This window comes from Vicia villosa, unplaced genomic scaffold, assembly GCF_029867415.1.
Source record: "Vicia villosa cultivar HV-30 ecotype Madison, WI unplaced genomic scaffold, Vvil1.0 ctg.000318F_1_1_1, whole genome shotgun sequence".
Taxonomy (NCBI): domain Eukaryota; kingdom Viridiplantae; phylum Streptophyta; class Magnoliopsida; order Fabales; family Fabaceae; genus Vicia; species Vicia villosa.
In genome coordinates, this window is record NW_026705139.1 from 544,879 (window position 1) to 611,366 (window position 66,488).

Here is a 66,488-nt window from a genome sequence, read left to right on the forward strand (position 1 = left end):
TGGTATTGCAAGGCATAGAACTACTGCAGGTACTCCATAGCAAAATGGTTTGGCTGAAAGGTTTAATCGAACTATTTTGGAGAGAGTCAGATGCATGTTGACTAGTGCGGGGTTAACGAAGGTGTTCTGGGCTGAGGCTGTTTCGACAGCAACATATCTGATAAACAGATGTCCTTCGACAGTGTTAGATATGAAGACACCTGAAGAAGTTTGGTCGAGACATCCACCAGATCTCGACAAACTGAGAGTATTTGGCTGCGTAGCCTATGCTCACATTAGGCAAGACAAGGTCGAACCTAGAGCTCTGAAATGCATGTTCATGGGATACCCAGAAGGAGTCAAAGCTTATAGGCTATGGTGCCTAGAGCCAGGTCACAGGAGGTGTATCACCAGTCGAGATGTAGTTTTCAATGATGCTGAAATGGCTTTTAAGAAAATTGATGATGTTGGTCGAAGTACAGAAACATCTGACGAAGAGCTGGAACAGGTAGAGATTCCTGTTGAGGTGGAGCATGTTGATGCTGAATTGCATATCCCTGATGAAGTCGAAGAAGAAGCAGAAGATGCTGAGAAAGTTGAGGAAACTGACGATGACTACCTATTGTCGAGAGATAGGTCGAGAAGAGTCATAAAGGCACCTCAGAGGCTTGGGTATGCAGATCTTATAGCTTATGCCTTAATCTCTGCAAGTGAGGTTCTAGAGGAAGAACCTAGAGACTACAAGGAAGTTATGAGGAGTCGAAATAAGACTGAATGGCTGAAAGCCATGGATGATGAGATGAAATCTCTTCATGATAATCATACTTGGGAACTGATCAAGAAACCTGTTGGGGCAAGGTTAGTCAGCTGTAAATGGATTTTCAAAGTTAAGGAAGGAATTGAAGGAGTGACGTCGAAAAGATACAAGGCAAGGTTAGTTGCAAGGGGTTTCACTCAGAAAGAAGGTGTCGACTTCAATGATGTGTTTTCTCCTGTTGTGAAGCATAGGTCCATTCGAATGTTACTTGCCATGGTAGCACAGTTCGATCTTGAACTGGAACAGATGGATGTGAAGACTGCGCTCTTGTATGGTGATCTAGATGAAACGATCCTGATGAGGCAACCTGAAGGGTATGTCGAAAAGGGGAAGGAAGATTATGTGTGCAAGTTAAAGAGATCTTTGTATGGGCTGAAACAATCTCCTCGACAGTGGAATAGGAGATCCGACAAGTTCATGGCACGCATAAGTTTCATTAGAAGTCATCCACATAAGCAACAAAATAACAAATGAATTACCAGGTCAAAATCTGAAGTAAACGCAGTGGTCGAACTGACTTCTAATGAAACTTATGCGTGCCATGAACTTGTCGAATCTCCTATTCCACTGTCGAGAAGATTGTTTCAGCCCATACAAAGATCTCTTTAACTTGCACACATAATCTTCCTTCCCCTTTTCGACATACCCTTCAGGTTGCCTCATCAGGATCGTTTCATCTAGATCACCATACAAGAACGCAGTCTTCACATCCATCTGTTCCAGTTCAAGATCGTACTGTGCCACCATGGCAAGCAACATTCGAATGGAAATATGCTTCACAACAGGAGAAAACACATCATTGAAGTCGACACCTTCTTTCTGAGTGAAACCCCTTGCAACTAACCTTGCCTTGTATCTTTTCGACGTCACTCCTTCAATTCCTTCCTTAACTTTGAAAATCCATTTACAGCTGACTAACCTTGCCCCATCAGGCTTCTTGATCAGTTCCCCAGTATCATTATCATGAAGAGATTTCATCTCATCATCCATGGCCTTCAGCCATTCAGTCTTATTTCGACTCCTCATAACTTCCTTGTAGTCTCTAGGTTCTTCGTCTAGAACCTCACTTGCAGAGATTAAGGCATAAGCTATAAGATCTGCATACCCAAGCCTCTGAGGTGCCTTTATGACTCTTCTCGACCTATCTCTCGACAATAGGTAGTCATCGTCAGTTTCCTCAACTTTCTCAGCATCTTCTGCTTCTTCTTCGACTTCATCAGGGATATACAATTCAGCATCAACATGCTCCACCTCAACAGGAATCTCTACCTGTTCCAGCTCTTCGTCAGATGTTTCTGTACTTCGACCAACATCATCAATTTTCTTAAAAGCCATTTCAGCTTCATTGAAAACTACATCTCAACTGGTGATACACCTCCTGTGACCTAGCTCTAGGCACCATAGCCTATAAGCTTTGACTCCTTCTGAGTATCCCATGAACATGCATTTCAGAGCTCTAGGTTCGACCTTGTCTTGCCTAATGTGAGCATAGGCTACGCAGCCAAATACTCTCAGTTTGTCGAGATCTGGTGGATGTCCCGACCAAACTTCTTCAGGTGTCTTCATATCTAACGCTGTCGAAGGACATCTGTTTATCAGATATGTTGCTGTCGAAACAGCCTCAGCCCAGAACACCTTCGTTAACCCCGCACTAGTCAACATGCATCTGACTCTCTCCAAAATAGTTTGATTAAACCTTTCAGCCAAACCATTTTGCTGTGGAGTACCTGCAGTAGTTCTAGTCCTTGCAATACCGGAGGCAGCACAAAAACTGTCGAATGCCTCATTGCAAAATTCAAGGTCATTGTCGGTTCTCAACCTCTTGACCTTTCTGCCAGTCTGATTTTCAACCAGAGTCTTCCAACTTTTGAAATTCTCAAAAGTTTCATCCTTAGTCTTCTGGATGAATACCCATAATTTTCTGGAATAATCATCTACTATGGATAGAAAATACCTTGCTCCTGAATGTGATGGACACCTTGCAGGCCCCCAAAGATCAGCATGGATGTAATCAAGGGATCCATGTGTTCTTTGTTTGCCTTTGTTGAACTTCACTCTGCAAGATTTTCCAAGTACACAGGGTTCACAAAACTTCAGCTTTTCGACTTTGTCTCCACCAAGCAGATTTTGTTTCCCTAATTCGACCAGACCCCTTTCACTGACATGGCCCAATCTCTTGTGCCAGATTTCTGTTTTCGACAAAGGTTTCGTGGATGCAACATTTGTCGAACCACTTACAACTTCAGCCTCAAGGGTATACAAGCCTTGTTTCTTTACGCCTCTCAAGACTTCCTTCGAACCCTTCATGACTCTTAGGATACTTTTCTCTCCTTGGAAAACATATCCTTTCTTGTCGAATTCACCAAGAGAAAGCAGATTTCTCTTCAAATCAGGAACATACCTGACTTCAGTCAATAACCTTATTGACTCATCATGGAGCTTGAATCTCACAGATCCAACACCTGCAATCTTGCAAGCCTTGTTGTTTCCCAGCAATACTGATCCACCATCTTGATCACATAATTCCTTGAACAAGTCTTTGTTTGGAGTCATGTGCCAAGTGCAACCTGAATCCATAATCCACTCCTTCTTAGAGTCACTGCTTGAAACCACAAGAACATCAGATGATTCGAAATCATCTTGAACAATGGCAGCGTTGCCATTATCCTTACCTCCATGATATTTCAGGCGTTCAGGGCACACCTTTCTTGTGTGACCCTCCTTCTTACAATGGTAGCATCGAATGCCAGATGCTTCGCCACTGTAAGACTTCGATTGGCTTTTGCCTTTCTTCTTGTTGAACTTACCATCCTTTCGTAAGAGTTTTCCTTTAACGTCCAAACCTTCGCCAACAGTCGAAGGTTTATGCTCTTTTCGTTCATTCAAGTCCTTAGAGTACAAGGCTGGTTGAACTTCTTCAAACGTCAGGGACTCCCTTCCATACAAGAGAGTTTCTTTGAAGTGAGCATGTGATCAAGGCAAAGAACACAATAGTAACAGCGCTTGATCTTCATCATCGATCTTCACATCAATATTTTCAAGATCAAGAATCAGCTTGTTGAACATATCCAACTGCTCAGCCAATACTTTGTCTTCAATCATCCTGAATGAATACAAAGCTTGCTTCAGATAGAGTCGATTTACCAGAGATTTGGTCATATACAAACTTTCAAGTTTCACCCATAACCCTGATGCCGTCGTCTCCTTTGATACCTGCTGGAGAACCTTATCACCAAGGCCCAACAAAATTGCGTTGTGTGCTTTCTCGATCATATTCGTCTTCTCCGCTGCCGTCAATTCTGCATTCATGGCTGCCTCTCCCTTCAACGCTTCCAAACAACCCTGCTGAACCAGTAGGGCTTTCATCTTCAAGCGCCACAGACCAAAATCATTCACTCCGATGAACTTTTCAATCTCATACTTTGTTGAAGGCATCTTCTCCACGCTCACCGCACCAATTTGTTGTGAATTCAATGCCACGAACAAAGTATAAAATAAGGGATGAATAAAGGACAAGGAAGAAGGGGAGAACACAAATATTGGTTATAACTGCTATTCTTTTACTTTCTCTTAAAACAAGATTACAAGTTTACAAGAATAACAAATAACCTCTCTCACCCTAAATTAGGAGTTGCAGCTTAGCAATGATGAGAGACTAGTATGCTATTTATAATAAAACCTAATATACTAACTAATGGGCTTTTTCCACAAGGCCCACTACACAAGCCAACTTAATAAACAAGCTAACTTAACAAATTAGGGTTTAAACACTAAACCTAATTTAACATGCTAACAACCCTTGCATCTTCGACACAAGCATGTGAACAACCTTCGACTTCATGCTTAATCCTGTCGAACCAAGAAGCTACCCTTCGGCCATACTAGAGTTCGATCCAATATCTCACAGGGTTAATAGTAGTTTACCCCCTGTAATATGAGCGTGTTTTGGTTTACCCCCCACCGTTGCCAAAGGCAGGTTTTAGCAACGTTTTTTTGAAAAAACGTTGCCAAAAGGTAGGGAGGGGGGAAAAGTAAAATTCGCTAACATTACAGGGGGATGAATTACTATTAACCCTTTTTTATATATTATATACAATGTAAATTTGTTGCCTTTAAATTTTTGTCCGGACTTTATAATTTGTCTGGCTCCGCCACTGGGGCAGAGTACATCAAAAACAATTTTTTTTAATATTTCATATGTCTAATCTTAACAGGGTTCCAAACCAGGCCTGTGAAATCCAAATATTTTATGAAGATGAACATAAATAAATAATAATGGAAACCAAAGAAATTCACAAAATCACCGTTTCTACGTACTTCAATGGAAATCCCACATATCCTACCTAAATTTGAGTTTTCCCTTCGCACACTCGCTAAGCTCTAAAGAATCACATCATAACACGATCCTACGAGTAGGATCACAATTTTGACTATCATTGTGCTAGGATCTTGTATTCAACCTCAATGTTTAATTATGCTACGACATGTTGTTTTCTAGACCACCATGACACTAATTTAGGGCCCAAATAAATTACTTTTTCTTCTGATGTGCTTCTTTTGTCATTAGGACCAACTGCCCGATCAATATCACAAAAAGCCTTTAGTAGGATTTGACATGAATTGGAACACCTTGTTTACAACATAAGAGATCTCTAGTCATGTTAGTGTGGCATATCGCAAGGTTCCAACTACTAACTTGTACCTAAAATGATCGAGTAACGAGTTGTATGTCTCCTATAATTTTAAATGTATATTTTATATTTTTCTTATATATTTAATAAGTTGTTTACAATTTATTTGAATTTATAGATCAACATAAACACACTTGTTAAAGTATTTATGGGATTGACAGCAAATATCTGTTTCATATACATCAAACAAATGTTTCAGTGGGAAACACAAATATATCTTTGTGGATTAACAAACTGATTCTTAGAAGCAGCCAATTCAATTCTCTCCCATCTCTTTTTCCTCTTCATATCTTCTTGATGTGCCACTGATTCTTTAACCTTCATGTCCATTTGAGCCTTTGCATACAAATCAGGATCAATATCTTCCACAACCACCTTCACACTTTCTGTTAACTGCCTAACACTCTTGCTCCAATGCAACTTCAGATTCTTTTCCACACCTTCTACTATCACTGGAAGTACTTCAACTGTTCCTGTCGTTGCCATCTTGTAGAACTGCTCATTGTTCCATACATACAATGCCCTCTCAGCTACCTGAAATCACATTAGTATGCATCATAAATTATTAAGAGTGTCTACACGTCCGTGTCTGGTGTTTGTGTCTATGTCTGGTGTCTCACGTCTGTGTCTGATGTCTAGTGTCTCACGTCCGTGTCTGATGTTTGTGTCTGTGTCTGGTGTCTCACGTCTGTGTCTGGTGTCTGTATTAATACTTTACGAACTAGTAAAAGATTTTACCTGAGAATTCCAACTGTTGATGCATTTAGTAATCTGAGTACATATCGGCAAGGCGAGCTTACGATACTGATCAGGATCCAAATTCTCAACCAAATCTTCCAACTCTCCAATCAACAGAATTTCCTTTTGACAATTTGTAACAGGCCAATACCTCAAAATCCCTCTAACAACAACACCTCCAAGCATAGGTTCCTTCTGCACAAACTGTGATATACAATAAGCAAGTTGTCTATGATACACTTGCATCCCTTTGGTCTTATGCAAAGGAATCAACACTCTCATAAGAAACAGCTTGTGCTCTTCCTTGAGCGGCACGGTAAAGCCGTTAACTATAGTTCCCCATATCTCAAGCAAATCAGCAATACCAGAATGTTTTTCTGTCTCAAAAACATAGTTCAACAAAACATCCGTCATCGATTTCCTCATCGCGGAACGGTCGCAAACCAGCTTAGAATATATCTTATGGTACACATTCTTCAAACTCTCGCGTTCCCTCGGATCTTCGGACTGGAAAAGCGATAGAAGATTAAGGAGAAAGGAATGATCGATATAGTTTTTTAGTATTTTGGCGTCAGTGCTGTTAACTAGCCTCAGAAGAATTTCGTAAACTATTTGTAGATGTGACCATAAAGGCGAAAGGATCGAAACAGGATCTTCTTCGTCGAGATATTCGGATATAGCGGAAGGATTTGTAGGAGGAGGGAGTGGCCTAAAAAGATTGGCTTTGATCATTAGTACTAAAGGTCCAACAACTTTCTCATGAACCGGTTTTTTCGAGGTTTTCAACATAGCTATGAGTCTTGAAAGTTGAAGTCTTTTAGAGTCTCTTTGTGCAGGAGACTCTGAAGGGTCAGTGAAAGTGAAAACAAAAGTGCAATATGAAACAGTAGAGAGAATTTCTTCATTTCCTGAAGTAGGTGAAGATGGTATTGAAAAAAGTGGCTTTTCTTGCACAAAAAAGTCTTGAAGTGTTTTTTGGTTACTCATTGTTCTTCTGTGATCTGTGCTTGAATGGTTGAAGATCAGGGAAGAACTTGTGTGTTATGAGATTGAATTTAAAAGCTTACAAGACGGAGATTCCTTTGCAACAAGAAGCTTTGGAATGTACAAACTGTGTGTTTTGTGAGATTATAACAAGACATGGAACATGGTATCTTGATTTTATTGTTCCTTATCATTGGTTTTGGATTTTGCCACGTGGGATTTTCGACATATTCTATGATCTATTCTAATCATTATCAACTGCTGGTTGTTGAATTTTTCATCAATGATGTACAAGTTGGTTATTAATATGTTGGCAACTTGGTTTTGTTCATGTGTCATCACTACACTACGCCGTACAAGGGCTTTCACAGCGCTTTTTTTGGCCTTTAACAGCGCTTTAAAGCGCTGCCAAAGCCAGCGCTGGCGTAGGCTACGAAAGCGCTTTTAAAAGCGCTCTGGTAGACACCCCCTTTAAGAGCGCTTTCCTGGAAAAAGCGCTCTGGTAGGACCCCCTATAAGAGCGCTTTCCTGGAAAAAGCGCTCTGGTAGACCCCCCTTTAAGAGCGCTTCTTAGTAAAAGCGCTGGCAAAGACCAGTAAAAAAGCAAAAAAAATTAAAAAATTACGCAGCATACAAAAGCGCTTTTGGAAAAGCGCTCTGGTAGGCCCCCCTATGAGAGCGCTTTTTCTGGAAAAAGCGCTCTCATAGGGGGGCCTACCAGAGCGCTTTTCCAAAAGCGCTTTTGTATGCTGCGTAATTTTTTAATTTTTTTTGCTTTTTTACTGGTCTTTGCCAGCGCTTTTACTAAGAAGCGCTCTAGTATGTGGACCTTTAAGAGCGCTTTTTAGAAGCGCTGTAGTTGCTAAATGAGGTATTTTTATGTGCAGCCTATAATTTAATCCTCCCAGTCGACCTGTAATGTTTTCGACCTGTAATATTTTCGACCTGTAATATATTTTCGACCTGTAATATATTTTCGACTATATTATTTCAGCCATCAGTAAGACAATATATATACTAATATATACCATTATAATATCCAAAATTATATATATACATCATTACAAAATTATATATATACATCATTACAAAATCAACAATATTATAGTTCAAATCTGCATGAAAAATAGCTTAATATAAAATTGACACAATTCCTCTTTGATTTCTTCTAACTTTAGCTTCGAGTACCCAGCAACACGGAATTCGTCAAGGTACTATAAAACAAAAACATAATATGAATAATATATTTAGGTAAATGTAATAAATTATATGAAATTATCTTAAGTTATAACTTTATACCGTGGGAGGAATCTCTAATTGATTCGCCTGAATGATTTCTTTCATAAACCTCAATACAAAGTATCCGCAGTCTGAACTGTTACGCTGTAGCGGACACTACATAGAAAAACAAATAAGATTCTATATAAGTTGTCTTGTTTTACCAAGTAGCATAAATATTATAAGCAAATTTGTGAAAAGTAATGTACCTGCACTTCGATCCAGGTGATGTTGTTTGATTTAGTCCGGGATACCTGTGCGTCCCGTTGACTACGGAATACTTGTATTGATCTAATTAACAAATATATAAAAGCATATGTTTAGATCAATCCCACAAATAAGTAAATATATAAATATACACGAATATATATTTAGAACGATCCCACTTACAAATCAACGATTTCCTTCATGGCCGGATAATTGGTCCATTCACCCTTTACCGAATTCAGATAATACACGACTTCCCTTATCGGGTTGATAGCAAGCAGCAACCAGTGTGCTCTATAAATTAAAACAATAGGTTATATGAAAATATTGCTATACACTAAAGAAACAGAGATTAGATGAATAAAGAATGAGAAACTAACCCTACTGGTCGGGTATTATACGCCCAAAGATGCAGACATTCTGTATTGCCGGTGGACATGAATCTATCGACTAAGCGCTGTCTAACAGATTCCGGATCCGAAACAATTTCCATTCCGCTGCAATGGGCGGAAGACACGAACCGGAATCTGTTAGACAATGCAGTCCCGCGCAACACTCTGTCATACAACAACCTTAAATAAAAACATAATAAACATTAGATTCTTTTCATTGAAAAGTGTAAATAAATTATATTGTGGGACTAATTAAATAATATATCGGATGAGTGAATATTACCGGATGTATGATTGCATATTACTGACGCCTAGTTGATCATGGTTAAAAATCTCTTGCAAGTCTTCAATTGTAATATGTGACTTGAACTCAATACCGAAGACACTTTCATCCATATCGATTTCCCGTAAAGCACCATCCTTCATATCGGACATATCAACCATTGTTGCGAGTGTCGCCCGGTATCGAGGCACAAAAGCACCGCCTTTTCTTGCCGCTTGCTTCGGAGGACCACTGGGTGGTACGCTACGAACCTGCTGCGTCACTTGTTGTGACTCCCAAGCGGATGCCTAAAAATCATATAAGTTAGGTAAAATATAAAATCATGCATATTTTGATTCAGATTATATATTAACACTTTAAATGTACCTCTTTTAGCGATGCAACAGACTCCTCCTCCTGTAAAATCCCTTTACCCTTAATTGCGGGTTTTATAGGAGCAGTCTAAAAATAAAATGTAAAACATAATTAATAAACGGTTTAGAATTGACATTCGAAAACTAAATGATTCATAATCGTTTTCAATTTACCTCATCACTAATGGTAATGAGCTCCGAGGGCCATGCAACAAACGATCCTATTGCATCTCGCAGCAATGTCGTCTCTGAGACCATGTCAGGTACCGGTAGAATCGCATCACGATCTAATACAACATCCACCGATACTTTCAGGTGTCCATCCGGGAGCGGTCTGTGGTGAAGTAAATCTCCCGAAGTGTTGTGCACTTTTCCCTTGCCAACTAGTCGATAATTCGGTTCCGATAAGTATAGTTGGCAAGATGAAATGCCCTAAACCAAAAGTAAATATAAAGTCATTATCATTAATAAAATAGAACAATTTAAAAGGAAAAAAAATTATAATTACCTCGGGAAATTTCCTTTGATAGTTGATACTAGCCTTATCACTAGTTTCTTTCACCGATGAAGTGTTGCACTTTTCTCTCATATACACTTCTTTATCTCTTTGCAATTCAGAGACTTGTGCTTGCAATTCCGCCAACTTTTGCAACACTTCTTCATTTGAAGGATTTCTTCTCCTAGGACTCTTGTAAAAAGAGGTTGGAGTCACACCATGACCCTTACCCCTCACCCGACCGGGATACTCGGGAGCATCTAGTACTCTACTAAGTACGCTCTCCTCACCGGTGGATGCCGATTGCGACAAGGTCTCCTGTAATTCATTTACATTTAAATAATTATTAGTGGAGATAAAAAGTCATTTATATATTAAAAAACATTTGATTTAATTAAAGACACAGTATTATACTTACACATTCAGTATAAACTCTCTGAACATCGGGATCGACAGCGTGATTCTTGCCCACACGAGCTTCCTTCCACAACACATGTACAGGAAGTGAAGCTTCCTCACTTTTAGTCTCCTCCAACTATGCATTGACACAAACGATAAAATCGTCAATTAAAACATGCACATGTAGACAATTAATTAAATCGAATTTCTATTTACTTACAATTTTATCCTCTAAGCGTGCATATCCCAAACGCCCTTTTTTGTATGGATACGCGGGTTTGGATGCTCTCTCCCTATTCGTGGCACTCTTTTTCTGAAAAGCTTCATCTCTTTGCTTTACAAACTCAGCCCAATCTGCTTCATCAATGAAGGTCGCATACTTTGTTGGCCGTCCCGGTGCATCTTCAAGAAATTTTCCATCTTTATCCTTAAGATAGGTGTTTGTCAAAAAACTTTTCCACCCTCTATATCTCTTGCCGGCCAAACTAAGTATGTAGCTTTTACGTTCATCTGGTATCTCAAAAGTCCTCTGCAAAAAAACGTACGCATAGTGTGTTAGTATAAATAATTTAAACAATTTATCGTCAAGATAATAACAACAATTAACCATATATGATATATACCTGAAGCTCTTCCCAAATCGCTTGTTTTTTCTCCTCCAATTCTAAATTTTTCGTTTTCGATTTCCAGGTAGCTATGGAGACCGGAATATGCATACGGACAAGTGTACCAATATAACTTGTCAACTTTGGAGAATTAGGACCAATTGGTTGTTTATCAGAATTCCATTCCAATCGGTATACTAATCCTTGGTCTCTATGTCGTATGATTCCCCTCATAATAGTGATGCCTCGTGCAACCTCTTTTGCTTCAGTATCAGGTGGAGCATTTGTATCCGAAGCAACTCTTTCTTGTGAGTTTTCTTGTAAGTTTTCAGGTGGGTTTTCAGGTGGAGCATCTCTATCTGAAGCCATTGAACCTGTATCAAACAAACTAAAGCACATTAGTACACTATTAATAAGCTAACAATCTATACAAGTCAAATGAAAGTCAAACCATGCATGTACAAGTAAATCGGAAACGAAATCGGTACAAATCAAAATAAGCGTAAAAAAAGAAAGTTATCGGAATTGAACGAAATTTACATGGCTATGGTAAAACGTCGCCACGGACTCAAAAACAAAGTCGGTTTTCCGAAATTCAGACCCTAAGCCCGACTTTTGATTACGGGCAGAAGCAAAACCGATAAAAAAAATAGTCCCGAAATGTAAAGATAAGTGCATGAGCAGCTCCGGAATCGTCAAAATAGTATAGTTACATGTAAAGAAGTCAACAAGCGGATACATGGTTCAAAAGTTATGTACAAAACGAGAATATGCACCAAATTGAATAAAACAAATTAGTCGGACTATGTATACTATTACCTTTATCACTAACGTCTCTTTCTTTTCTTGGTAGGTTTGTGTACTACGCGTCTCTTAACAATGCGTACGGTTGGATTGATCCAAATACCCTCATTATGATCATTTCTAATACAAGATTCATTCTCATTTTGATCGTTTCTTGTACAAGATTCAATGCCAACACCAATATCACCTTGATCTTCAATTTTTTCATCAACTATTTTGTTAGATAAAAGCACTATAGACCATTTCGTACTTGTCGGATCATTGACATAGAACACTTGTTTAGCTTGAGAGGCTAGAATGAAAGGCTCATCTTTGTACCCTACCCTATTGAGATCCACTTGCAAAAATCCTGACTTATCCATTCGTACGCCACTATTATTTTCAACCCACTTGCAACCAAATACAGGAATCTGAAACTTCGCGTAATCAAACACCAAAATGCGCTCGATAACCCCAAAATATGACAAATTTGCAAATTTCGGATTTAAGTCATTCGCACTTGATATGTGCATAGCTTCAGCTACCAAGGTAACACCACTATTTTGCATAGTACTTTTATCATCCTGTTCTTTGGTATAAAATGTGTATCCATTAATTGCGTATGCGCTATAAGAAAGTACAATTACAGATGGACCATAGGCTAAACATCTCAACCTTTCTGTTACTGAAGCAGGATCTGAACGATACTTTGAATAAATATGATCTCTAAACCACGGTATGAAACTTCGATTGTGCTCTCGTACTATCCAGTTCTCATTTCTATTTGGATTTAAATCTCGGAGAACAACTTTGTGCATTTCAACAAACGGCTCAACCTCAATCTCATTGTGCAGAACATACAAGTGCACTTGATCCCGTTCGACCATTGATACTGTCACAACTTTATTTCCAATTAGCCTTTTTCCTTCTTTTTTTTCGACAATATGAGATTTGGGGAGTCCAATTGATTGAACATTTGACAGATATTCAGTACAAAACTCAACCGCTTCTTCAGCAACGTATCGCTCGGCAATACAACCCTCCGGTCGACTTCTGTTTTTCACGTACCCTTTTAATATTTTCATATAACGTTCAGCAGGGTACATCCATCTCATATAAGCTGGTCCGCACAGTTGTGTCTCTTTCACAAGATGAACGACTAGATGAACCATTATGTCAAAAAACGAGGGAGGAAAATACATTTCAAGATCACATAAAGTAACAACTATCTCATTTTGCAATGTTGGTAAGATCGCGGGATCGACCACCTTACTGCAAATAGACCTGAAGAAGAAACACAGCTTAGTTATTGCGCTTCTTACTTTTTCTGGCAGAATAGAACGTATACCTATTGGTAAAAAATGTTCCATTATAACATGGCAATCATGCGTCTTCAAACTCTTTAACTTGAGGTCTTTCATGGACACAAGTCTTCTAATATCTGAAGAGTAGCCTTCTGGAACTTTTACTTCACTGAGGAACTTACACAATGTTTTCTTCTCCTTTCTAGATAGAGTGTAAACAGCAGGTGGCAGATATGTTCGTCTTCCTTTCGTCACGGGCCCCAATTCAGTTCTCATCCCCATGTTTACCATGTCATTCCTTATGTTAACGCCATCCTTAGACTTTCCTTGTATATTGAGTAGCGTACCTATAACGCTGTCAAATACATTTTTTTCAATATGCATAACATCCAGGAAATGTCTTACGTACAACGACTTCCAATATGGAAGTTCAAAGAAAATTGACTTCTTCTTCCACCCACCCTTGACAATTGAATGTGCAAAAGGCTTGCCAAACTGAGTGCTCACATCTTTCACCTTTTCAAAAATTTGATCACCTGACAAAAAAGGCGGGGCTGTACGATGTTCGGCCTCTCCATTGAATGCTTTTCTCCACCCACGGTAGTGATGATTAGAATTTAAGAATCTACGATGGCCGAGAAAGACATTCTTCTGACAAAGCGCCAATCGTGTCGTATCGGTTTCATCTTCACAAACAGGACACGCCTTTTGACCCTTGTTGCTGTACCCGGATAGATTTCCGTATGCTGGAAAATCATTAATTGTTCCAAACAACATCGCCCTCAAGTTGAAACTTTCTTTCCTATACCCATCGTAAACCTCCACACCTCTCTCCCACAAAAACTTTAAATCTTCGATTAAGGGTGCCAAGTATACGTCTATGTCATTCCCTGGTTGTTTAGGCCCAGAAATTAGCATAGATAACATCATGTACTTACGCTTCATACATAGCCACGGAGGTAAGTTATAAATCATAAGAATCACAGGCCATGTGCTATGCGAGATACTTTGAATACCATGCGGGTTCATTCCATCAGTAGACAATGACAACCGAAGGTTTCTTGCTTCTTTTCCAAATTCAGGATATTCAGTATCAACTTTACTCCATTGTGGTGAGTCTGCCGGATGTCGCAACTTTCCATCAATAATTCTTTCATCTGCATGCCAAGTCAAGTGTCTTGAATCGGTCTCACTACGATACATGCGTCTAAATCTCGGAATTATAGGAAAATACCATAAGACTTTAGCAGGAGACAACTTTTTCTTATATCGAGGGGCACCACATTTAGGACACTCATTCAACGCTGCATACTCGTTTCGAAACAAAACGCAATCGTTTGGACATGCGTGTATCTTATCATAGCTCATTCCAATAGAAGACAACATCTTTTTGGCTTCATACGTTCGATTGGGAAGAACATTATCCTCTGGTAGCATATCTTTCATAAGGGCTAATAACTCTGTGAAACTTTTATCCGACCATCCATTGTCCGCCTTTAAGTTGTACAACTTTAACACCGCAGACAATCTTGTGAATTTTGAACAACCATCATACAACGGTTTCTCTGCATCGCTTACCAACCTCTCAAACATTTTGGGACAATCCGCTAGATCTTCTTCCAGCGCTTCTGCAATCTCTTCGACTCGATCATAATCGTATGTGTCTGTGCAATCGTCGTTTGAAGCATACTTCCTATTACACCTCGACCCAGCATTCCCGGTACTTTTCTCACCATGCATTGTCCAACATGTATAACTTCTATCAATTCCAAACCGTAGTAAATGAGATCCCAACTGATTCCCGTCAACCTTACCCCCGGCATAACAGCAACCCAAGCAAGGACACGGCATTCGAAGCGGGTCTTTGGAGTTCGCAACCGCAAACTCAACAAATTCCCATACCCCTTTCTCGTACTCTTTCGACAATCGGTTTGAATTCATCCATGTCTTATCCATGTCTTAATTAAGCTAAACAACAACGGTCAAACTTCCACTCTTCACAAGTAACCCCTATGGCGAATTCAATTCACAAAGTTAGTAAGTACCTCCTATATTAACTCTCTAAACACATAAAACTAATGTGTTTCTGTCAAAACGCAAAGTATAAACGGAATGAATCCGAAGCAATAAAACGTAACATATATAATCACACAATTTCAGACAAATTCATCATAATACCAGTAATTTGAGAAAGAAATTTACCTCGGATGTTACCGAACTCAAGAAAACGCCAAACGTCGAACTAGGCTGGGAAACGATCAAACTTTCACTATACACAAGTTACCCCTATAGCAAATTCACAAAGTTAGTAACCACCAAGACAAAATCGATTGAACAAAGGAAATCAACAATAGTTTGATGTGTGTACATACTCCTAAATATGTAGTACCAGAGTCAATGATACGAGCTCCAAAGAGATCCAAAGTTATCAATCCAGTCAGACCTATACAAGAAATTCAATTCAATGTATGATTATAATAAGAATGGGTGAATAGCTCATGATGCAGTTAATTAAATACACCACTACTAACACTACTAACACAAGACACACGATGCAGTTAATTAAATACACCACTACTTGAGATGTTTCATTTTTAATTATGTTCATACTGATACTATTATATATTCATTTTTATATCATTTAATTTATATTCAGTTTTATGCCCAAATATATGATGGGCATCGGTTATGCCACTAGCTAGTTATATACCTTTACACGTATGTATATACCGACATGCCTCAAAATCCACTACATATATCATCATTGGTAGAGAAATATTGCACCTCCTCCACTATCTTATACAACAGTCAAGAAACTTTACTCACAATTTCAATTCTACTAAGATAACAAGAGACTCACAATTTCAATTGTACTAAGATAAGAAGAGGCTAAGGACATAAATGGAGACCACAAATTAAGAATAAGAGCCTCTCTATGGAACAGAACTCAAAAGATAAGAAGAGGTTAAATTTATATTTTGTGAAAACCATACAAGCAGACCCCAAACAATCCAACAGCCACCATTTCACAGTTCAACAGAACTCAAAACCCTATCACTTAGAAGTTTCTGGAACAAACCCTATCACCTAAAATCACACGTTTTTGGAACTAGGCAATTGCTAACAGAAATATTATGTATATATATATATATCAAAGGCCTTAAGAAAAGAGCATTCCATCAAATTCAGAATCACAAGGATACATTGATACATCTAGGGTTTTGTTAAAAGCTATGAGAAGTGTGATACCTGGGTGGCGCAAAGCAAGTTGCTACCAGAGGAGAAGAGACGGAGACGAAACGATGGTGGTGGACGGAGGAGAAGAAGTTCGCGCGATGGTGGTGGACGGAGGACCGATAAGGTTGACGGAGGACCGATAAGGTTGACGGAGGACCGACGACGGTGAGGGGTGGGGTTTCTGGTTCGCGTGCAGAGAGAAAAAGAAAGAGAGAAAGTGAGAAAGTGAGAAACAGTAGAAGCGTGTTTTTGGTTTTAATTTTAGTAATAAGGCTACTAAAGCGCTTCTGGAAAGCGCTCTCATAGCCTGGGCTATACCAGCGCTTTTGACAAAAAGCGCTCTCATTAAACACCCCTACCAGAGCGCTTTTGAAAAGCGCTTTCGTTCCCCCCACGTTCCCCCCACCTACCAGAGCGCTTTTGTAAAGCGCTTTCGTACCCCCCCCTACCAGAGCGCTTTTGAAAAGCGCTCTCATAACCCCCCCCTACCAGAGCGCTTCTTAAAAGCGCTTTCATACCCCCCCACTATTAGAGCGCTTTTTTAGCGTGTTTTTTAATTTTGTCTTTAGCGAAGCCTATGCCAGCGCTTTTCCTAAAAGCGCTTTCGTAGGGGTGCTGCTAAAAGCCAAATTTGGCGTAGTGCTAGTTAGTATCTATAAAATAGAGATTTGAATAATTTTCTTTTTCATGAGATTGTGACAATTATTAGTTAGAAAAGAAAAAGACAACAAGAAATGTATTATGTATAAACCATGAAATCCAAGTTGTTTATTTGTTTTTTTGATAAATTAGAGAAAATGTATATATTTAAGAAAAACTATATCAGAAAATAGAGTAATAGTGGCTTACAAGTTAAAACTACAGCTCTTATTTTAATGAAGTAGTTGAGTTGAGCTTAAGATTTCTCGTCAAAGAAAAGATTTATTTGTGATTTAGAGCATAGGCCTAACAAAACATGCTAAGTGAATATTATTAACCTTTGGATTTGGAGCCACATAATATGTGCTTGATTTTTTCTAATCATAAAAATATCCAATGATATGTGATTGATTTTGTATAACTGGGTATAAAGCATTGTCAATTACACCACTAAGCCATTTCATCCAACCAAGCTGAAAACCCCAAAAAGGGCCTAATGCAGATGAAACCCAAACTACATAGCCACCATTTTCATGAAACATTGTACCTATTTCAGCAGTTAATAAGGCTTCAGGAACACTCCAAATAGGTGGAAAAACTAAGAAACCAACAAGAGATAGCAATGGACCTGCTGCTCTTACTGTGTCTTCTACACCAAATGGTCCTCCTGATACCTCATAAAAGATTAGGAAAATTAGAGGTATATCTGAAACTTTTTTTAGTTTGACTAGTTTTGGAACAGAAGAAGATTCTTCTGGTGGAACATATTCACCAATGTTGGGTTCCATGCCAGAATTTGTGAGAGTAACAGATAAATCTATGAAAATGTGAATATGCAATGTGATTGTGAAGTGAAACAAAGACAAGAAAAAAAAATAGTTATGTTGACGTGGTGAGCAAGTAAGACGTGTCAAAATGTGAACGACTAAGAAGAGTATGAGTAAGCTACATGCTTTTCCTGCTTTCAAGTGAAACAAGATCAGAACAAAGTGTGTGTATATATATATATATATATATATATATATATATATATATATATATATATATATATATATATATATTCCCTTAAACATAAGGGTATGACAAAGGGTGAAGTGCTTTAATTGTTTCTCAGTCTCGAGCGAGGCATTAAGTATCTCGGAAAATTTTGATTGAGACCCTCAAACAAGACTCTTAAATTAAGTTTCTCAGGCTGTACTTTGGTCAAATTAGGCGAGGTCATATGTTGGACTTGATTTGAAGAGATCCTGAGTCTTGAGTCCCTCGAGACAGGTGTTTAGATAGGTCTGTTTGGTGGGGCTCTAATTTTCTCAGGCGAAATATATGTTGAGACTACTTCATGAGACTATAAGTCCCTCTTTCAAGGCGTTAAGTCTCTCGGAAAAGATTTTGGTCAAGACCCATCATCAAGACTTCTAAGTTAAGTCTCTCAAGCCAGACTTTGGTCAATTCTCTTAGACTGGACCTGGTCTAAAGAGATTCTAGGTCCCTCAAAATAGGTGTTTAGATTATCCTGTTTGGTGAAACTTTAAATCCCTCAGACGACGTTGAGTCTGTCTAACGAGACTTTAAATCTCTCATGCGAGGTGTTAACTCTCTCAGACAAGACTTTTAAGTTAAGTTTCTCGGATCAGACTTTTGTCAAGTTCCTTAAGCAATACCTTAAGCTGGACATGGTCTAAGGAGATCCTAAGACGTCCCTCAGGCGAAGTTCCTGGATGAGATAACCCCTAGTTTACAACCCATTCGTATCGTCTTTGAGGACGACGCGGACCTTCATGTGCAAGTCAAGCATATTTGCATTTCCTTGAAATGCAGCAAGGATCTTCTTATGGAAGTTCAGCATATTCGTATTGCCTTTAGAGGTGGAAAGGATCTTCCTGTGAAAGTCTAGCATATTCGTATTGTTTTAAGAAGCGACGAGGATCTTCCTGTGAATCCAACATACATAACAGTAAAACCAAAATATTCTTCTTGTTCATAAATGCTCAAAAGTATGTACATAGGTAGGCGATATACCCCCCTCTAAAAATAGAAAAATAACTTAGCTGTAATAATATTCTTAACATACTCAATTCCAAGTCCTAGTGACGAGTCGCCTGTCCAATTCTTCCAACTTGTATGCTCCACGTGAAAGCTTCTGGAATATGTGATATGGTCATTTTCAGTTGGGCTGCAATTTTCCCTGCTATGTAGGCAGAACCACTTGTCTCAGCACCAAGTTGCCCTCATGCATTTCCCTTAGCATTAACTTAAAGTTATATCTTCTAGTCGCACTTTGTTTTTCTATTTTCCAATTGTTTTTTTCAATAGAAAAATTACAATGTTAATACATAGCTACTAGATCTATCTATCCGAATACACCCAATACTAAAATTAAAAACAATACAATAGAAAACTTTCAAATATACGTATTCAAAAACACCATTTTTGGAGAAAAGCTTGGGTGCTTTTATAGTAACTCACTCATTTGGGTTCAGCTGTGGAAAATTGATACATCCAAAGATAAATCACCGAATTTTAAAGGCATTTATAAATTTTCTCCAACGATTGGCGAGAAAGTATAAGAGTGAAAAAACACTCATTTGGGTTCAATTGTGGAAAATTGATACATCCAAAGATATATCACCGAATTTTAAAGGCATTTATAAATTTTCGCCAACGATTGGCGAGAAAGTATAAGAGTGAAAAAAGAAATTGGCTCAGGCTCAATTTCCTAAAAACAATTGAACAGGCCCTACAAATCTCATGTCAACAGAAAACAAGAACAAAAGTTGTTTTTTTATGGAAAATCTCAATGCATTTAAATCGTTAATTAGAGCAACCGTAGATTAGTGTTATTGAAGAGCAAAAACGTTGACAGCGTGAAGAAAATAATGCTAACAGTGCTTTTAGCATAAAAAAATAGATCAATGAAATACGCATGAGTTTAAATGCTTATTGTCTCAATCAAAATTCAAACAATGCCCTGCCGTAGGCAACACATAGTTTAAACCGGTCTTCAAGTGTTACAAACAATGGAACAAGTGGTCTCATAACACCCCCCTCCCCTCTTCTCCCTCCCTATCTAATGGTACAAAACTGTATAATCAACGGCACAAAACCTATAAACTCACTAAAAAATATTCGAAAAATGTGACGTGAACTCAAAGATCAAATCAAACTTCTAGCCTTTAATTAAGGCTTTTCTTAAACTATGAAGACAACAAAGAATCAAGCATTTCCAAAGGTTGAAAGCCATTTCACTGTACATTTCTCATAGGAAACACCATCAAATGAGACCTTGAAGGCTTGTGGAACTGCCTGTAATCATCAAGTTCAACGAATTGTATAAATACTGATAACCCTGACCGATAAAATTGGACCAAGACTAAGCTCCTGTTCAATATGAATCGTGACTCCGATATTGCTTGACAACACACAATGATCAAGGCCAATGCAGATACAGTGCTCACTCAATAAAATTATACTTGATATTTTGAAAGTTTTTCTTTTATTGGTGGCTCCAAAGCAGACATACACTGGTCCCATGCTCCATTGCGCAGCATCTATAAGCAAAAATATGGAATATCCACTGCCGGTTAGTTTCAGCTTTTAACCTTGATATAAATTTCCTCCAATGTAATCAGGATTTAAAATAAAGAATGATGCACTATTAAATACCAATTTTATCATACAAAGGGGTGCGTTAATTTTTTGCTTCATTTTCATGATGAATGAATTGCAGCTGAAAATGTGTTTACAGCAGATAAGACTAACCTGTTTATACCCATGCAAGACCTGGCAGATTTCATTGTGTAAATCTTCACTTCTTATTTCCTATACATGTCAACAAAAGAATTTATATTACAGAAATCATAAGTCACTTTGACATTTAAGAAAATGGTGATGTTGGCAACATACATGCCAACTTGCAATGGCTTTACACATGTAAACAAGAGAACTGAGAGCTCCAGAAGGATTGACTTTGACCTGAAAACAAACAGAAATTGTAAAGCACTGATTGCATGAATGGTCTACGTGTAGAGTTAATTGTGTTAAAAGGAGGAGCCTACCATAGCACATAGACCTCTAAAAGCGTCCTCTTTCTCAATATCATCTCGTATTCTGCCACAAATCATACAAGAAAATTATAGATACACAATAATCTGCAAATAAAACAGTGGACGTCCAAAACCATGATTAATTTGTAAAGTGGAGATTTTCAGAGAAAAGTCTACCCTATGTTATATGTTTCTATGTGGGAATCCCAATTATATACAAATTCAAGACCACGAGCACTACCATTGATCAGTGGCAAAAGTAAAACAAACAAACTGTAGGTTTTGAGACAAACAAGCTACTAACTGCGGATATATTGTCCAAGTACATTAATTAGTTATTCAATGTATATAAAAAGTTAACTTTTTCTCATAAATAGGACCGGAGGTAGTATCATACTTTCTCCGGTTTCAAAATGAATGTCGCTTATGGTTTTTGCACACAATTTAAGGAATGTAATAATATTGTCATAAAACATTCCACTTTTACTAAATTAACCTTATAAATGTATTAAAAGTAGTGTACGGAATAATAATTAAAGGACACAATAGAAAAAATAACAATTATTACTACATTAAAAAGTGAAAATGACATTGATTTTGAAACAAATTTTATTTGCTAAAACGACACTCATTGTGAATCAGAGGGAGTACAAGAGACTAGACTTCAGCTTTGAAGAGAATCAATTTTAAACCTATGCTGAAAATACTTGGCTCTAAAACCCAAGCCTAGCGAAAAATATGGGTAAATAATAAACAATATACACAAACTTCTATAATAAATACTCCCTCCGTTTCTTTTTAAGTGTAACTTTTAGAATAATTTTTTGCTCCTTTTTAATTGTCACTTGTAAAGTTCAAGGTAACATTAGTTGCACTTTTGTCAAAATTACCCCTAGTCATTTATTGTAGAAAGAGAAAGTCAAATGCATGTGACAAATAATTAAGGGTATTATAGGTAAAAAGAAAACTATTGTATTAAAAGTAACAATAATCATTAGCTTTCTTAGTATATGTAAAAAGTTTAAAAGTGACAATTAAAAAGGAATGGAGGGAGTACTAAATTACTAACAAAAACTAATCATGCTAATTAATTGCCGAAGTATTTGTGAATTTCAAAAACTTTATTTTTTGCAATGAATGGAAACACAAGATATTCATTACTTGTAAGCTATGAAGCACGGACACCTTTTGGATTAGGTTGATCGTGGTGTCCAACACTTCTATGACGCCCGTATGACAGATGTCGGAAAATCCAGACAAATATCCCAAAAAAAATGTTTTTTTTTTTTTTTGCTTTGACACTCTTTGAATTAGTGTATGACACTTATAGAACATGTGTCGAACAGACCATTCAGAAAGTGTTTCAAAAAAATAATTGTTTTTTCTTTGCTTTAATATACATTTTTTGGCCAAATCTCAAATACATCTAAAAGGGATAAAGATGTATCGAAGCAATATTGACCAACGAAGGAATGAAAACATTAAATTTGATTAAAATATTTTTAACTCTTTTAATAGTAGAAGGATAAGTGAAGGTCAAATAGTATCATATATGTAACAGCTATGTAAGTGCCAGTGTCATACGTTTTTTACATTATCAATGTCGGAGTGTGTGTCGTGTCCCAGTGTCAGTGTCGGCGTTCATGCTTCATAGCCTGTAAGGTAGCAAGCTGTGATTAAAGAAAGCATATAAGTGATGCAATAGCTTACTTTGACAGAGCATTGCACCAAGGTTGCATGAAATGCTCCATATGTGGTGATACAAGGTCTGGGCAGACCCATGCAAGTCTCCCCAGTGTTATTGCACTGTTTTCTATAAGTGACTTGTTGAGTCCCTATAAACCACATTAACAAATAACGATTAGCAACTGAATATATCCAAAATTATAAATAGTATGGAGCATGATAAGACACTGACCTCTGCATGCTGAAGAATTGGTACCAGGCATGAAATTACACTTAAAACGAACGGAGAGATTTCTAGACGAACCTGAAATTCAAAATATTTTACAATGATGTGTTTCATATAAACATGATATTGTCCTAACTAATTCACCTGTCATTTTTTATCAACATTATGCAAACCAATGATGACCATCATTTTCCATCTCTATTATTTTTAAACTACGACATTTGATAATAACATACCTTAACTGCTAATTCTCCAATTGCCCAACATGCATTATTTGCCACTGAAAGAGATGCTTGTACCTTAGAAATTTCCTGTACATTTATGGCATATCAACAAAAGCATTACTAAATTCAACTGTATAGCTAAACTTATACCAGGCACACACATACCAGTTGTTTGGCAGCAACTTCAAGAATCTCAGACAAACGAGGGTGCAAATGAACCACGCACACCTAGCCAAATCACCATTATTAGAAAGCTATTAACTTGTGTTTTCCAAAATTCACCCAATTTACTTTCAAACGTAAACTAAGAAGGATAGGCTTATGGAATGTTTCCTACATCCCAGGTATAAGGACCTTATGCAGATAACATCAGTGGATATGATGACTTTAGGAAAAAGTATACAACTACATGTTCAACTTACCCGAGCAAGGTCTCCAAGTAAGGCAAAGGCACTCTGTCGAACATCGGGAGCATCATCCGTACAACAAATCAAAAGTAGGTCCCTTAAAGAACATTGTGCAACCTGAAGAATAGTAATTGAGATAACCTCAAGTAAATAGCAATCATACAATCACTGGTTTAACTTAAACTATTCTCAAGCAGATATCAATATGTCAAACAGCATAGAAAGTTCATGAAATGCAAAATAGTTTCTGGGATATATCAATGCAAAAAAAGAATAAATAAATAAAGATTTGGACGCAAGATAAAGATTCAAGGTAAAATATGCCTCTTTGGGATAGATAGGAATATGCAACTGCAAATAGCTGCAATTACTTGGAGAAGTAAAGAAAGTAAAGTTGTAGAGAAAGAGTTCAATAAAGAAAAATATTATAGGAAAATAACATCCGAGAAGAAGAGATGTTCTATACAACAAAAAATGCAAGTTCAATATCTCAAGTTAATGATTTGGATGAGTACCAAACTCTCTACTCCACTGCCAAGACCCTCTGCTAGTCCAGAAAGCAGATCAAGAGAGCATACAATGAATTCCTTGTCATACTGAGCCCCAGCAGCAGCAGGATTGGCCTGAAATAAGAAAACGGGCTTAACTCCTTGAAATAATATCTCAAAATCAGTTATCCACTACTAAAATATGAGTATGTCAGACATCATAATAGAAGCATGGCAGGATAACAAATGAAATCACAGGCAACAACTAAGAAACTATCAAAATGTTTTCCACAATGAATAAAGTAACCAGAACCTTGGCCAATTGTTGGGTCTGAATTATATTTATGCACCTCGCAAATACAGGTTCAGCAAATTGAGTGAATCCAGTACCCAGTGCCTGATACAAATTTATCACCAAAATTTTATATTAGGAGCAAGGAAATGCATATCAAGCACTCCAAATAATGTAGTTAGCTTCCCCATATTCCATGCAAAAACAACATGTTACATAAGATCAGAAATATAATCTAACTTCCAATTGCTAGCATATAAACCCATTAATATTCAAATGAAATATATAAATGTAAACTTTCAATAGTAAAGAATTTACTGTCAACTGTCAAGTTTAACAGAAACAATAATTTTTATAGTACCTAGAACCTCATTAAAGGAGCATGTCGACATACTTTTTAGCTTAGCAATATTAGTAGCACTCTCTAACCAGTAACAGTATGGCCACAAGTTCTCCAGTAATTTTAAATAAAATAGGGATTTCAGCAATGCTGAATGCTAGTAATCAAGGTGAACAGAATGTGTTATTAGAACTCCTCTTTAAGATTATAATATCAAAAAAAGTTTAATACAAAGATGTGTGGACAGGTTTCTTCTACATGGTTTAAAAATTGCAGATTGCCAGCTCAACAATTTTATAATCTTCACTTCACTAATAATGTGATAGCTGGAAATATATTGATCGTACGACCTGGATGTAGCAAGCCTGTCAGCACACTTGAGAGTCTCACATTAGATAATGATATGACATGACTATATGTGAGGGGAAACTCTCAGCCCATGAGCAAGCTTTTAGGGGAAACTCTCACCTCATGAGTTAGCTTTCAAATTCTATGAAATACTCATTAATATAGAAGCATGCATATAATCAATGTTTTGGGAGTAAATACAGTACAGGTGATAAAACAAAAAACAACTTTGATAAATCATACACTAGAAAAGCTGGCATACATACATGTGTTATAGATGTGAAGCATTCTAGGAGTGGAAAGAGATCTTTGTCTGAATTTGAAAGTTGCTGCCACTTTTCAATTAATGGTGGCATGAGAATGTCAAGATAAACAGGCTGCACAGGAAATCGAGAGTATTTGACATTAAACCATTAAAAATAACTTGGGAGAAAGGAGAAAATTTAGGGATGGGGAAGAATGTTGATTAGCCTACCTGATTCAGCTCTCCCCCAACAGCTTCAGCTAGAGTTCCAACAGCATCATATACAATTCTGAGGTTTCGCCTCTAAAGTATAGAATAAAAAAACTACAATTAAAGATTTCTGAGCGTACATATAATATAATATAATAAGGACAAAACAGAGTACCAATAAACAGAATTTGTTAAAGTTAGGAAATCACCTGATACTTCCCAAATGCAACCATTAGGTGCTTTAATATGATTTCCAAGCGCGGTACCAGCTCTTCCGCAGCCTCCTATCAAAAGTAAATTGAATATAAAAATTGATATACTCAAAAGAAACTTAGAAACTGAACTAATCTTCAAGGGTAGATCAACAGAAATTGTAGTCAGAACCTCTTCCAGAGTTGCAAAGGCTGAACAGGCAGCCTCCTGGACACGCTTATTATCATCCAAAATTCTTCGGAGAAGACCCATAAGAACGTTATCAAATTGTTCATAACCCTTGGGATGCCCGATACCCTGACACACATGACAAGATTCAAACAAGAAGACCTCTAATGAGATTTATTTATACCCCAAATAGCACTATTTCCAACTACAAATCAATCAACTCGGATATGATTTCATATGCATCAGAAATAATAAATAACATATGCTCCTGATTTTGTCATTTTCCAATAATCTAGAGAAACTACAACATTCCAATTGATCACGGTCCATTGAGATTGATCTAAGATTTAGCAATAACATCTTAGAACTCTTATGTAGGAAAGGACTTTGATCATTGAACTATTTAACTATAGCTAATTATCATGTTGATTGTGCACGTCAAATTTTATTAGCGTGAAACATGAAGCAAGCCTTCAACCCAAAGATGCATTGAACTATTCAGTAAGACTTGGCTGCCTCGTAGTATTCATGTGTTTTATGTTACTTTATTATAATGCTATTCACATGGCTGCCTCACGATTTTGTTATTGTTATTTGAACTGTTAATTTAAGTAAGGCCCAAGAATCACCTCAACTTCCTATTGGTCCAAATAAAAAGAACAGGTCCACTAGGTCAATTAATAGATAACCCTAAACTTGTATGTAACAATAGCCGCAACCCTAAAATTTATTTGCAACAGTCGCAATACTTCTTTTTCCTCCTCACTCATCCTCAACTTCTAAAACAGTGAGAAAATACAGGGAAATTTCTTAGAAAATTAGAGATGATGCCCTTTACGCTGTCGCAGTGCAGAAATCAGCGCAAACTGTTCTGCTGTCTATTGCTCCAAACACGGCCACCCACTGCAACGCAACGCTCCTCCGCGATAGTGGGGCTGTGTTCCGCTACTGACAATGTATTATTGGGAAAATAATGTAGATGTAATTAGGTAGGTAATGTATCATTAACTTACTATGTGGCACTGGCACTTATGATTAAATGTATGTCTGTTAGTTGTTAAAGTCAGACACTGACACAAGTACATTCAATTTTTTCAAATTTTCAAATTATTATGAGAGTTGACATTTTAGAATTGATTTTGTGTCTAGTGTGTGTGTGTGCACGCGCGCCAGTGCTTCATAATTAACTTGGGGGGATATTGGGGATTTTAATTAATTAAGAATTTATTTATCTTATAGAGTGGAATTTGTTAGTAATTATGATTTGCTTTAGCCATATTTTTAGGACTATGAAGATGATCCTAATCTTAAAAAGTGTATAGAAAATGCATCAAGTTAAAAAAACTTGAAAACATCAGCTTCAACAAATGATTGCTGCCCGACTGCAAGGGAGGGAACATAAATAAAGGCATACCTGAATAATAAATTTGCTAAACCGAGATACTGTCCAGCATGAAATACTCCGTATCAGAGGAAACTTATCATCAAGAAGAGGGATAAGAAATGCCACAATCTATAAAACCAGAATAATGAATGGCTTAGTTTTCCAATATAATTAGTAAGAAATAAGGGTTGCACATGAATGATTAAAATAAGAATGTTGATGACGGAGTGAATATAACTAAATGTTGCCACCGTCAAGGAAACATTTTACTTACTATCGCAAGGATTTGAAATAAATCATCCAGAAAAGTGTGACAGTGATTGAATAATTGAATGACCATAAATAAATAAATTATTATTATTATTATTATTATTATTATTATTATTATTATTATTATTATTATTATTAAGAGAGAAGAAAACAACCATAGCACAAAACATTTTATCAGGCAAGAATTATCCTAAAAGTGATAATATCTTTTAGAACAGGAGCAGCTCTATTGAAAGAGACAGATTTATCTACAAAGACTAGCCAGGCTTAGACAAGTTGTTTGGGGGAAATGAGACAGAAACATGAAGTATAGGCCTATACTGATGTATTAAAATAGAACATGCATAAATCTATAAACTCACTCTACCATATACTAATCAAATAGAAAAACAAGTTAAACTTTTCCCCTATAATTAAGCCATTTGCTTTTGCATTTAAGTCATCAGAAGATAATACTATTAGAGAATACCTCTGACAGATGAGGATAAAGACCATTTATGCACCCCTCGCCTATGGCACCAAGTGCCAAGACGGCAGCTTCCCTTTCTTTCCAACCATCATCTCCAACAGTTGACAACTTGGCCTGATCACATTCTTAGAAATTTTAGTATATATCTTCATAACGGGAGTAATGTAAGGAGAAATTAGCTCCATACAAAAGTATGTATCCAAAAGTAACTCGTTAAAAGCACAGATCAATATGATATTCACAATGAGAGTAGACAACAGCAAAAACTTCTGTAGCAATTTATGTCTTCTATGTATACACCTATGTTTCACACATTATTTCCATGTGTAGTCTGTCTAACTTTGAATTGACAGAGCACCAGTTCAACAACCATATTCCAACAAGGGGCTGTAAATCACCTCAACAATCGGCATCAGAGTAGGAAGGATCTCATCTCCAAACACGTTCGAGAGAATATCTAGAGCAGCTGCACTACATTTCCGTAAATTCCATGTGTTGACAACATCATCATCCTGTAAATATGGAAAATAAAATTCAAGTCCAGATCAGCAAAGCGACTTTTTCTTGTCATTTCATGTTATAAAGGCATAGAAAACTATAGTAAATAGAGACAAAATGATTCATCAAGGAACTATAATAAGTAATCAACAGAGCATATACAACATACATCATCATCGTCTACATCGTCTGATCCATGAAATCTGGATACATGAAATCGAGGTTTAAGATCCTGTCGGAAAAACAATTAAAATAAGAAACATGTCCAATTAAAGAAATCCAGTAACTCTGCCAAAATCAATCAGACCTGATCTCGATCAGGTTGTGAACCCTCTTCCTGAAAAAAAAAAAAAAAAAGATCATGTAATCAAGAATGACAAGAGTTAATATAATGGCATCTACAAACACAAATCAACCAAAAGCAAACCTCGGCTTCAGTAAGTGATTCATCATCATCTGCATAAGCCATGTTTGACAATAATATCTGCAAAGATTCAACAGATAAATTTCACATTCTAAACCACAGTGTTAAACAATTATAAAGTAAAATATATATAATTAGGTTTACTGGAATAAGACGAGGCAAGAATTCTCTCAAGTTTTCTGGTGGCATTTGAGCATCACAATATGCAGACCTGCAAAAGCAATTATCAAAAAGAAAAAGATATAGACTTGCAAGGTTTAAGATACAGCATCGCCACATAATAGAAACATTATAGAAACATCACTCTAACTTGCATTACTTTGCTGATTTCAGAAACAGGGAATTGACGGTTCATATGACATTCTTGTAAACAAATCATATACAGAAACAAAAGAAACTTGAAAAATCAGACACCCTCGTGAGATATGCTTCCCACATTAGAATAGATTATAACCACCCGACCGAACTTTTCCCCTTCCCCTTTTCCAATAAAACAAACATTTATAATCAAGTTTACTCATTTCCTTGTGAATCATGACAATATATAGAAGCCATACTAGAATAGATTATAACCACCCGACCGAACTTTTCCCCTTCCCCTTTTCCAATAAAACAAACATTTATAATCAAGTTTACTCATTTCCTTGTGAATCATGACAATATATAGAAGCCATACTAGAATAGATTATAATCACCCGACCGAACTTTTCCCCTTCCCCTTTTCCAATAAAACAAACATTTATAATCAAGTTTACTCCTTTCCTTGTGAATCATGACAATATATATAGAAGCCATACTATGAACAACATCCACTAGTTGTAAGTTAAGAAAATAAAATCCCAACCAAAATAGTACCAAAATTCACAGGATTCAAGGGCCACTTCTTCATCTGTGTCCTTGTTGACTTGTAACATATATTCGATCACATTCTTTAGATGAGGCTGCAGTATGGTTAACAATTGATCAGAAAAGAGGGAGCTCATAGAAAAGGACTAATTTTAAATAAAGCAAATAACCACCAGACTTGGTGCTTGCAAATTTGAGCAGGTCAAATATTGTAATCGTATTTATACAAAACAAAACAAAACAAAAGACAAGAATGTAAGACATAGCAACATGCTCAGATTTTACTGCTTCCAAAATGAAATGCATAATAATTTTCCAGCTTCCTTGTTTTCAACGTATTCAAACAAGTAAACACAAATACAAAGTGTAATATGATGGAATGAATAAAATGCAACAACCAGCTCAATATACAATACTCCCAAGTCCCAACAAATAACATTCGTTCAATTAACTTTTAACACTGAAATGAACTAGAATAAGAAGCACACACCTGCAAGATAGATGGATGGACTTCAATCAGCTGAACAAATGCTGCGCAGACCTGGTCGTCAATGGAAATTAGAAAGGTCTCAGTTGAATCCAACATTGACAAGAAATAGTAATAGCTAATTTGAGATAATAGAAGTGAATCAATCTCCTTCTTATAAGTGGCGAAACCTATCAAAAACTAGGTTTCGTCAAACATCAATAGGATCTGGCTTTCACTCTCTTCAGTTGTAAAAATAATGCATACATAAAATATAGAATATGCAGCAAGTAGATGGCAGGGAAAGAAGACCAGCGACTTCAACTACTAGCCACTCAAACCAACAAAAATAAGCTGGACTTGGAAATAGAGCATCAACTAATTTAGAAATTTGCAATATCGAAAAATATTGAGCTACGCTAAATACATTCATACAATGAGGCACTGAGAACTCACCAACTTTCGCACTTCTGCTGTAGGGTCATTTGCAAGAACAAACAGACCTTGAAGATATTGATCCATGGATACACATAAGGCCTAAATAGAATGAGTTAACTATTATTATCAAAGTTCAAACTTCAATGTTATATTTAATAACCAGAATACTGAGATGATAAAGCCCCGAGATATACTTACAGAAGGCATCAACATAATGTATTGATTGACAGAACCCAACGATAGCTTTCTTAATGAAGCATGAGGTGATTGGAAAAACTGAAACAAACAAAAAAATAGAAAGAAAAGAACAGTTGGGGGATATAATCACGCACACAAAAATATAAATAAAAATAATATAAAATACTGATCTTACCCGAAACAATCTAGGAAGAAATATATTGATGGGGCGCTCTGCTAACCCTGGTACATCAGCGTCAAGAATTTGGGGAACATCTTCACAAATCTGCATGTGCAGTAAAATATTAAGTGTTTGAAGGTGTTTATGGAAACAAATACTATGGAATCTGAAGGATCAGTTGCAGAAGCTGGAAATAGGGTGTTTCCAACCACTTAAAAAACTAGTGCATACATCCTCACTATCCATTTCACTTGTATATGTTATATTACACTTTACCAAATTAGAAATCAATGGCAAGAAAATTCCAACAAAGTATAAGATCTTCCATTCTGAATCTGCCAAGCCTTCATCTCATTTCAGTTATTTGGAATCAAAGGAAGAAAGGGAGGCGATCAACAATAGGAGAACTACAAAGAGCTATATCGATCTCAGCTTTTTTTGCTTAAAAACATACTAAATTGGGTCTCTATTGTTTCGTTTAAGTTCAATTTCGATCAAGGGAAGAAGGAAAGGGGATGATCTACAACAGGGGAACTAAATGTCACCTTTCTTGTTTTTTTGGCTTAAAATTATACATTTGGTCTCTTTAGTTTCATTGAAGTACATTTAGTCTCTTTAGTATCCCCTTAGGTTTAATTACAACAGCGTCCTCCTGGAAGTTTTTATAACCAATCTATCAAATTGACATCACAGCACGGTTATTGTAAAAGAGGCAGTGTTCTATAAGACTTTCAAGTCAGCCGAACTATTAGAAAACAGTATTGCATCAAATTCTATGCCATACAACCATAAGATTGACAGTCCAGGGGACGGTCCAGGTGAATCAAGTAAAACTCAAGTGGAACAATAAGCCTATGGATGAAGCCACGTTTAGGATCTTCAACTTAACTCAACTTTGAGGACGTGGTTGAAGTCCCCAGGAGAAATATTGTGAGGAATGGAGAGCATCCACCATTTTATTCTAGAAGGAAGATAAATTCATTAGTCCAAAGGGAGCAGTAGAGGGAATCAGGATACAAGTTAAGTGAGTCTGTCAGTTATGACTTTTGGGAAGAGGGTACTTAAATACGGTGGAGCGGATGAGGGAGGGCAGCTTGTGTGTGGTTATTGTAAGAGAGTTGTGTTTACAGTTGTCAGAAGGGAATTCTTCACTTGGCAGAGCAATGTACCCTAATGCATTATTTTTTTTATAATTTATTTCCAATTCTTTCTTTTCTCTCTTTCTACTTCTGAAAACCTAATAGAAGTTCACGTGGCGTATTCAGACACTTCCATGCATCCATAGACACACCAAATATTTGGAATTTGCATAATCATCTATCTTACTTTTATTGATGTGTGTCCGTTTAACATTGACAGTAAATCAATAAATGTGTACTGGCACCATCCTATGACCATTCAGTATATGTTGGGCAGCACATATAACATTGCTTTATTAAATAAACCCCCCCCCCCCCCCCCCCCCCTCCTCTATCTCTGTAGCAGTTCTGAGTAGCGCTATCTAATTTATGTACTCTATTTTTTCTGTTGCTACAAATACTTTAGCTAGATCTATAATAATTTAAACATATTAGTACTGATTCAAAAACAGAGAGCACACCTTGGATAATGCATCCATTGCACCTTCCATGTGATTTAGATCATTGCTGTCCAAGCAATTTACAAGGGCTTGCAATAATTCGGGCCACTGTGAAACTCCTCCGGTTTGAACAACAACGCTGATAATAGTTCCTGTCGTAGATCTTATATGTTTATCTGCTGCACCTAGACAAGGCAGCAACTCTGATTTCACATAGTGCTGATGTTCAGGCTGCATTAACTTATATACATTTCTCAGGTTATTCTTCAGATATAATCCTGCAGCCTGCCGAACCTCCACAGATATTCCCTGTTTAAAATAAAAATTGCCAAAGCAGCATAGTTAGCAATCCAACATCAGGGATTCCATGAATCCATCAAACCATATATGCCACATACTGCAACACATAGTTTGGCATAAACTGGTACTTAAGACTTTAACAGCCAAACCGTGTTTTACTTATAAGTCTCCATGGGCAGAAAAGTATCAAAATATGTTAGTATTATCAATCACGGATTGCAAAAAACAACAGTTCGCTTAAATTTCGCTACGCTGCAGCACTATAGCTGTACTAAATACCTTATCATGAAACATTAGCAATAAATTCAAATTATGTTACACTATATCTCCACTATTTGACAACACTGATCATTGGCAACTTGCAGGCAATATGAAGCACGGACACTGAAAATACGACACTGACACTCCCATGTCGACACCAATAATAATTTGAAAAAAATAATAATAAATTAAACATAATCACAAGTGTCGGTATCGGAGTGGCAGAATAAAAAATAGTGAATAAAACCGTTTCAATAACGCTATCTTATTCAAGCAACAGTTTAGCCATCACCTTCATCAATAAACTAGATTATATTCAGTTCAGTGAAGAACAAAAATCAAACAAAACACAAAAACCTAACTACATATAGCTAAATCCACCGATTCAAGTAGAACAACAACGCAAAATCAATGAAACAAAAAACAAAATGAAAAATCAAAGTATGGAATGAATTACCTGAGCACGGGAGAAGATGAAGGCAAGATAATTGTTGAAGTCGGGGAGGTTAGAGTATTGTTGAATTTGGTTCCAAATCTGAGACTTATCAACGGAAGAAGAATGCGAAATTTGTTGCTCCAATAGCGTGCAGATCTCCTTGAAACCTTGCTCCTGTGGCTGCCATGGTGGTGTCGCCGCCATCACTACCGGAATCAGCAAACCACGGATTGAGTGGGTTTTTGGTTTCTAGAGAGAGAAAGAGGTTTTAGAGAGAGAGCGAGAGAGAGTGAGAAATCCCTTTTTGAAGCTTGAAAGAAATAAATAAATAAATAAATAACAGAAAATAGAAAAATAACTTTTTTGATTCTGCCAGCAAAAAACACAACCCTCACAGTAGTAGTACAACACTCTCACTCGACACAACACTTTTCACGCTTTGGGTTGGGTCTATGTTTAGGTTAACCTTTCTTTTTGCTTCGTTGGCTTCATCCCCATGATTCCATGTCTATAGTATACTATTTAAATTAATAGGATAATAATTTTAACGTTAACTTATGCTTATATTGCTAAAAAATTCAATTAAATCAATTTTTAAAATTTTTTTTTTTTGGCTTTTACCACCGGTTTAGTCCGGTTCGGGAGCGAGTTCTGGCATCAAGTGGTTTCATCCCCAATCACAATTGCGGGGGACCGAACCGTAGTTCTGACATCAATTTTTAAAATTTTTAATACGGACGTCTTTAAATCTCTAACTTATTTATTGGCATAAATTTGGTGTGATTACAAAATTGTTCATAAACTTGTTATCACTTATTTTTATAATTTCACCAAATTAAATTATGAAAAATAGTATGAATTATACCAAAATATTTTATTTTTTAATATAAAAATAATTTATACAATTTATTAAGTTTTTGATTTTGAAGAAGTTACTTTTTGTGTTGGTTTGATTTTGCCAGGAAAGAATTGATTCTGAAGTAATTGATTATGTTAAATTGATTTTAATTAAAATTGAGTTGAAATAATTGATTATGTTAAGTTGATTTTAATTAAAAGTGAGTTGAAAGTAAAGTGATTTATGTTTAGATAAATTTATGTAAAAGTAAGTTGAATAATAAATTCTAATGTAAAAATCATGCTCTAAGTTATAAATTATAATTTCAAATACAATCAATAATAAAGATATGATCAATTTTACTTTAAAAAAACAAACAACACAAAATCATTCCAAAATCAACTGTTTTTGTCTTTTTTAAAAGACAATCCAAAGATACATTTTTGTAACTTAAAACAGGTGAATCAATTCTACTTTAAGGTTTTTACCACCAAAAATTTACAAATGTCTCACGGAAAATGTGACTTTAATAAAAAAAGATATTAGTTTTATTATTTCAACTTAAAACCAAGCACGTTAGTGTACATGAGCACTTACATCAATATACAAATAATTATGCAAGGATATAAAAAAATATATGATGTTAAATATCTTTTGAAATTAATAACTAAGCATTCAGAATCGATTCTTATTAAAAGTGATAAACATCCAAAAAGAAAATTCTGTTGAAAATGCTTTCAACGTCAATATACTTTTAATGCGTGCTAAACTACTGTCAAGGTCACTTTCATCAATATTCATCAAGACATTAATTACACAAGCATCCATGACAATTTCTGTTTCTAGTTTGAAATCAAAAGATGCTATATTCTCATAGATACATAGGTTAGGATCGAATCAAGTGTAACTATTAGTGCACTTTGATTAATCAATTTAGTTTCTCTACTTGACGAATCTTCTATTATTGGCTTGGTGTTGTACAATTATCTTTCACACTCAAGTACTATTTGGTGTATGTGCCAATAAATTTCTAATAATGATAATAATGCAGAGGAATAGCAAACAAAATCAATAACCATAGGGACACAGTAGTTAACGGAACAATCATTGAACATGGTAGCACCTATTCACCAGCTTGGATTCACGTTCTAAAGCTATTTTTCATACAAATAGACATGGCTATGAGAACTCTCTTTTGTCCAATGCTATTTCTGTTTGCTATTGTACATTTGGGTGGGTTGTAGGCTTTGTTGGACATCAAATTCCCCAAAAGCTTTATCTTAGAATTTTGGACTTAATCTGAGTGTATTAAACTCGCATTTTAGTGTTGTATACAGATAACAAAAGCAATTCCAAACTGACCCAGGATTGACACTGGAATTCAATTTTTAATGCAGCCTTGGGAACCATTGGTCTCTGACTTTTCATCAACTAGCATTTGTTATCTCTATTTGCAGCCCAACAACATTTGTGATTGACCCAAGGCTACAGTAAAACCACACCTCCTTCAACTTCCAGTTTATGGTTTTCATCGAAAGGAGGCTTTCTTGAATTGAATCATATCACCACAGGTTGCAGACTCCTGAGAATCAACCAATTACAACAAACAAACCAGTCAATGATTTGTACGTATAATATATAGTGCTTGTCAAACAAATCCCGTTTTCCTTTATGTCATGCATAATAAATGTGAAAAAGGCAAAACACGACCTGTTTTAAGAAACTTAACTCTCACGATCTCGTGCACTTACCTTCCTCATAATTAAAAAAGAAAAGGAGACAGATATCGAAGTTAGCTATTCTATACTTGATATTCAAACCAGGAAAAACACTCGTCATACATGAATGCATAATGATAACTATAATTAATACCCCAACAGTAGCAACAACCACGAGTTGTATCTCATAGGACATAATACAATACAAAACCATAGGTTCTATAGTATACCATTTCTCATATAGTAAAACTTGATACAAAGACTCATGTCACATGCTGACAAACCACTAATTATGTATCATTGACGACAACAACAGTAGTTCCAGTACCTAAGAATTAAAATTGGTGAATCGGTGATTACCATTCCAAATAGTTTGTTTTAGTGTTTGATATCTTTTACCATCACCTTTGCTTTGCTGCTGCCTGCATTAGAAATGAGTCAAGAAAACAGGTAAGATATAAATGCCAAAGGTCATATAAAATATTACTGCTATAAGACAATGTAACGCGCAGATTGTACAGAGAAGTGAGGAGCAGTTTATTTTTGTTTTCATTCAGAATTGGTTCCTAATATAACCAACCCGGTGATAATGTTTGATAGACAGATAACTAGAATAGAATAGAAGAGAAAATGGTGTAACAAGACTCTTTGAGGAAAAGGCTCAATCCCATCATCTTCACCTATGTTGTTAATCTCGGAAAGCGGTCAACCACAAAATGGTAGCAGTGCAGAAGCAGGGAGCGGCGCGGGCGCAATTTGACTTTTTTTATTTTTTATTTTTTAATTAAAATAAAAACCAAGGGGTTTAAATAATAGTGAGGGGTGGTGTTTAGAAAATGAAACAACTACTTCGGCTTATGGCCCAAAAAACAAAACAAAAAGACCAATAAAAAAACTGGAGCACTGAGCTAACAGGAGGAGTGTGATTAGCAGGCGGTATTGCATTGGGCTGTTTGTTTGATTCCCGGTTAGGCCCATTGTTTTTAGCCAAACCCTAAGTTATGAGTATGAGAGACAAGCTGAGTAAAGCGCCGCCTGCCCAACATTCATTGCAATTTTCAAGTAAAGAAAAAAAACAACATGCTCTCTCTCTCTCCTTGTTATTTCTGCTATGCTCTCTCTCTATCTGTTTCACTGTTTATCGGAAAGGTTTTCAAAATCACAAGATCTCTCTTCTCTCTTGCGATCTGTCTCACTGTTTGCCTTGTTTTCAGCAATCGCGGCCGCACATCCCGCTTCCAGACCCGCAATCGCGGCCGCACCACCCGCTTTCTCATTTCGCGCTGGACCCATACAATTGGAAGCGGCCACGCCAATTTTTCCGCGCCGGCCGCTTTTAACAACATAGATCTTCACTATAGTTTTTATTGGATAGCATCAATACTAGAATAAATAATTTAATTATAAAACTAGAAAACTATCGATTGCAAGGAACAGCTGATGAAGTTGTCTTAACACTATTACAAAATCCCTCCTCACTTTGGTTGCTATATACTTGATACTGGGATACATGGAAGGAAAAACACTCAAATTCCATTGGCTTCAATTACATTATCCAAAATATGAAACTAAAATCCAAGTGCACAAGCCCTTTAATACCGTGTATATGGCCAATAATACAAAATTCACACTTTCACATGTAGATTTAAATAATGTAGTTAAATAGCGGCTATAGTTGCATAATAGCATATCTGAATTTGAACTACTTGCTATTGTTCTGCAACACACCATTTAACACACAATGTTGCCAAATAGTAGCTATAGTAGCGATTAACAACTTCAGACTTAAAAAAGTATATCAAAACCTAATTATCCATATTAGCCACTAATCACATGACCAATCAAATGAGTAAGAAATTTAGTACCAAACTAAACACGATAATTCGTAAACTTAGACGGAATAAACAGGGTGAAAACTAAAACGGAAAAGTGCATAAGCAAATGGTATGCATACCTTTTGCAGTTTCATTAGAACAGAATCCTCGAAAGCTTGATAACCAGACCCAACTAGTTTACTCGGCACTTCAGGTTCAACAGACTTTGGAGAACCCCAAGAATCTGCAGCCATTGCAGGTTTAAGAGGTAAAACCAACAACGGATTAGCAAGATGTCCAATCACACTTCCAATTGTAGCAATCTGAAAAAAAAAAAAACACAATCACAAATCAGCAAATCACACATACAATACAAATTATTACAATCATTCAAATACAAATAACAACAACTAAGCTTTTTAAATGATTCTTCATCTTTTATATTAGAAACTTACAGCTCCTTGTTTAGTAGCCATGACAACAAGTGCAGAACCCTTTTTCTTTCTCCCTTTGATAACAACATCTTCAACTTCACCAAACTTCGAAAACAATTCCCTCAACTTCTCCGCCGAATAATCTTCCCCATTCCTTTCCCAAGAAACTTTCAAAGCCTTCTCTTGATCAATTCCACCACCACCGGCACCGGCACCAACACCACCGGAAGCATCACTCTCTTTCTTTGAATCAAAACCAGGCACAACCTTCTTAGCGTGCATAGCACGAACCCGAGCAATCTCATCCCTAAGTTGCTTCACAATCCTATCCTCTTCTTCCCTCCCTTTCGCGGCAGGATCCGGAGAGAACGCGTCGCGCTCTCTCCGTTCCAGATCGGAAACCATTTTGCGGCGCTTTCCGTCGCGCTGGGATTGACGGCGCTCGTTATCGCGCTTGACGCGGAGAAGATCGTCGAATAGCTTGCGAGCTTTTTCATCTTTGAGGATGTCGTAGGAGGTGCGAAGCTGCTGGAAATTGGAGGCGGCGTTGGGGTCGTCGGGTCTTTTGTCAGGGTGGAGTTCTAGAGCCTTGAGTTTGTAGGCTTTGTTGATGTGTTGTTCGGTTAGGGTTGCACCTTCTTCGCCGGAAGGTAACCCTAGCACCGCGTAGTGATCGACGGTTGCGTCCATTGTTTGGGTTGAAAATACTCCCGAAGAGAGAAAGGGGGTGAGGAAGAAGAATTAAAAGACAGAGGGTTTTTGAATAATTTACTTCACCAAGAGAATTTTAACTCTGCACTCCGGATTATATTTTCCCTCTGCACTCAAGTTATCGATGAGTTTATTATAATATACTCATGAATCAATAAAAACTTTTTTTTTAATTTTTTCAAAAGTAAAATTAGGTGATTTTTCAGATATTTAATTCAAAATATCATATTTTTTCAGATAATCTCTATTAATCTATAAATTTTAGTTTTTACCAAATTCCATATTTTTGAGATAGAGCAATTCTTGCATGGACACGGACCTAAATCCATATATTTAGGAACAATCAATAAGAAGAGAGAGAATTTAAATTTATTTAAAATTTAATTTCGTTTTTAATTGTCAACATGCAGGGTGGTTGTGATAATGGAGGAGAGAGATAATTTTAGTTTTATTATTTAATTAATAAAAATATGTGATTGGTTGTGTGTAAATCCAGGTGGTGTAGCTGTGTCCATATAAGTATTTTCCTTTGAGGTAATCTATAAATTTTAGTTTTTACCAAATTCCATATTTTTGAGATACTCTATAAATTTTTACCCGATATTCTATATTGTCGATATTAAAATTATGGGATTGTATCAAATTATTAAGAAAATTTGATATGAACTCGTTGTTTAAATATATTTCTACCCTTGTCAAAAAATATATATATTTCTACCCACTTTTCAAAAGTTTGTAAGAAAAATATGGAGTTCTAGTCAATATTTTATAAAAATTTAATAAAAAATTTATTTGATTTTTTTATAAGCAATTTACATATAGCAGAATTCGAATATGAGATTTTGAGCGAAACATACTCTCAAGACTCAAACTTATATTAAAATGTTTCTCATGTTTTTGCACTTTCATTACAGTTTTGTCTCTAGCAGTCAGTGATGAATGCGATGGACAATCAGATTTCAATTTCACTTAAACTCAATTATTGTTGTTAACAAAACCAACTGCAATCATTTTATGTCAGCTCACAGACATAGATGGAGAAATCACAAGTGAGAAGAAAGTGATGTTAAGATATTAAACGAGACTAATGTTGAATAAAATGGAATGTTATATCGATGGTCAGTTAAAACATACTTTATTATTGATTTGAATCTAAAAAACTGTTTTTAAAAAGAAACTTTAGTGGATTCTATATTAAACCAAGTCAAATACTCAGTCATCAAAGACTTATCAAGTTTCTCTCCAACAGATAAAAAACCAAGAGCTTAAAATATCCTGAGGTCTCATAAACATCGTTCGAGGATAGGCAACGTTTGAGGATAAGACACTATGAGGACTCACAAGTACTGACCAAAAATAAAGTACTTCTCAAGTACTAAACGTAGAGTTCCCAAAATGGCTAATAAAGCAAGTCCTCAAAATGTATTATATGACATCGTCCAAGGAGCTACTTATATCTTATGGTCATTTTCGTAAATATCAAGAAAGGTTAAGGTTAACTCTGGGAAATATTTCCAACGGAATTTTGTTCACCTATTAAAGGAAATATCCATCTCTTACTTTGACACAACTTGAGAAAAAGAAATAGCAAACGACAACAGAAAAGAAAATCATACTAAAAGTCATATAAGTTGAAATTTGTTGGTCACAATTAATATAACATGTGTTAGGGTCATTATGTAAGTAGCCAAAGTTGTATTGGTCTAATTAATAATAAGTTTGTGGGTAAAAACATAAATATCATGAAATGTAATATTAATGTGTAGATACCATAAGTCAATATCTAATTTGATGAGGGGTCAAATTAGAATATTCAAAACTAAGAAATAACTTTCATTAAAAAAAGCTAAGAAATAACCCTAAGATTATTTATAGAGGATATGGTCTCCATTTGTAGACAACGCGAAAACTGTTCATCATGAAAATTATCTCTTCATCCTCATAGAAGAGATTCAAGGAGCCATAAGGAACTCTATAATTGGAATATCACCAGGGAGGGACTAAAAATAAAAACTACAATATTTATAGGGACCAAAAACTTATTTAACCCTATAAATTAATTGTCATAATAAAAGGATATTATTTTAAGTGGTTATTATTATGAGAGATCAAGGTGATTTAGGGGTTTTTGGACAAGAGGCTTTGGTGAAGATTCAATTGAGTGAAGGTCTTGAAGAACACGGGTTCGCTCAAGTGAGTCATAGTAGAGGGGGATCAAGGAAAGCTCTTGGGTCAACTTAATATTGCTTAAGATCAAGGAGAGAGAAGATAAAGAATCAATATTAAACCGAGTTTGTTTGTTCATTGCTTTAACCTCTCTTATAATAACAATTTGCAAAGAAATAAACACTATCTCAATTCTCGTTTAGAATTTGGGGCAGACGTAGTCGTAGCGAGGACGAACGACGAACTGCCTAAACAAATCCTTGTGTTATTCTTTCCTTACTTCTCTATTATTTACTATTGATATTGGTTCACAATTGTTAATTGGAAAATTAGTCTAAGTGTTAAATTATTATTTTTTTGATAAACAAAGAGATGTAATTAATGTTAGTATAAGGGTACTCAACCCAAGTACAGAAATTTGGAAAAAAGTATTACAACAACAGATCCAACGGATTGGATAACCAAATATCTCTATCCTCCATAAACTGCCCCAAAGATCTAGCACAAAGTCAATCCCAAGATGAAGATTTGGCTAGAATTACAATATTCTGACTCCCTTTTATACCGCCCTTAAACAGAATATCATTTTGAGAAAGCCAAATGGCCCTTACAATGGCTAACCAAATAAGACCCCGAAGCCCTTTCTTGACCTTCCCCCGTAAAGCCGAAACAAACAGCAGCATATGGTCAGAAATACCAACAGACGACTTAGAATAAACGTAACCCATCCTGTCCAAGATCAGAGACCATACCTCCTCAGCCACAGAACAATTAAGAAAAATATGAAGATAAGTTTCCTCTTGACGCAAACAAGCGGGTAAGCAAGGCAGTGATTCCCGAGTAAGACGCCTCTTTTAGCAAGCTCATCTTTAGTTTGAAGACGCGCCAAAATCAATCTCCAAGCAAACAAAGAAATATTATACGGAGCACATGTTTTCCGAATACAATTCAATGCTTTCTTGTCACTCAAACCCAACAGCACCTGGCTCCCAACACACGAAATTAAATTTGCATGAGCGGACTTGACGGAAAAACCTCACGAATCTTATCTCCACACGAACTGATCCGGAGCTGTCAATACCGGAGAAATATGCTGAAGCAATTTTGACATAGATACAAAATCAGCCGCCACCGCCGAACCACGGAGCACCGGAGGGAAAGGACAAAAGTTCCACACCCAAAGAGACCGCACCCAATAGCTGGCATCGGAAATACAAATCCTCGGAGCAAGCAAAACCTGAAACAAAAAAGGAAATTGCACATACAATGGATCCGCACCAATCCAATAATCTCTCCAAAATTCAAGCTCATCACCTATGCCCACTTTACAGGATAAGCTACGGCTGAACCAGCAGAAATCGGATATCAAAACACTCAATAAAATCCTCAAGTCCCTCCATCAGATGGAAGTTTTCGAACGACAAAACAGAAGAGAGTTACCGCAAACAGCCATTCTAATGTTCCCATATCTAAAGGACAGAACCCTGTGCCATAATGCCTCATTCTCAGTTAGTATTTTCCAGCCTCATTTACTTATCAAAGCCGAATTGGACGCCTCAAAATTCTTAACCCCAATACCACCATCCTCTTTTGGAAGACAAATAGACGACCAAGCCACCCAATTAATCCTTTTTCGAGTCTCATGTCCGTTCCATAAAAACGCCATTTGAATAGAAATAATCTTCTGGATAATAATCTTTGGTGCTTTGTAGAAGGAGAATGTGAACAAAGGAATCGCATTTAATACAGAATTCAACAAAGTGACTCAACCTCCAAATGATAACTAGTTACCTCTCCACAAGGCCAACATGTTTCTTAGTTTGGTGGTAATCAACGACCAAGCAGATTTCCTCCTAGGATTACAGCCAATCGAAATTCCTAGAAACTGGAAAGGAAAGGGACTAATAGCACAAAACAGAAAGTCTGAAGCCGCCTGAAGGAAATCCATCTCCACATTGAAACCAAGGATCTTACTCTTACTGAAGTTGACAGATAAGCCTGAGCAAAGTTCGAAACCTCGAAGCAACCCCTTCAAAGTCCCAATGTTCTCCCAAGATGGCGTACCAACAATCATCGTGTCGTCCGCGAATTGAAGCAAGCTAATATGAAGGTCATCATTTATTGAAAATGGGAGAAAATAATGACTAGATAGAGTATTGTGCATTAACCTGGCTAGCCCCTCTGCCGCAAGGATGAAAAGGAAAGGGGATAGGGGATCCCCCTGACGAAGGCCCCTCCTAGCCTTAAAATCGTCCGTCGGGCTGCCATTGATTAGGACCCAAAAAGAAGCAGAACAAACACAAGCTTCAATCCAACGCAGCCACTTACTGCCAAAATTCATCCTCTTGAGAATATACAATAAGTAGTCCCAAGAAACAAAGTCGAATGCCTTTTCGAAATCCACCAAGCGAACCGATTACTCTGATACCACTAATGTAACACCCCAATTCTACCCGATAAATTATACTACAAACAGAGTATACAAATTCCAAAACATTCATATGGGATATCATATTTCGACTTTAAATCACATATGGCATACACGCCTTCAAGATAGATACGTAACACTTTTGTTAAAAGCGTTTAAAATTATAACAATTAGTTTTAAACTTTAAAAAAAATCTTTCATCAATATTAAAACAACCACACAACGGATTCACAAACTTCCAAAAATCTAAGTAAAGTCATAGCATCTTCGCATCATCGCAGAACAACTTCAAAGTTATAATGTAAATGTAAAACATCATTAAAAATTTAGCAAAACAATAATTATAAAAGCATGCATTTGTCCCCCTGAGTGCTACGTATCAGAGCAACAACCAACTCGAACTCACGACGACTAATCTTCACTCACAGCTATCACCTGCACGTTACCAATATAAAAGCAACGGCCAAACAAATAAAGGGTGAGCTATCAAACCATATAAATAAAGTGATGATAAACAATATATTAGAGTTATAAGTCATAAAATCATCACTTCGCGGTATAATTATTACCGTTCAATTCACATCGTCATTTCAACCAAAATAGTTTAATTTACATTCAAAGTCACACAATTTCGTAAGCATGCAAAATGGAATGAGACACTACAAGTGCAGATGCATGTGGTATCCACAGCTTCAGCCTCCATCACCAATTGTCAATTATTAGAGGCATTCAAACAGGCATAAGCCTTCGTCACTGTTCCGCCAAATCCAGGCTGTCACCAAAAATGCAATTTATGTGACACAATGAAATGCAACATCACAACAAAATTCATAAAAACTCATCGCGAGGCATACGCCTATATCACCAAAAATTTACCAATAATCCGTGGTAACATATCATCACTGTAATTACCTGTACTTCACAATATTCATAATATTCACCGCGTCACAACATCACAAAAACATCACAAGCAACAACAGTTAGTGAATTAATCCCGAAACGATCCTACTTAAATTGTCCTATCTGCTATTTAATGTTTCTGTCACTTAAAATAGCTCATTATAATTTCCTGCTACTTGCTACTACTTCTGGTTTAAATTAGTTAACTGCACTGCTAACGATTCTATTATTATTCTCCCTCTGTTAGTTAGTACTTACCCTGTATTAATGCTTCTTCTGTTTTTATTATTTTTCCATTGCACCAGCTATATGAAATTATTCTACTATCTGTTATTGAATATCTAATAGTCTATGTGCTAGTTCGTTTCAATTTTTATTAATTTGATCTGTGGCTAGTGATTTAATTTTACAATTTATCTGTTCATCCCTACTGAATTAAATTCAAGTGATACTAAAAGTATACTAAACACAAATTACAGGTACTTAATTAACGGAAAAGTACCACACTTAAAGTGAGATCTCCGTCCCATACCTATGGCCCTCGCCCTTGGGACACCCACCCCAAGTACTAGGGCGCTCGCCCCAGCCCCAAGGCCGCCCGTCCCTCATTTTCTGTGGGACCCTCGTCCCACCTACACTAATGGGGCGCCCGCCCCTTCATTGTGTGGCCCCCGCCACAATTGTTTTCTTCTTCCTCTTTTATATTTTCTTTCGTTCTTCATTCAATTAACCTGTTCATATTTTTTCAGAGTTACCAACAACACAACATCACACAGAGATTTAACAACACATCATCACACAGAAATTCATCACTCAAATTTATCAGGAATAATTCCAATTCACCCAAAAGCACAAACCACTACACTTAATCAATAATCAACATAGCAACAATTTCACACGAAGATTTCTAGGAAATTACAACACAGTAAACACCACAATCATACCAAACACAGAGATAAATTATAACCCCAAAACCCCACATACAGTTCATCATATCCCTATTTATAGAGCAAGAATTCCACCCTTACCTTTGGATCTAAGATTGCTCTAAATTTTGTTCCGGTTGAAATCACCCAATTGCTCTTCTCTGCTATCTCTCGGAAACCCTCTTCTTCTCCTATGTGCCTCTGTTTTCTCTTCTTTCTTTTTTTTCTTTCTAAAACCTAAGTGATATGCTACTAGTTCCACTTGGTTTAATAATTTGTAATGGCCTAAAAGTTCACTCGTACAACAACACCCATATACCAGCCCACTTAATTAAAACATACCACATAATATTCTATGTCTCATTTAATCAGTTTATTTAATTTAGCGGAATATCTCTCCAAACACCAATAATTATACTATTAATATTTTTAATACTAAAAATACTAAATATCACTATTTAACACAATCAGTTATTTTGTTAACATACCTAACTCGACTACTCAAAACGCGATAAAACACGATAATTACTAAAATCAACTAAATTAAATATTAAATCACATTACGGGTATTACAAGTCTCCTTAGAATAATAATCATCCAGATAATCTTTAGGGCATTGATTCCTAAAATCTAATATAGCTATTGAATGTTTAGAAGGGATGCCTACTAATTCCTAAAAGTGAAGAAGATAAAAAACTAAAGAACAACAAATCAGTTGAAAGAAAGAATCACAAAAGTGGTTAATGAGCTAATTGGGATTCAAAGAAAGTTTTTATGGAGGGGTGTGGAAGGGGAAAGAGGCATTTGTTGGGTGAGTTGGAAGCAAGTTTGTAAAACCAAAGAAGAGGGAGGGCTTGGTATTAGGGATATCGAGAACATGAATATTTCGCTTTTAATGAAATGGAAATGGAGGATTCTAGTGGAAAATAACGCGGTTTGGAGTGACTTGCTTAAGCATAGGTATGCTATTCCGGATTTGAAAATGTTCGTTAATGACAGTAGCTTGATTCATAAGAGGGATTCTATTTGGTGGCGTGACTTAATGGCGATTAATGACTGTAACGGATCTAGAGGAATGTCTGTCTCGGATGTTGTTTATTGCAAGGTGAAGAATGGAGAAAAAACAGCTTTTTGGTTTAGCAGGTGGATAGGTGACCATGCTATCGCGGAGCTGTTTCCTGAGCTTTATGTTAAGGCAGCCAATCCTTGTATGTCTGTGTCGGAAGCGGGACAATGGCAGGATGGGGAGTGGATTTGGTGCTTTCAAGAATGGTTTCGCGGAGAGGAAGAGGAGGAGATAGAGCTGGTCCAAGCGTTGCTGTTTTTTGGGTCAGATTACTTTGGTGGAGAATGATCAAGACCTCTTGGTGTGGGAACCGAACAAGGATGACGGTTTCTCAGTAAAGTCGTGCGCGAAGGAGATTATGAAGAGAGGAGTGGTGCAGGGGGTGGATCAAGTGTTGGCTGCAAAGCTTAAGTTTTTGTGGAGCTTAAAGGTTCCATCTAAGGTGCAGATTTTTGTTTGGAGATTAATCATGGATAGAATTCCGACGAAACATCAATTGAGGAAGAGAAAGATTCTGGAATCGCCCACCGAATGTTGCTGTGTGTTTTGTAACAATTGTGAAGAGGATTCCTTTCACTTGTTTGTTGGATGCCCTATTTTGGAGAAAGTATGGGAGAAAATTGGAGTTTGGATAGGTACGTCTAATTCGTTAACAAACCTTGAGTTAAGAAATTACCTTGCTTTCTTTGACAAAATTAAGGTTTTAGACGAAAGATTAACTGTGGGGATTATATGGTTGGCGGTCGTTTGGAATGTTTGGATTATGAGGAATTCCATAGTGTTTAGGGGTAGCACTTTTAGTTTTGACGAATGTGTCAGTGCGATAGTGTTATCCTCTTGGAAGTGGTTTAGAGCAGTTAATATTTCTTCTGCGTCCTGTAATTTTCATACCTGGAACATATTACCTCTCAATTGTATTAAGAGGTAGTTTGGTTTGGTTTGTTTGTATCTGTTGTTTTTAGTTAATTCCATTTCCTATTGAAAAAAAAAAAACAAAATCAAAAAACTGAATGATTTACACAAAATAACAACAATATTTTAGTGATTGATTGATCTTGATGAAGCATTTGCAACGAAATCAATTAATGAAGAAGAAAATTCAAGGTGAAACTTCTTCTTGATGGCTCTAGATATATACCATAATATAAAATGTGGATAAATCTTCATTGAAGTGAAATAGAAATTACAATTTCTTATTTGTACATTGATGAAGCACTATGGTAACTAACATGAGAGTGCTCATATTTGATAGTTTCACCTCTAACTAAATATTAACTACCATTTTCATATTTGGAAAGTTTTACAATCAAGTAACCAATTATGTCTGTAATAGAAAAGGATATGCAAGCTTGTATTTCAGGTTGATTATTGTTGTGTGATATGTCAACTTAGAATTCTTAAAAATTATATCTGAATTTCAAATTGACCATCAAATTCATTTATTAAAATTGATAAAAAAAAAAAAACCATAGTGAATATGTGTTTCTTCTTTTATTATAAATACAAAATAAATATTAAAAAACACATACTATTAAAAAGCATAAAGTGTTATGTGGATACATACTTATTTTTTTACGTCGTCAGTCCCTAACCCTTCTACTTTGGTGAGTTCTTCCATTTCCAACTCAAGATTTTGATCAATTTTTTTTGTTTGTCGTTGAATCACTTTCATACATTATGTACTACTTCTTGAATCTTGCATAATATAATATGCATTCCATTCAATTTCATGCTTGTAAATTATCTGATCTTCAAAAGGTTTAGATCAGGTTTCATCAGGGTTTGCAAAATGTAAATTATCCTTTGTATTATTTTATAATTTGATTTCAGAAAAGTAAATAGCTACTGTTTTTTATTACACTTTTAGTGGACTGACATAACTATGATAATTGCATGCATGCATAGATTACATAAATCCAGTAACCTAATTTGTTTTCTGATTCTTGTATGTACATAAAACCAGTGAAGGCTACCGACCAAAAAATGACGGACGATAGAATTAGTTGCTTGCCGGATCAACTTATAGACTATATTCTCTCAAATTTGCCAATTAAGGATGCGGGAAGAACCAGTGTTTTATCCCGCAAATGGGGGAAGAAATGGTCCACACAATCAGATCTTGTTTTCGATAAACAATGTGTATCTACTTTGGGTCTTGGAAGACTGTTCAATTAAACGGCGCAAGTTTTTGAAGATTGTTGATCATGTACTTTTACTTCACTCTGGGCCAATCAACAAGGTCAAGCTCTCCAACTCCGGTTTAAATATCTTTGGTATGAACTCTTTGGCTGATATTCATCGGTGGATTGTTCATCTAACCGGAAGGTCTATTAATGAGCTTGTGCTTAAAATTTGGATTGGGCAGACCTATAATGATGCTTGTTCCAACACATTTTAATTTGTCTGTCAAATACATGAATGATGGAGAAAGTAATAAATAGTACATGATATATTAGGAAAAAGTCATTAATATTGTATTAGAATTTTAAAGTGACTTATAATTTAAGATAGAGATGATAACTTTTTCTAATTCAAACATAAAAATTGCAAGTATAAAATCAATTGTTGCATAATACTAAAGACACAAACTACATAATAAAACCTAAAATCTAAAGAGAGAAAGAAGGTTTTGCTATATCATTGCTGCAAAGAGGTTAACCATAATACCTCTGATCAATACCAGGCCCTTTTTATTCTTTTACTAAGAATGATGATGATCGTTAAACTCTTCATTTATTTATCATCTGGCGCACATGAATTTATATTTATTATTTCAAAGTGATTTTTTAAAATTTTTCTAACAGAATCTTGGGAATAGACTTTCGTCTAAACCGCTATTGGTAGGATCGGATATACGATAACCACGAAGTAATTTGATACGCTAAAGAGTTTGAAAAGAGAGAATCAATTATGGGCCCGTTTGTTCTGGGTTTTTTTAAAAATGATTTTTATAGTGTTACCAAATTTTGTAAAAAAAAATTTTACAAAGAAATTTTTTATAAAAGCTTCAAATGAAAAATTTGTTTGAATAGTTATTCTTAAAATGTGATTTTAAGTATTTCATCTATTTATGGGAAAAAAAATTGGATATCAAAATTTCAAAAAAATCACTTAATTTTGAAGCTATTTCAAATAGATTTTCATAAAAATCATTTTTGAAATACAACTTTTTTAAAAAATTATGATTTTGACTAAGTTTTGGTCTTCAATTATGTATGTTTATGTTATAGGATGTCAAATTAAGTGTTTCATTTTAGAAAAAACAAATATAAAAAAATCTGTAATATTTTGAAAAACGGTTTTAGAAAATCTATTTTCAAAAATACAAAGAAAAAATCCATTTTTTTTAAAGCTGAAACAAACTGGCCCTATGTTTTTCAAAGGAGAATGGATTAAGCGTTGGTTTAAGGTGATTCGGCCTTGGCCTCCCTCTGATGTGGGCGATTGTAGGATTGCGTAGGTTAAATGCTTTGGTATTCCATGTCATGCATGGTTACCGCATGTTTTCTCTTCCCTTCTAGCTCCGGTGAGGGAGTTTCTATGCGCCGATGACTCCACTAGGAATAAGGTTAAGATGGATGTAGCACGTCTGCTGGTCAAGACTCAGAAGGCGAAGTCAGTGGATGAAGATTTTGAAATTGTTATTAATAATACTAGTTTTCCAGTGAAGCTTTTAGAAGATTTTCATACTCCTTTGCGTTTGGTTCCGTCGGAGATTGACGAATCTGGTAGTTCTTCGGAATCGGAGTTTGAGGCCGACGGGAACTTTTGGTGTGATGATGAAAAGAAGGTACCAGAGCAACAGGAGGTTCTTGAAGAAGGAGAAGTAGGAGTTCCCTAATTCATAGAGTGGAAAAAGCAGATGTATTGGAAGTTGAAGCGGCAAAGCACGGGTTGACCTTTTCCCATAAAGGTGATTTTGCTTCTAGGTCTGAGGAGTGCAGACTTTTGGAGGATGCAGGTGTAGATGTCTTGTCAACACGGGATTCCTTGAAACAAAAGGCAACTGCAAAAGATATACCAACGATTAATTGGCCCTTTGTTGTTGGGCCTGTTTCATTTAGCCAACAAACTCATGTTAGCCCAACCCAATTAGAACGAGGACTTCATGATGGGTTGTTGGGTCCGGGTTCAGGATCTAGAACGGGTCTCAATATTGTACATGATAGGGCTTCTATTTCTCCTGGAATTGTGGCCCAGCCTCAGTGTAACTCTAAGACCTTTTTAGATTTGTTGGAGTCAATGGGAGTTCCAGCACCACCAGTGGAGTCACAGTCGAAGCCTGGGTCCGCAACATTATTTAACCCTTCTTATTATGCTCTTTTAGTTCATAATTCTTCTAGATCCAAGTCAAATTCAGTCTCTCTCTCATCGCTTAAGGGAACACTAGCCACTGGTAGAGGGTGTCAATCTGATAATTCTATTTCTCGGGACAAGCATGAAGATGGAACGACTTCGAAAATTTGGAAGAAGGCTGCAGATTTGGGCAATAGAGGTGGTACATACTAAAAATGTGATTCTTTCGGAGATTAGGCATCTCAAAGCTAAAGATAAGCATGCTTTCACTCAGAAGGTTGGAAATGCAAAGGGTTTTCCATGAATTTAGTTTCCTTCAATATTAGAGGGAGTGGCGCTTGTGCAAAGAGGAAGGTTATTAGATCCTTTAACAGCTCAGGCAAGATTGATGTGTGTATGTTACAAGAGACGAAGATGCAGAGTATGGATGAATTTTCTGTTCACTCTTTTTGGGGCCAGAGCGATGTTATGTGGTCTGCCAAGGATGTTGTTGGTCGTTCTAGAGGGATTTTACTCATGTGGAACCCTTCCTTGATACAAGCGCAATTCAATTTTGAAGGAAGTGGCTTTGTTGGAATTCAATCTATTTGGAAAGGAATGGTGGTGTATTTCATTAATGTCCATCCCCCTTGTTCAATCTTTGGTAAAAGACGTCTGTGGTCAGAGTTAATCAAGGTTAATGCTTCCTTACCGGTTGGAGAATGTTGTGTCTGTGGTGATTTTAATGCAACTAAGAGAAGGTCGGAGCAAAATGGGCCAAGGTCGCAATTTGTCCAAGCTGAAATGCTTGAATTTTCTGAATTTATCATCGACATGAACTTGATTGATCTCCCAGCTCTGGGGAACAAGTTCACTTGTTTCAATCTAGGTAGAGATTCGATGAGCAAAATTTATTGTTTCTTAATATTCGAAGGCTTGATTGATAGCTGGGGAATTAATGTGCAGTCTATCGGGGATCGTAGCATATCAGGCCATTGTCCTATTTTCATAAAGTCTGGTAATTTAAATTGGGGTCCGAAGTCGTTAAATATTTTCTCGGTATGGATAGAGTATCTTGGTTTTTTGCCTCTGGTTCAAGATTTTTGGTCCTCTTTTAATCCTTAAGGTCACAAACTGTTCTGTTTTAAGGAAAGACTTAAGTTCCTCAAGGCGTGTTTGAAAGCTTGGAATTCATAGGTGTTTGGTATTCACGATCTTCAAATGGAGCGTGCGGTGAAGGAACTTAATGTTTTGGATGCGTTGGTGGCTGTTGATGGTTCTAATCCTAGTTTAGAAGTGCATTCTCGGTGGATTGAAGTTAATGCTCAGGTTTGGGAGAACTTAAATTGTAGGGATCTTTTGATTAGGCAAAAGGAAAATTTTCGTTGGCTGAAGGAGGGAGATCATTATTCCAGGTTTTTTCATTCTTTTATGAAAATGCGATTTCGTCGTTATTTTATTGCTAGCTTGGAAGTAGGAGATGATTTCATTGACAATGTGGAGGGTGTTAAATTGGCGACATTTGAGCACTTTAGAGATTGTTTTCATGAACTGTTGGTGGATAGGCCCCTGCTTGATGGGGTGGTTTTTTCTCAGCTTTCCCTTTAAGACAAGAACAATTTGGAGCTCCCCTTTTCCATTCTTGATGTCAAACAAGTGATCTGGGATTCAGCTTCAGGAAAAAGTCCGGAGCCGGATAGTTTTACTATGGAGTTTTTCAAAGCTTCCTGGGACATTATTAAGCTTGATCTCTTTGATTGTGTTTCTGAGTTTTTTTTGTAGGGTGTCCTTCCTAAGGAAATTTCAGCCTCTTTCATCTCTCTCATTCCGAAATGCCAAAATCCTCAAAGCCTAAACGATTATCGTCCGATTTGTCTTATTGGAAGTGTATATAAGATCATATCAAAGTTGCTGGCGGGAAGGTTGAAGGGCGTGCTTGATAAGCTCATTTCGGTTTCTCAATCCGCTTTTGTTCCCAATAGAGGTCTTCATGATGGCGTCCTGGTTCTGAATGAAACTGTTGATTATGCAAAGAGGAATAGAAAAGGTTTATTCTTATTCAAAGCAAGTTATCGTGTCGTAGTTTGTTTAACAATCGGGTATTGTTAATTGGTTCTGACCATTGTTTGTATTGTAGTGATAAGTTGAGATGGATGGAAGAAACGATGTTGTTATTCCTGCTGCATTGGAGGCTATGGCTCAGGCTTTGGAACATCAACCGAACGTCGGCGAGAATGCCACTACAACATTTTTGGTCTACGGCCACGCTAAAATTTTCCACAGCTCAGAAACTGTGGCCACATGCATGATTTGGTCAGGGTTTTCAAATCGTAGATTTATTTTATAAAATATTGAATTCGGAGTGGGAAATTGTGGCCTTTCCTTCAACTTGCCACGGTTATGCAACTGCAGGGGACTCTACTGGGGACGTCTCGACCTATTGCGGGTCCGGACTTAGCGAGTCGATCTAGCGCTTGTGTGTTTATCTTTGAGTGCTTTACTGCTTTGCATATTTATCTATTTGCATTGCATTCTATCTGCGCTTTTACTTTTCTGCATCATATTCTGGACTGTCTAGATTTCTGTCTATTGGGTGGGTGTTTCAAGAGGTAAAATGCCCAATACCCAGGCTATGTGTGAACCATAGGAACCCTAGGATAGAGTGGTATCATGGTTTGTCTCGAGGTGTACGCCTCGGGATGGATTATGTGATCACGAGCAGAGTAGTGGTTTCAAACGGAGGTATTATCGTCACCCGCATCTGCGCAGTGACGGTGCTTACCTTCGGGCGGACCGTATACTGCGTTTCATGACCTTACCTTGGCCTAGATTTTACCCGTGAGTGGGGCGGGAATCAATGATCATATAACAGGTACATTATTGGTGACCGCTGTTCTCGTTCGTGGGTTACCGCTGTTCTCGTTCGTGGGTTACCGCTGTTCTCGTTCGAGTGTACTATTGGTTCCTGTTCGTGGGGTACTATGGTTCTTGTTCGAGTGGTAATCTGTGTTCTATTCCAGTGTGTTGTTGACTATGGGTTTTGGTTCCGTGGATTGACATTCTATGTTCCGTGTGGTATACCATTTGGGGCCGAACCTTTGACTTTGTACTATGTGTGTTACCGGCAGTCCAGAATGCCCGGTGGGCGGCACTAAGTCCCACCACTAAGACCCAATCAAAGATTTCCATCTTGCAATTGCTGATGTGTTCGGAGGTTCATAGAGATGCTCTTCTGAGAATTCTGAAGGGTGCCTATGTGCCGCATGAAATATCGAATCAGTTAGAGGCGGTGGCCAATAATATTTCAGCTGGAAATGGTATGGGATTTACTGATCGTGATCTTCCTCCCGAGGGGAGAAACCATAACAAGGCGTTGCATATTTCGATGGAGTGTAAGGGGACGACTTTGTCTCGTGTGTTGGTTGATACCGATTCGTCCTTGACTGTGCTTCCCAAATCGGCCCTTATGAGATTTGACTATGCTGGTGTTGAGTTGAGGCCCAGTGAATTGGTGGTACGCGCTTTTGATGGTTCAAGGAGGTCTGTGTTCGGAGATGTAGATTTTCCTATCCAAGTTGGTCCTCATATCTTCACCACGACCTTTTACGTAATGGATATTCAACCTGCTTACTGTTGTCTGTTGGGACGACCCTGGATTCACAAGGCTGGCGATGTGACATCCACTCTTCATCAGAAGTTGAAGTATCCAGTTGATGGTAAAGTGGTGACAGTTTGTGGTGAGGAGGATTACATCGTGAGTCACCTATCTTCTTTCCGGTATGTGGAGATCGAAGTAATTGATGTGTGTCCCAAATTTGACAAGAATGGTCTTGGTTTTAGCCCTGGGAAGCAGAATGCGGCGCCCAAGCCTAATATCCTCAGCCCGATCAAGTTTGTAAGTAGTGGTGTCATTCAAAACGGTCAGGTTAATGCCATCGTCAACAATGAGGAAGTGGATAGTGACTGTGATTTTGATAGCTGGATTCGTCCAAGTATTCCTAGAGAGACGCCTCGCAACTGGACAATTGAAGATGTCATTCAAGTCACACAAGCTCAGGAGTAAATTTCTTGTTTTTATTTTTCTTATCATGTCGTAATTCCTACGCCCTGCCTAAGGCGTAGTGAATCATTTGCAGGGCCATGCAATTTGCATTTTCATAGTTAATCATGAAATAAAAGGACGTTTTTTGCATTCAAATGTTTTGCTCTTTGTCTTTCTTTTTAACTTTTTCCTTCAAATGGCAATGTATTTTGCACACACTTGCACATAGCTTAATAAAAATAAAACTAAAAATAAAACTAAAATAAAAACATCAATCATGCTTGTTGTGATTTTGACAATCCGATCTACCAAGCCGAGGAGGAAGCTTATGAAGACTGTGATCTACCCGATAAGTTGGCCAGATTGTTGAAGCAAGAAAAGAAAGTGATTCAACCGCATCCGGAGGCAATTGAGATGGTGAATGTTGGCACTAAAGAGCAAGTCAGAGAAGTTAAGATAGGGGTTGCGCTTGAGAATAGTGTGAAGCAGAGGCTTATTGCTATGTTGAAAGAGTACGCGGACATCTTTGCTTGGTCCTATGAGGATATGCCTGGTCTTGATACAGATATTGTGGTACACCGTCTATCTCTCAAGGAAGATAGTCCTCCTGTCAAGCAGAAGCTTTGAAGGACTCGCCCAAATATGTCTGAGAAAATTAAGAAAGAGGTTGAGAAACAGTTTGATGCTGGCTTTCTGCAAGTTGTGAATTACCCGCCATGGGTTGCTAATATTGTTCCTGTACCTAAGAAGGACAGAAAGGTCGGGATGTGTGTTGATTACAGAGATCTGAATAAGGCGAGTCCGAAAGATGATTTTCCTCTTCCCCATATTGATGTGTTGGTGGATAACACGGCTCCTTTTAAGGTGTTTTCCTTCATGGATGGCTTCTCTGGTTACAATCAGATCAAGATGGCACCAGAAGACATGGAGAAAACAACGTTTATCACACCGTGGGGAACTTTCTGCTATAAAGTCACGCCTTTTGGGTTGAAAAATGCAGGGGCAACGTATCAGCGCGCCATGGTGACTCTTTTTCACGACATGATTCACAAAGAGATTGAAGTGTATGTCGACGACATGATTGCAAAGTCTCACACTGAAGAAGAGCACTTGGTTCACTTGTAGAAGTTGTTTGAAAGACTTCGGGAATTCAGGCTGAGGTTGAATCCAAATAAATGAACTTTCGAGGTTGATCCTACAAAAATAAAAGTTATACAAGAGATGCCTGAGCCGAGAACAAAAAAAGTGGTTCGTGGTTTCTTAGGGAGGTTGAACTACATTGCTAGATTCATCTCTCATCTTACAGCCACTTGTGAACCAATATTCAAATTGCTAAGAAAAGATCAGATGGCCAAGTGGAATAATAATTGTCAAAAAGCATTCGAAAAAGTGAAAGAGTATCTGTAGGAACCTCCAATACTAATGCCTCCAGTTCCAGGAAGGCCTTTGATTATGTACCTCACAGTTCTTGAAAACTCAATGGGATGTGTGCTGGGTCAACATGACGAGTCTGGCCGAAAAGAGCATGCAATATACTACCTTAGCAAAAAGTTTACCGACTGTGAATCCCGATACTCACTGCTCGAGAAAACTTGTTGTGCTTTGGTGTGGGCTGCTCGCCGGCTAAGGCAGTATATGTTGGTTCACACCACCTTATTGATTTCCAAGATGGATCCTATCAAATACGTTTTTAAGAAGCCCGCTCTTTCCGGAAGAGTAGCTAGGTGGCAAATGATTTTGACTGAATATGATATCCAGTATACTATACTCAGAAAGCCATTAAAGGTAGTGTGCTGGCAGTAGGGGTGGAAATAGGCCAGGCCAAAAACAGGGGCCTACAGGCTAGCCTATATAGGCTCAGGCCAGGCCACACATTATTTTTAAATAGAAAAGGCATAGGCTTTTTTATAAGCCTATTTAGTTAAAAAGGCTAGGCATCAGGCCCTAAAAGAAGCCTTTTAAGCCTATCAGGCCGGCCTATTTAAATAAATATGAATACTTTTTTTATTATCATTATGTTATGTTTTATACTTTGAATTAAAATATATGAATAAAATCTGGTTATTTTGAAGAACTTGTAAAACTAAGATGAAAACATTTGATGAACATTGTTTTCATAAGTTTTCTTAAACAAATAGTCTTGTAAAAATTATGCTAAGAAGTAAGTTAAAATAAGTCAATGCAAACAAATTTTTAGTCTCTTGATCTTTTAGTTAGTTAGTCTATTTAAACATTATTTTAATTGCTTATATACATATGTCTAAAACAAATAGGCTTTTATATAGGCTAACAGGCTAACCAGGCCTTCGAAAAGGCCAGACTCAGGCCTAAAAAATAAGCCTACGACAGGCCACAGGCCAGGCTTAGGCTTCAGTTTTTTTGACAGGCCAGGCTTAGGCTTGGCAAAGCCTAGCCCGACCCAGCCTATTTCCACCCCTAGCTGGCAGATTATCTTGCACATCAACCCGTTGAGGATTATGAACCGATGAAGTTTGAGTTCCCCGATGAGGATGTCTTGTACATCAGAGATTGTAACATTCCTGGACCAGAGGAGGGACCCGAACCAGGATCGTGATGGACGCTCGTGTTCGATGATGTCTCTAATGCACTCAAGAATGGTGTTGGAGCTGTGATTACTTCTCCTTCAGGTTTTCATATTCCGTTTACAGCCATAATCTATTTTGATTGCACTAATAACATGACTGAGTATGAAGCATGCATCTACGGTATCGAAGCTGCGATCGATTTGCGAATCAAGTACTTGAAAGTTTATGGGGATTCCAATCTTGTCATTAGCCAGATCAATGGAGATTGGGAAACTCGCCATCAGAATCTGATTCCATACAAAGAGCATGTGATGAGACTCATCCCGTATTTCGATGAGATCACGTTCGAGCATATTTCTAGAGAAGAGAACAATCTTGCTGATGCTCTCGCTACTTTGGCTTCCATGTTCAAAGTGAAGTGGGCCAATGAAGCGCCTAATATCACCATCAACAGGTTGGATGAGCCGACATTCTGCTTTGAGGCTGATGTCGAATTGGATGGTAATCCCTGGTATTATGATATCAAAAAGTTCCTCGAAACTCAAGAGTATCCTCCCGAAGCATCGGCGACTGATAAGAAGTTTCTGAGAAGGTTTGCAGCTAAGTTCTACCTTAACGGTGGGGTTTTGTACAAGAGGCATCATGACGGTGTGTTACTCTGATGTATCGTAAAGGAAGAAGCTTCGAAAATTATAGAGGAAATGCACGAAGGCGAGTTTGGTACCCATTCTAGTGGGCACACGATGGCTAAGAATATCTTGAGGGCTAGTTACTATTGGTCCACTATGGAAACCGATTGTCATAACCAAGTCAGAATTTGACACAAATGCCAGATCTATGCTGACAAAGTGCACGTGCCGCCCGTGCCTTTGAATGTTTTGACTTCTCCGTGGCCTTTCGCGATGTGGGGCATTGACATGATTGGAGAGATTAATCCTACTGCTTCCAATGGACATTGCTTCATTTTGGTAGCCATCGATTACTTCACCAAGTGGGTTGAAGTCGCATCTTATGCGAATGTCACCAAGCAAGTGATTACCCGCTTTATCAAGCACAACGTAATATGTCGTTATGGGATTCCTGAGAAGATCATTACTGATAATGGATCGAATCTTAATAACAAGATGATGAAGGAGATTTGCGAGTCCTTCAAGATCAAGCATCACAATTCTTCTCCGTACCGTCCAAAGATGAATGACGCTGTTGAAGCGGCCAATAAGAACATTAAGAAGATTGTGCAGAAGATGGTAGTGACTTACCGAGATTGGCACGAGATGCTTCCTTTTTCTTTGCATGGTTATTGCACCTCTGTGCGTACATCGATTGGGGCAACTCCTTTCTCACTTGTTTATGGTATGGAAACGATACTACCAATTGAAGTTCAGATTCCTTCCCTGAGGGTTATGAAAGACGTCGAGCTCGACGAGTCAGAATGGGTACAGAATCGATTGGATCACTTAAACCTCATTGATGAGAAGCGTTTAGCAGCTATTGGTCATGGTCAGGTGTACCAAAAGAAGATGAGGAAAGCTTTCGACAAGCGGGTGCGACCCCAAAGCTACAAACCAGGCGATCTGGTACTCAAAAGAATCATCCTTCCTCAAGGTGATCCTCGAGGAAAGTGGACTCCGACGTATGAAGGCCCCTTTGTTGTGCAGAAAGTATTCTCTGGCGGTGCCATGATGCTTGCAACAATGGATGGAGAGAACTTTTTGCACCCAGTGAATGCAGATGTAGTCAAAAAATACTTCGCATAGACCTGATAAAAAAAAAGAAGAAAAAAAGAAGAAGAAAACGAATCAGGCAAAAGAATGAAAAAGAAACAAATATACCCGCTAAGTTGAAAACCCGAAAGGGCGGCTTAGGCAAAAAAGGGACAAAAGCGAACGACTACATCTCGCATGCCACCTTGGCAATCACTCTTCATACCTAATTGAAGTGCTTAGGGCTCCCGACCGAGGGATAAGCAAGACTATGTGTTCTTGAGTTTGCATTACTAGCAACTCAAATCCCTAAAGCATTCACAAATTCCCATCGCTGTGTTTAGGGCTCCCGACCGAGGGATAAGCAAGACTCCGTGTTCTTGAGTTCGCATCATCAGGCAACTCAAATCCCTAAAGCATTCTGAAACCCCAGTCGGGTCCACAGGCTCCGTTGTGTTACATCAACCGGTCATCAAATCGGGCAGTGATCAATCCTAATAAGTACGGTCTTCCAAAGCAAGGAGATGAGAATGTCAAGGTTATAAAAGTGATAGCGGGATCGAAACTAATGGATATCTGTTTCACATTGCCATCTCTCTTATATTCAATAATGTGCAGTTACCTCTTACTAGGAATTGCTTCCTAAATGTATTCGCCCTTCTTCGGGCATTTTTTTTCATATCAATTAATAAAGTTCTTTTCATCTTAAAAGTTGTTTTCTTTTATTGTTTTGTTTGCATAAAGCGTTCTGAGTTTGTGTTAAACTTTGCATATGAAAACTGCATTGCTTTTACAATACATGATTAGAAATGATAAAATCTTTGAATTTACTTCGAAGTTTTGTATGACAGGCAGAGACGTTATGTTATATCCTGGGGCATCCTTATCTGTTTATCTCGTAGGTACATCCTTTCGAGTACACCATGTCAACAGATCAGCGGATCTAGCCAAGTGAGAGATCCTCATTCCCTAGCCGAGTGCATTTAGATGATTTTCTTTGTTCCAAGATTCTCGTCTCCTCCGCAAAGCACATCTCAATGCAATTTCTGTGCTTCAAAAGTCTTATTCCCCGGTGGAATACCTTCTCCCCAATTGAGTTATGACTGAATGGTATCTGATTCCCCGACAAGCTCTTAATGGGGTTCCTTGCCCGAATGCCTCGTTTTTCCCAGTAGAGAGTTTCTCTCCCCAACAGGTTGACCTATTTTCCCCAGGAGAGTTATCTGGTTCCTCCAGTAGAGGTGTTTTCGTAAAAGGGTCTTATGATAGATTCCTTATCCCCAAGCAGGATTCATTTCCCCATCCAGAGCTCGCATCCAGATTTGATCGTCTCCAGCAGATTTCTGATCCATCTTTGCCAGCTCGCAGTTTGTGACTCTTGGTCACTTATCTCGTCTTCCCCGTAGAGTTCCATACTCTCTCCAAGACTTCTTCACCAATTCAGTGCTCATCCGCTGTTTCCCCAAGTAGCGTCTGAATCATGCATCATTCGCATTACATTCGATAAGCGTGTAGTACTTCCATTATCGGGATACTACTCCATAAAACAACATTCATACATGCATCATGAATAAATCATATCATATTTGTTTCTTTCTACAGGAAAGTTATCAAGTCTCAAAATGCCTTCCAAGGAGCAATTCGCCTAATCATTACAGGCTCTTATCCTGATATCTAAATCAGAAGAAGTTTGTCTCCCTCTCCCTGACACTGTCAGACCAAATGAAAGCCATGCTTATTCCCGATGTCTCCAGATCGGTTGAAGATATCTGTTCCTATCCTAATATCCAGATTAGTTGAAGGAATCGCCTCCGGATCTCCCAAGATCTTCCTAAGGAGCTAGCCCACTGATGCCTCAGATCAGTCGGAGATATCTCCTGATGATTTACTTCATCAGAAGAGGACTGTCTATTATTCCTGATATCGCCAGGTCAGTTGAAGACACTCCTATTCCCGATGTCCCCATATCGGTTGAGGATATTTGTTCTTATCCTGAAATTCAGTTCAGTTGAAAGAACCGCCTCCGGATCTCTAAGATCTTCCGAAGGAGCAAGCCCTCTGATGCCTCAGATCAGTCGGAAATATCCATTCCCTGACGATTTAGTTTGTTCAGAAGAAGATATGTCTGCTCAGTCTTGATGTCCCCAGATCAGTTGAAGACAATCTTGATTCCCGATGCCCCCAGATCGGTTGAGGAGGTCCATTTTCTTCCTGATACCCCCAGATCAGTAGAAGGCACAATCCTGATGTTTCTGATCAGTTGAGGACTTCCACCCACCTGACGATTTATTTTCGTCGGAAGAAGACTTGCTTGCTTAGTCCTGATGTCCACAAATCAGTTGAAAGCATTCTTTAAAATTCCCGATGCCCCTAGATCGGTCGAGGATATCCATTTCCTTCCTGATGCCCCCAGATCAGTAGAAGGACACATTCCTGATGGTTCCGATCAGTTAAGGATATCCACCCACCTGACGATTTATTTTCGTCAGAAGAAGACATGTCTGCTCAGTCCTGATGTCCTCAGATCAGTAGAAGACATTCTTATTTTCCGATATTCAGGTCGGCCAAAGACGTATGTTTCGCTGTGATATCCAGATCAACCGAAGATGTCGACCTTCTATTGGTGCCCAGACCAATTGAAGTTTTTCCCTCAGCAATGGGGTTGCCTGGTCTTGCTTGTTGCAAGTAGGATCATTTAATTATCAAGATCGCAAATTTTCGAGTTCATCCTGGTATTTAATCTCCTTCCACCTCAACGGTTCGAAACTTTCGTTTCTCTCTCGTCAGGTTCAAGAAGTTTGAATAGGGGCAGTTGTTGCACCCCAAAATTTGCCCTATTTATTTGAGCTATAAGTTATTAATGACGTTTATTTCGTCGTTCAAAAGTTGGAAAAAAAAACAATAAAGAGTTCTTGAGGTTTTAAGGAAGTGCGGTGTGAAATATGGTTCAAACAGTGGAAATACGAGAAAATTCACAAGTCCTAGTGAGAAGGTGATATGAGCTGAATTCCCGCGCTTCCCCAATTGTTTCGAAGATATCTACAACTTTCGTGTTCGTCTCGGAAGTCGGTTCTTTGAGGAAAGTGGTCGAATTGGCAAAATTACTTGGATTTTATAGAGAAAAAGGTGTTGAATGAAGGGTTTCGGGCCTCGTAAAAGTCATATCTCATGATCCGCTCGTCGGATTCCCTCGAAAATTTAACTGTAGCTCCGTATCGTCATCCTTGAGATTTCATATGTTCGGGCCGAAGACCAATTATGCACTAAAAAATTCCCAGCATTTTGAAGAACATCGTAATCTTTCGGTAAAAAGTATGTTTTTGGGTGTGTCGCGCCAAGTTTGAAAATTCATAACTTCTTCTATTTTTATTGTATGAAGTCCATTTTGGCGGCATTTTCTTGGAAATTTTGTTAGCTTTGATTCTTCGTCACACATGCTTGTTCAGATTTCGAGCCCAAGATGGAGTTTCATCGAGTTCTCTGAGCGGTACGCACAAAATTCTACACAGTCGCGCCAGATGAATCGACGTTTCTCGTCATTCAAACGCGCGTAATTTCTTCATCGCTTATCGGATTGAGACGATTCTCGCGGTTATGAGTCACTAATTTAGTCATCTTCGAGTCGACGTTGGTCTCGTCTCGAAATTTCGAGCCGAATCACATTTCCTCGAAAACGAGCCAAAAAGAGATAATTAAGGGCGTTTTGGACATTTCACCACTCACACTATATAAGTTATTTTTCTTCACATTCTCTCATAACTTCACTTCACCCAAAATAGTCAAAAACACTTTCTCTCAATTCTCTCTCAATTTTCTTGGATCAAAACCACAAATCACATAGAACTTTCATCAATATTCATCAATTTTCTTCAAGATCAAGAACAACATGAATTGAAGATCAAGATTTCAAGTTCGAAATTCTTCTCTTCCTCTCCCACATGCTCGCGCGCCTCTCTCTCTCCCCTTGGGATTCGACTTTCGACTTTGATTCGTGTTCGCGTTTGTGCGGCGTTCGTGTTCGCGCGTCGATTTAGATCTCCATCCGGTAAGCTTTCGGATCTTGAATTAAGTGCTTAATTGTTGATCATTATGTGAATTCGAATCTAGATTCATATTTTGTTGTTGATTAATGTTGATTGATGATGATCGATCGGTGAATTTGCATGTGGATTAATAGAATTGATAGTGATTTGGTGAGATCTAATAATTGTTGCATGTGATTAATGATCGTTGTTGATGAGTTGTGACGTTATAGCCTTGGATCCATGAATTGTTGGTAATTTTGTGTGCATAATTGTTAATGTTTGTGTATGTTGCTTGCGACGCACTCAAAGTGTTTGTACAAATGCATGTGACAACTTTTTGCTTGACCATTGCCTTACTAAATGTTTAGGTCATGATTTGAGCTTGTTATATTACTTGATTACTTGTGCATGTGTTAATTCTCGTGGCCTTTGTTGCATTAATGTGATCATTGGTGAGGATATTCGAATGTTGAATGTGGTTGACGCATCGCACTTAGCATAATTGTTGACATTAGGTTCATTTGGTTGGTGAATTCATGGCTCTCATTCCATAAGATGTTGCATGATGTTTAATTGTGGAATCGATACATGCTTGGCTTTGTTGATTTGGTGCTCAATGTTTGTTTGCTTGTTCGCTTGTCGCTTGTAACGCGCTTCGCGTTGATGTTTGCCTTGGATATTCCTATATGCTTACTATTGCTAATTGCCTTACATTTGTGCCTTGTTTCAACATGTGTTTCATTATGCATTGCGTACAATTTTGATGGATTTTCTTGGTATATTTGGTTTGGCTTTGGTTTAGATTGAGTGGGAATGGCTCCCAAGTTTTTTAAAAATGATAAAAAGTGGTTTTCATATAGTGGAACCCGGTTCCCAAAATGGAGGAACCGATTCCTGCTCAATCTAAGGCAACTTTGGACCTGGCAGCGTGCCCGAGAACCCGGTTCCCAGTCTGGACGAACCGGTTCCCAGTTGTTTTGTGGTGTTTTTTGGTATGGCAGGGGGTTCTGGAACCCGGTTCCCAGTTTGGGGGAACCGGTTCCTGTAGTGTTTTGGTGGTTCCTGACTTGGGCAGAATGCCCTGGAACCCGGTTCCCAGTCTGGGGGAACCGGTTCCTGTGTGTGGTTTTATGCTGGAACCCGGGTTCCCATATAGGGGAACCGGTTCCCTTAGCTGTTTTTTCTTCCTTTTCTTTCCTAACTTCTTTCCTTCGTAACTTTTTGCTCGTAACTCCGATTTGCACATTCTTTATATCGTCGGAAAGCTTATGAGATGTACTATATTACTAGATGCTTAGTTTTCATTAGTTTGCAGATCATTCATTTTTGTTTTCTCTTTGATGTTTCATCGTCCATTTCATGTTTATATTACTTGCCCGTTTCTTTTGGTTTATAGCAATAACGCAATTCCGATTGCGATGTTTGTTATCTCTAATTTGTGTGCTAGTGTGCAAGGCTTTTGGATAGTCACTGATCGACACTTATTACGTGGGTGTTCCGCTTTATTTGCGGGACACGATTTCATTCACTCGCATCGTGTTCTCATCTTGGAGACACGTTCCTATTACTTTATATCTGCTTGTTTGGTTTGCTTGTTTCTCTTGCAGGTGTATTGTGATTATGCTCGACGCGCATGTTGACCTTTGTATGCTTTCATAGCTAATCGGTGTGCTGACTATTTGCTTTTGCTTTGCTTTGCTAGCTCGCTTGCGGGATCCTTTAGTTTCTTTGCTCTCTTCGCTACAGTTTACGGATCATCATCCGTTTGGTATTGATCTCGTTTCATTTTATTTTTCTCGCACTTTATCGCTTTCTCGCATCATCCTTTAACATGAGAAGTAGGACCTAGACATGCATCTGGCCAAGCCCTCGAAAGAGGCTCTGTTTTTGTTGGTGTGTTTATATTTGTGCTTTGTGGCAGGGAGTCACGGTGTAATAAGTCCTATATGGCACTCCGTTAAGTCCTCATGGAAGGCATGCGGAAAGGGTTAGCAATCAACCTCCGCCCAGTCTCATCAAGTCCGTTCGATATGCGTACGCTACGCGTGATTCGCTTCTGAGCTAGCACAAGATCCTGTTATCGAGTATGTCAGGAAAATGGTTCATGCAATTGGACCCCCGCATTTCCTATAGCTCGCGTCGCTCGACGTTGATGCTCGGTAAACGCACGCACCATTTTCCTTTCAGATCCGTGAAGGCTTGGTTGCTGAGAGGGACTCGCTCCTCTTATCTATGGCCCGATCATTTTCGCGAGGTCTAATGCTTGGTTGACTCGGGTGATTCTCTCCCCTTGGCTATGGAGGGACCGCTTTTCTACCATTCGGCCAGTGTTGTTGGTCTTGTTTGCTCTACGAGCGGAGCTCGTTTGTGTGATATACTTGTTTGCATTCGCTTTTCCCCATAGGTTGATAGTTTAGTTTACACATGTACCCTTTGTATGATAACATTAGGTAGCAAGCTTTCCCCCCTTAGCTTAGGTCTTCCTCATGCATTCTTTAAAACACAAACCACACTCTTTGATTTTCTTTTCTTAAGAGTTTGTTATTTCCGCTCCATTCCCAAGCCTAAGTCTCCAAAGGTCGAGCAGCGGAGTGCGAATGTAAATCGTTCACCTAAAAAACACAAAACAAATAGAAACTAGTTAGCCGAGCTACAGTACCTCTGATTCCTCAAAAAGGATACGTAGGCAGCGGGGTAGGGCCCGTACGAGTATAGCTCTTTCTTTTCCCTATATTTTACAGGCATTTTGGTCCAGATTAGCGCAGTTTGCTTACACACCCATAGTTTTAGACACAAGTGATAGGAAAATAGCAAGTGTACTATTTTGCCTCTGTAGTAATAAAGGGGAAATTCCCCGAATGTCGAATCTCAAGGACTGTTTGACGATACAGAGTTTTATCAGTATTTTAATGAAACAAAAGTTCAAAAGGGGTTTTGGTTGGTTTTGCAAATAAAGTAAATATACAGAATAATAGAACGATGAACAGAGATGAGTAGAATGCTAGGGATGGTGAATGATTTGATCATGCAACAAATATAACTATATCTTGCAACAATGGTTTGCCTAATTGATTATCAGTTCTTAAGGTTTAT

The 66,488-nt window shown here is 37.6% G+C and overlaps 5 protein-coding genes across 6 annotated transcripts; all 5 read right to left on the reverse strand.

Annotated features, from left to right (window-relative positions):
- Positions 1-5,682: 5,682 nt before the first annotated feature.
- LOC131626667 (serine/threonine protein phosphatase 2A 57 kDa regulatory subunit B' beta isoform-like) lies at positions 5,683-7,253 on the reverse strand. Its single transcript, XM_058897504.1, has 2 exons — positions 6,226-7,253; positions 5,683-6,021 (listed from the first exon to the last, which is right to left on the reverse strand). Exons 1-2 carry the CDS (start codon positions 7,210-7,212, stop codon positions 5,683-5,685), a joined length of 1,326 nt encoding a protein of 441 aa, XP_058753487.1. The 5' UTR covers positions 7,213-7,253.
- A 10,229-nt stretch (positions 7,254-17,482) lies between these two features.
- LOC131626668 (probable polyamine transporter At1g31830) lies at positions 17,483-18,006 on the reverse strand. Its single transcript, XM_058897505.1, has one exon. The coding sequence runs from the start codon at positions 17,971-17,973 to the stop codon at positions 17,563-17,565; it is 411 nt and encodes a 136-aa protein (XP_058753488.1). The 5' UTR covers positions 17,974-18,006; the 3' UTR covers positions 17,483-17,562.
- Positions 18,007-20,052: 2,046 nt separating this feature from the next.
- On the reverse strand, positions 20,053-34,231 carry LOC131626678 (transportin-1-like). The gene is made up of 29 exons (XM_058897518.1): positions 33,825-34,231; positions 32,828-33,115; positions 31,243-31,332; positions 31,068-31,145; positions 30,888-30,968; positions 30,456-30,506; positions 29,975-30,060; positions 29,264-29,330; positions 29,123-29,179; positions 29,003-29,032; positions 28,865-28,927; positions 28,596-28,709; positions 28,198-28,311; positions 27,489-27,587; positions 26,078-26,203; positions 25,903-25,977; positions 25,715-25,786; positions 25,506-25,616; positions 24,573-24,656; positions 24,287-24,394; positions 23,787-23,888; positions 23,530-23,592; positions 23,377-23,451; positions 23,147-23,218; positions 22,939-23,063; positions 21,241-21,292; positions 21,089-21,157; positions 20,945-21,004; positions 20,053-20,733 (listed from the first exon to the last, which is right to left on the reverse strand). The coding sequence occupies exons 1-29, from the start codon at positions 34,005-34,007 to the stop codon at positions 20,650-20,652; spliced, it is 2,679 nt and encodes an 892-aa protein (XP_058753501.1). The 5' UTR covers positions 34,008-34,231; the 3' UTR covers positions 20,053-20,649.
- Positions 34,232-35,817: 1,586 nt separating this feature from the next.
- On the reverse strand, positions 35,818-39,417 carry LOC131626679 (uncharacterized). Of its 2 annotated transcripts, XM_058897520.1 has the most exons (4): positions 38,629-39,417; positions 38,314-38,496; positions 36,720-36,781; positions 35,818-36,223 (listed from the first exon to the last, which is right to left on the reverse strand). In XM_058897520.1, exons 1-3 carry the CDS (start codon positions 39,295-39,297, stop codon positions 36,761-36,763), a joined length of 873 nt encoding a protein of 290 aa, XP_058753503.1. In that variant the 5' UTR covers positions 39,298-39,417; the 3' UTR covers positions 35,818-36,223; positions 36,720-36,760. The 2 variants fall into 2 exon arrangements, with proteins under 2 accessions (XP_058753503.1, XP_058753502.1); XM_058897519.1 differs by lacking the exon at positions 35,818-36,223 and having other exon boundaries at positions 36,480-36,781.
- Positions 39,418-43,267: 3,850 nt separating this feature from the next.
- On the reverse strand, positions 43,268-43,825 carry LOC131626685 (uncharacterized). Its single transcript, XM_058897526.1, has one exon. The coding sequence runs from the start codon at positions 43,823-43,825 to the stop codon at positions 43,268-43,270; it is 558 nt and encodes a 185-aa protein (XP_058753509.1).
- Between the last annotated feature and the right edge of the window lie 22,663 nt (positions 43,826-66,488).

Coding starts and splice junctions, on each gene's coding strand:
- LOC131626685 (XM_058897526.1), bottom strand. CDS start 43,825: ATGAATTTTGGCAGTAAGTGGCTGCGTTGGATTGAAGCTTGTGTTTGT.
- LOC131626668 (XM_058897505.1), bottom strand. CDS start 17,973: ATGGAACCCAACATTGGTGAATATGTTCCACCAGAAGAATCTTCTTCT.
- LOC131626679 (XM_058897520.1), bottom strand. CDS start 39,297: ATGGACGCAACCGTCGATCACTACGCGGTGCTAGGGTTACCTTCCGGC. Junction 38,497..38,628: donor TGGCTACTAAACAAGGAGCT/GTAAGTTTCTAA, acceptor TTTTTTTTTCAG/ATTGCTACAATTGGAAGTGT. Junction 36,782..38,313: donor TTCTAATGAAACTGCAAAAG/GTATGCATACCA, acceptor TTTCTAATGCAG/GCAGCAGCAAAGCAAAGGTG.
- LOC131626678 (XM_058897518.1), bottom strand. CDS start 34,007: ATGGCGGCGACACCACCATGGCAGCCACAGGAGCAAGGTTTCAAGGAG. Junction 25,787..25,902: donor TTGCATTTGGGAAGTATCAG/GTGATTTCCTAA, acceptor TCTATACTTTAG/AGGCGAAACCTCAGAATTGT. Junction 24,395..24,572: donor AGACCCAACAATTGGCCAAG/GTTCTGGTTACT, acceptor TTCTTATTTCAG/GCCAATCCTGCTGCTGCTGG.
- LOC131626667 (XM_058897504.1), bottom strand. CDS start 7,212: ATGAGTAACCAAAAAACACTTCAAGACTTTTTTGTGCAAGAAAAGCCA. Junction 6,022..6,225: donor TCAACAGTTGGAATTCTCAG/GTAAAATCTTTT, acceptor ATGTGATTTCAG/GTAGCTGAGAGGGCATTGTA.